The sequence below is a fragment of the Phocoena sinus genome, chromosome 15 (assembly GCF_008692025.1).
Source record: "Phocoena sinus isolate mPhoSin1 chromosome 15, mPhoSin1.pri, whole genome shotgun sequence".
Classification (NCBI taxonomy): Eukaryota; Metazoa; Chordata; class Mammalia; order Artiodactyla; family Phocoenidae; genus Phocoena; species Phocoena sinus.
Genome location: NC_045777.1, coordinates 82,004,872 through 82,067,480, shown reverse-complemented (window position 1 = coordinate 82,067,480; position 62,609 = coordinate 82,004,872). Strand labels below are relative to the sequence as shown.

Below are 62,609 nucleotides of genomic sequence, written 5' to 3'. Positions count from 1 at the left end.
GATTCCACTTATATGAGGTACCTAGAATAGTCAAATTCATAGAGACAGAAAGTGGAAAGGTGGTTGCCAGGGACTGAGTGGAGAGCTGGTGTTTAATGGGTGCAGAGATTCAGTTTGTGAAGATGAAGAAAGTTCTGGAGATGGACTGTGTTGGTGGTTGCACAACAATGTGAACGCTCTTAATGCCACTGAACTGTACACTTAAAAATTATTAAAAAGGTAAATTTCATTTTTTTTTGCGGTACGCGGGCCTCTCACTGCTGTGGCCTCTCCCGTTGCAGAGCACAGGCTCCGGACGCGCAGGCTCAGCGGCCATGGCTCACGGGCCCAGCCGCTCCGCGGCATGTGGGATCTTCCCGGACCAGGGCACGAACCCGTGTCTCCTGCATCCGCAGGCAGACTCTCAACCACTGCGCCATCAGGGAAGCCCGGTAAATTTCATTTTACATGTATTATTCCCCCTGGCCAACAGTTCAAATACTTTTATATCACCTGGATTCTTTCAAGGCTTATTTTGAAGCTTTGTATGGGTGTATCACCACCTGGAAGAGTGTGATCTTGGCTTGAAAGCTTGAGCTAATCTTGAAGTACTCCAGGCCTGGTTCAGTCCTTTTATTAAGGCATTATCCTTGTAGGATCTCTACTGGCTGCCTCAGGTGTTCAGTGAGGATTCCATTATAGCTGGCCAGGACATGAACGTCTCCTAGCTCTGTGTGAGCTCGGGGAATTACTCAGCTTACAGCTTCCTACTTGTTCTTTGCCTGGCTTGATTCTGCCAGGAACAAACTCAGGAGGACCCGTTATGGAGATTTCTAGAGCTTTTTCTCTGTGCAGCTTCTGGCTTTCTAGGCTTCTGCTACCCAAATCCCAGCTCCCTCTGCCTCCTTGAACTCAAATCTCTGTGTCCTCATCTGAGAGCCTGCTGTGGTCTGTTTGGGTGCCTCCTCCCCTGCACTGGGGCCTGGAAAGTGCCTCCAGTTAGAAAGTCAGGACCATATAGGCCTCACCTGATGTATTTCCTTTTTCCCAGGGATCACGGGTCTGCCCTGCCCGTTGTCCAAGGTCTGAGAACATTTTGTCATATATTCTGTCTAGTTTGATAGTTTTTAGAGTGAATCCAATAAGTCAGTCCAGTCCTAGAAACTGCATCACGGCCAGAAGAGGAAACTCAGTATAGTTTTAATGTGTGTTTCTTTTAATATGAGTGCACTCGAAGTTTGGGGCTTCTCATTGTCGTGGCTTCTCTTGTTGCAGAGCACGGGCTCTAGGCGCGCGGGCTTCAGTAGTTGTGGCTCACGGGCTCTAGAGCGCAAGCTCAGTAGCTGTGGCGCATGGGCTTGGTTGCTCCGCGGCATGTGGGATCTTCCCAGGTTAGGGTACGAACCTAGTCCCCTGCACTGGCAGGCGGACTCCTAAACTTGCACCCCCAGGGAAGCCCTCTCATCCTTTAAGAATGGGAGTTTTTAATTGCAGTTATTCTGTCCCTGTTCCACTGTTGTAAATTGAGTATGTGCTAGGGGTAAGGAAAGGGGAGCAGATAACCTGTTTATTAGTTCATAGTTTGTTGGACCCAAAGGAATCCCATCCAGACCTGCCGGAGATGACTGTCCATCATCCAGAGATCCTGGACTTTGTGCCGAATGTAGGAATTGGATTGGACTCTGGGTTCTCTCTTGGGGAAGAAGTAAACCTATTTCATGCATGGGACAGATGGGAAGAACTGTGGCAGAGAATACTAGATTTCTCTAACGCATTCTCCCTTCTTTCATGTATCCAGCTTTATTACATTTCTCAGCCTCCCTTGCAGTTAAATGTGGTCCTATGATTAAGTTCCCTCCAAAGGAAGGTAAGCAGAAGTTTGTATGCATCTCACAGTTCTAGCCCATAAAACCTTCCACGAACATTTCTCCATGGCCAGAGTGACTTTGAAAACCATATGTTGAAGATGACAGAGCTAGTGTCAGTCTGGGTCCCTGAATGACTGCATTTGAATACAGAAAACTTCTATTTTGTTTGGGCCATTACATGTTGGGCCTATGGTAGCACTTTAGCCTCCTCTGACTAGTACATTTGGTCCTTCCTATTATGACACAAAACCCCAAAGTCATAAAGGAAAAGATTGACATAGTTCACTATATAAAAATGTAAGACTTCTCTATGGGCAAAGTAAGATAAACAAAGTTAAAATAGACATGAAGAAAATGTTTGCACAAGTACTATTTACAACAGCCAGGACAGCCAACCTAAATGTCCATAGACAGATGAATAGATAAAGAAGATGTGGTACATATAGACAATGGATTACAACTCAGCCATAAAAAAGAATGAAATAATGCCATTTGCAGCAACACGGATGGATCTAGAGATTATTATACTAAGTGAAGTGAGCCAGAGAAAGGTAAATATCATATGATAACGCTTATATGTAGAATCTAAAAAATGATATAAATGAACTTATATACAAAACAGAAATAAACACATAGACATAGAAAACACACTTATAGTTACCAAAGGGGAAAGGGAGGGAGGAATAAATTAGGAGTTGGGGATTAACATATACACACTACTATATATAAAACTGGTAAACAACAAGAACCTACCGTATAGCACAGGGGACTATACTCAATATTTTGTAATAACCTATAAAGGAAAAGAATCTGAAAAACGAATGTGTGTATATACACACACACACATGCACACACACACACACACACACACATATATATAAACTGAATCACTTTGCTGTACACCTGAAACTAACACAACATTGTAAATCAACTATACTTCAGTTAAAGAAAATGTTTGCACAATATTTAGTAGGCAAGAGATTAAGATCTATTCTAAAGAGGGAGCTCATACACATTAATAAGAAAAAGATTAAAAATGGAAAAAGGATATGAACTAATAATTCATACAAAATGCAAATGGGTCATATACATATAAAATTGTTCACTCTCAGGACTTCCCTGGTGGCGCAGTGGTTAAGAATCCGCCTGCCAATGCAGGGGACACAGGTTCGAGCCCTGGTCTGGGAAGATCCCATATGCCGCAGAGCAAGTAAGCCTGTGCGCCACAACTACTGAGCCTGCGCTCTAGAGCCCGCGAGCCACAACTACTGAGCCTGCACGCCACACCTACTGAAGCCCACACGCCTAAAGCCCCTGCTCCACAGCAGGAGAAGCCTTGCAATGGGGAGCCCGCGCACTGCAACAAAGAGTAGCCCCCCTCGCTGCAACTAGAGAAAAGCCCGTGCCCAGCAACGAAGACCCAGTGCAGCCATAAATAAATAAATCTATTTAAAAAAAAGTTCACTCTCACTAGTAATCAGAAAAATATAAATTTTCTTAAAGCAAAAGAAATATATTAATACCTTTCTTTTAGTTATTTTTGACTAGAATAGTAGTTTTAGAGTGTACAAAGTGACAATCTGGTTTTCCCTTGTCAATTAATCTTTAAAATTTTCCCTAAAGGCAAAATGAGCTGGAAAGGGGGAAAAAAACCCTCAGAACCAGCTTTAGATAAACAGCCATACAATTAAGATGCCAGCACCTATTAAACCCTAAAATACAGAAATGACAAAGGGTGGTATATGTCCCGTATTAAGCAAAATGGTCTCTTTCAGACAGACAAAAACTCTCGTGATAGTTTCTTCCCTTTTTGTTTAAGGCACTTCTCAAATGAACACCCTTGTTCACGTCAAGTTCCCTGAAAGTGGCCATTGTGATTTCAAATTGTCCCTGGTGAAAAACTGTGCTGGTGAGCTATACATACTTCTTAATTTACAGTGAGAAAACATGAAGAAAGCAGGTATTTGACTAAGAAGAAGCAAGATTTTAGATAGAAAAGACCCCACAAAAACTGCCATGGTCCACAGGATGGTGCTTGTACAAACCTGGTACTTGGCTAAAGGCCAATTTTCACTAACAGGAGCCAAACAGATCCTGATTCTGGGCAAAGTAAGCCTCAAGGACACAGAGATAAGTCTTGGTCTCTCTTGTCCCCATCTTGGTCAATTTGGATTCTATTTCACAGAGCCTACACTGCTCCCGGACTTTACCACCAATTCCCAACACTTCCTCTCTATTGAAATGGGCAAACTCCTGGTTTCAGCTGCTGTTCTCAATATAGCTCACTGAAATATTGCAGGAATACCTGTTGACTATTTGCAGTTCTGTAATCTGTCAGATGCTTGTTGCTTCTGCTTCCTTTTACAGAATGGCTTGAGTCCATGCTAGTTTTGTAACTGTTGGTGATTCCACCACCTGGGTTTGTTGTAGATGTCCGTGGGTTTCAGCTTTGCAATCCTAGTTGCTCTGTTGTTGTTTTTTTTTTCAGTTATACATACATCTATCTATCTACACATATTCTTTTTCAGACTCTTTTCCATTATTGTAGGATACTACAAGATATTGAGTATAGTTGCCTGTGCGATACAGTAGGTCCTTGTTGTTTACCTATTTTATACATAGTAGTCTGTATCTGTTAATCTGAAACTTTTGATTTATCTCTCCCCTGCCCCCACCACCATCCCCTTTTGGTAAGTTTGTTTTTGTGTCTGTGAGTCTATTTCTGTTTTGTAAATAAGTTCATTTATATCATTTTTTAAGATTCTACATATACGTGATATCATATGATACTTGTCTTTGGTTTACTCCACTTAATACGGTAATCTCTAGGTCCCTCCATGTTGCTGCAAATGGCATAATTTCATTCTTTTTTATGGGTAATCATTCCAGTGACTGTAACTACCACACCTTCTTTATCCATTCATCTGTCGATGGACACTGGGTTGCTTCCATGTCTTGGCTATTGTAAATAGTGCTGCTGTGAACATTGGGGTACACGTATAGTTTTGAATTAGAGTTTTCTCCAGATACATGCCCAGGAGTGGGATTGCGGGATCATATGGTGCTCTGCGTGTTTTTTAGGAGGGATTTGGGGAGATACAAAAGCTATAGCACTATCGTCACTACCTTCTCTTGTGTCCTTTCTTGAGAGCAAGGGAAACCTTCACAAAGATATCCTGATAGACTGCCCCACATATATCCTTCGCTAGAATTATAACACGTGCCCATGCATAAATAAACCCAGGGACGAGGATGGTGTTAGACCATGATCAGCATCAAGATTCACTTCCTGGAATTAGAACAGACAGAAATTCCCTGGTGGTCCCATGGTTAGAACTCCGTGCTTCCACTGCAGGGGACCTGGGTTCGATCCCAGGTCGGGGAACTAAGATCCCCCAAGCCGCGTGGTGTGGCAAAAAACAAACAAAAGAAAAGAAAACAGACAAGGAAGAGCACATAGGCACATAAATGGTGAGAAACTGAATCTGAATGGGGCTCTGCCTGAAAGAAGCAAGGCAGCAGCAGTGGACAAGGCGACAGATTTGAGTATAAAACTAAGAGTGTTGAGAGCACCATTTTTCCAAATTGACAGCAATTCATAGAAATATATTTTACATCATTACTCTGCATACACATACACACGTATTCATGTGACAAACAAGTTTCACGAGACAATACTTACTATACAAGAAAATGAAACCTAGTAAATCCCAACCATAATTTTATTAATATTTATATACAAAAAGTGCGTAAGAACGTACAAAAACGAAATTTCCTAACAATTGTTACGATTAATGTGATGGGTGTGCTTGTCTGTTCATGAGTTCGTTCCAGTCAGGCACACATGAAGATAAGGCAACACGCATGTCAGGTGCACTGTTGAGCTGATTTCTTTTGTTTTCAATCGTGTCAAGATCGAAAATCCTAGTTCACACAAATAGGTAGATGTGAATGGTAATGATAGCGATATACTCTTTCTACTTAGCAGTGGAAATTCATCTTTCATCTTAATCCAAAATGCTGATAAACTTAATGTCCTGTAATAATTCCTCAGTGTGAATGACGAACTGAGCTGCAGTAATTCATTCTCTTCTTCAGGCACCAAGTGTAACTCAATTATTGATTCTGGGGTTTGATAAGCAAATAGATCTTTCATCCAAACAGCTTCCTTTAACAATGCAAATTTCTCTTCTGGAAAGTAACGATTGAAGGTTTGAGACAAAGAAGTGAGATGTACTAATATCTCTAATTTTATTTCTCTTAAGCAGTCTTCATGAATAACGTTCTCTTCAATGTGTTGCAACAGCGTTGGGAACATGTAGTAGCTGGGGCGATTACTTTTAAGTCTTACCTGCCATAACAATAATGCCTTTTGGAATCCTTGAACGTGTTCAAGATATTGAAATATATCATTGTTTTTCCCTTGTAGCTTCGAATTTAATTCATTTAAAATGCCAAAAATGTCACTTAAATACGCCAATTTTGTTACCCAAATGTCATCTTCAAAAATATTTGCCAAATGCGATTGCTTTTCAATGAGAAAAATGTAAATCTCATTCCTGAGTTTGTATACTCTGCTCAATACTTTTCCTTGAGACAACCAACGAACTTCTGTATGAAACAATAAGTGGGTATGGCTCACTCCAATCTCTGAACACAATATTTCAAGAAGTCGGCTATTCGATGAGCTTCCTTTAATAAAATTAACAATTTTCACTGCATGTTTCAATACATCCATTAGGCTCGGTGGAATTTCTTTGGATACCAAAGCTTCTCGGTGAATAAAACAATGATTCCAAAGACAGTTGTTATGGGTGGCTTCTAACAATTTTTCAATAACTCTGCTATGTTTCCCAGTCATATTTGCTGCTCCATCACTTGAAATTCCTTTACAATTTTTCCAGCTTAATTTATGTTGACCAACAATGCACTTTTCTAATTCAGTGAATAAATCCAATCCAGTTATATGTGAATTTAAATTTAAACAACACAACAGATCTTCTATAAAATCATCTTGCCACACATACCTGACACATACCAAGAGTGTGGGACAACTTGCAATATCAGTGCTCTCATCAAGTTGGATTGCAAAATCTATACCAGAGTGTAGTCGTGTCATAAGCATTGCTTCTAAATGTTTTGCAATAGTACAGATTCGACGAGATATTGTATTATCACTAAGAGGTATAGTTCTTAATTTATCAGCTGATTTATCATCAAAGATGGTACGTACCATATCCATACATGCTGGGAGAATAATTTTTTCAGCAGCCGTGTGAGCCATTTTCTCTTTTGCCACTCGATACGCCACTAAATATGATGATATTAAGGCTCTCTCATTCATAGTTGTGGAACGACTGAGAAATTGGGGTGATAACTCTAGGCTATTTCTTTCTGTTTGAAAACGGTCTTCCTCATCTTCTTCCTCTTCCTCCTCCGCTTTCACTATCACTGCGCCTTCCATCTCCTGGGTAGCCCGGGGAGACAAATCGGTAGCACTGCCTGATTCAGCAGTCTTTGTTTAGGTTCAAAGAACTGGCTCACTTGATCCAAACAGGGTCTGTCTGCAGGACTTTCCTTTTTGTCCTAGATGTTTTATGAGATCAGTTTTTGCTGTCCTGCAGGGTGGAAAAATTTAATAGCAGTATTAAAAGGTTAACACGGTGTTGCTATGCTGCTTATACCTCATCCATGAAGATAAGTCACTAAATCCAATGATGTGACATAGTAAATGCTGAGTAACTGCCATTCATGTTAGCTGTGTCCCAGGCAGATTCGGTACATTGCATACACAGCTCATTTAAGTCTCATGGAAGCCTAATGAAGTACACAATTATTATTCCTATTTTAAAAGCTGAGAAAGATTAAATAATGTATCTAACAACATAGTGTAGTGGATCCAGTACTCAAACCCAAGTCTGAAGTCCAGGGTCCTAACTATGCCGCTACACTGCCATCTAGATACTCTTAAAAAGTGATCACCAAAGTACGGTGTACAAGACCATCCATTGGGGCACAGGGGAAAACAATTAAGACTTGTATTTGTTTTTTAAAAACACTGAAACCCATTTAAGCTTTCCTGATAGCCATCTTATAGCATTTATATTCTGTCATCATTTGTGTTGCCGTTCTTATTTTCATCTTCCAACTATTTTATTTTCTTTGCTCATTTCCCTTCATTTTTAGTGATATATTGTCTGAAAATCTCATTCTTTCTCAGGTATTTTAAGATCAAGGAAAAGGAATCTTGGTTTTTGACATCTCATCAAAGATTTAAAGGTGGGGTATGGGGAATAACACGTTCCTAGAGGCCTTCCCTACCACTGGCAGTATGAATCAAAATGAAGTGACTCCAAGGCAGTGAAACTCAAAGACACGGGGCTGAGGTCAGGACATGGACAGGCGCTTCTGGAGTGTTTTCCTGCTCATGTTCTAGGCAAGTAGCAGCAGGAAGACTGGGTTTTATTTTGCATTTCTTGAATGATTCCAGCACTCAATCATCACTTGACCTTAAGCTCACTAGCGGTCTCCAGTTTGGTATGCAATATTTTGATAGTTCTTACCCTGAAATTTAATTTTTAATGCTTTCATGCCTTATTTCAACTAGACTACTCCTCAAGAATAAAGACTGTCTTTTACTCTGTGGCCCTTAAGTCACATGACATAGTTCGTCTCAACCAGGAGATATTTTAAAAAACATTTGTTTGAATGAATGCAATGTCAACATTTTTTGCCCATTTGGAGAAAGTTCAACAAATTCATTATAGGCCGGGTATTTCAATACTTGGAAGGGCATGTCATTTAGAAATTAAGAGATGCTACTCTATTGCAACCGTCAGGTTACTTATGAAGCATCTGAGTAAGATGGGAGGAATACTATAGCAGCACAGGTTTAAAATACATAAGTAAATAATGTGCCCATGGGTAAGTTACCTATGTCTCCTATTACACTATGTAACCAACCTATTTCTCCAGCAAATAGTAAGGAGGTTTCATTGATCTGCTTACAAGGTATTCTCCACAACTTATTTATTGATTGCAAATGATCTGTGTAACACAGTCCTGTATAAGTGTTTTCTTTGGTCCTCTGCCACTTAACAGCCTCTCTCAATAATGACAGCATCTTTGTGTATACTGGTGGCACTTCAGGAAATGGAGATGGGGCATTAAGTTTGGCCTAGCTGCATTTTTCAGTTAATTTCCCTCTATCAATGAAGGTCCAAGTTGGAAGGGCCCTCTGAGATATGCAGTCTAGTTTACCTTACTTAGGATAAATTTGAGACTTAGCGTTTTGTCTAAGAGCATCCTGCTAATCGGTGGCAGAGAGGGTGCCAGTGACCAATGGGCAAGTGGCCCAGCGATCTGCTCTTGCCGCCGCACCGCGGCAGACGCCCCTCACTACTCAGCCCTCTGAGTCAAGCACAGTTGGCTCCCACAACTGAAAAATTCACCTGGTGTCTCAAATTACTCCTGTAAAAAAGCTCTCAGGAAGCTCGGAAACTGAAAAGAAGAGGGTGAAGTGCACGTAAGCTTTTCCTCCTGCATTCAACTCACTTTATTCACTAAGCTTCAAACATTCTTTAATCACTGCCATTAATGGTGGTGAATTTGGGGGTGAGCGGATGATCTGCAAACACTTATGAGTCTTAAACTTCTTCACTAAAAAAATCAAAAACAAAACCGTGGAGCTTGGTAGCCTCTAGGGTCTTTCTCATTTTACACCTTGAGGTCCCTAGGAACCCAGGATACAAGCTTTCACCAGAAGGAAAGCAAAGGGGGATGATCGGGGAGCACAGAAATTAGACTAGGGTCATCTGGGGTGAAAACCGAGGACGAGGCGTTGTAGGTGGGGCACGCAGGCTACCTCCTCCCGGTCCCAGAGGTATCTCATCCCAGTCCAGAAACCAGGGATCCAAGGCTGTATCTGCAGGGAGACGGCGCTTCCTACTGCCAAGGCTGGGACGAAGGACAGGGACACGGACCCTCCACCCCGTCTGGGGACTGTCGTGGCGAGGGGGATCGCGGAACACGGCCGTACACATCCACCTGCGTGCCCGCCCATCCTCCCCGGCTGGACCCCCGTCTCACCGTGAACCCCGGAGAAGCCTGGGGTGCTGGGATAGAAAAGGGAGGTGACTCTGGGGACCAAAGGACAGTGGACTTGGACCCAGGCGCTCCGCTCGCCAGAACCCAGAGTGTCACAAAAGCCGGAAGTGCGTCAACATCTGCCTTCCGGGCCTGCGCTGCCCTTTTGGGGTGTGTGTGTGTGTGTGTGTGTGTGTGTGTGTGTGTGTGTGTAGGGGGTGTGCTCCTCTCTAGGAAAGCGGGAGGTCTTTGGTTCTTGTTCCCCAACTCGTGAGTCGGGCTTTGGGGATGACTTAGCTCCCCTTTTCCCGTCCGGGAAAACGGGGGTTAAGTTTCTCTCGGTACCCTCCTGCTCAGATACTTATACAATTCTCCTACTTTTTCTTATTGATGGCAGTAATCGTAATAATTCTAGTTTTTATCAAACAATAAGGTGATTGTGTGTCTGTGGCAGAGGAACTGAAACAAAAATGTAGACAGTAGAGCAAAGTGAAGTCAAGGATGGATGATTTCACGAAACCAAAGTGGTTGCTTCTCCGGGGACCCTGATTGCGTATTGCCACTTGAACGGACCTGGGGAGGAAAAATGTTGCCTGCCATACCCGTAAACTGCGTCCTTCAAGCCAGCAGTCACTGCAGCCGCCCCCAACTGTGTACCCTGAGGGGATTCAGGATGGAGAAGAGCAGGGTACTGGCCCCAGACAGCTGAGGTGCATGTCAAAGGAATGATTTCAGTGAGCCCAGACTCTTGCATCTTCCCATATATAGAAAAGCTCTAAAATCATTAACTTGAAATGTCTGGTTTTCTTTAATTAAGAGTAATCTTTTGATGTTCTGGCTACGAGGTTTTTGCTGCAAAACTCCTACATATCCTGGCTTCTCCCTTACCTCTTCGGAGCAGCCCTTAGTGCTGAGAGGCTGTCTTCCCAGCTTAAGTCCTCAATTTTGTCTGCCAAATAAAACATAATTCTCAACTTCTAGGTTGTGCTTTTTTTTTTCAGTCGACAGTATTTTCAAATATTTGTTCAATAGGCAACAGATATTCTTTCCAATACTAGATAGTTACAAGATTCTGAGCTTGGCTAATGTTTCCAGGGAGTTTTGAGTGTGATAGTAATGGAATTACTATAGTAATTCGAATTTGAGGCATTTTTGCTGTCAAAATGTTATCACAGTAATTACAGCATTTGCTATTACTTCACTTTTTATAAAAGAGTAAAAGAGACCTTGAATGATTGTGACATGGCTCTTAAGTTCCAAGACAAATTTGAGGGCAAAAATGGAAAGCCCAAAAGGAACAGCCACCTACTACAGAGGCTACCAATGACTAGGTGATATTCTGAATAATCTTCCAAGCCCTGAGTAATGTTCCATTCCCAGTGAGGTTTGACCTTGCTGTGGTTGCCATTGTTTCCTCCTTCTACTTCCCTGTGACTCTTCAGTAATCCACTTGAGTAGGTTTTTGCTCCTCTATCACTGGCTGGCTCCCTGACCTATGGTCCTCCTTGAAGACATATTCCCAGAACTTCTGCCTCCAGATTCTTCCTCCTATTTCCTTCCAGTGTTGCAAGTCATCTCTAAGAGCCATTACATTGTTGTACGTTGTGTTTTTCTTCTTTGCCTAAATCTGCCTTCTCCCCTCCCCTATCCTCCCACCCCTGTTCGTACTTTAAAGCGCCTAAAGGATCCAGGAAGGTAGGTTGTTGAGTGCAGCCAACTGGATATGTTTTTGTATTTATGTATTGTGTGTCGAAGGGACTGTAGGAAGCCTTTGTAATAACTCCATTCCTTGCCTGCTGATATAATGGCACAAGGAACTGAAGTGGCCTGGTGGCATTTTCAGTTTCCAGTTCAGTGGAACACTCAAGGTATCTCCTAGAAGAAATGCTCTTCTTGAGAATCAGGATCATACCCAACAGACTCTAGACTGGGGAGACAGGAAGCACAAATTCCACACATAGGTTGCTGGTTATGATGGTTAATAGGGGCCACTCCTGTTTTGACTCCTTGGTTCCTGTATCCATGTAGTCTTTCTGTTGGAGACACAATACCATATATATGTTATTGGTTCAATGCATATACTGTATCTTGGAGGACAGCTCCCCAGCTTCACAAAATGCTGTATCTTGTTATCAGCAATTTAGCTGAGTCTTCAACGTGCCATTCCACAGTTCCATCATGCTAGTTGTTTCTGGCTGATGAGTAAACGCTGTGAATTCTGTGGTTACAAGCTCATTGTCACACCTCCTTGACTATAAAATGGGTTCCTTGGTTTAAGGTATATCCAGTGGATAAGGCATCCTATAAGCCCTCAGATGACGGTGCGGATGGAGGCAAAGCAGTCAGGGAAGACAAACCCATATTCAGAGCATGTATCGATTCTGGTGTGATAGTTCCCTTCTTTTGTATCTATCCATGCCTAGTGCAATGGTGGGCATGTGGGAAGGAGTAGTGAAGTGTTCAACCCCTTGGGAATAGTGGCTCCTACATTTTCTTTAAAGCAATATAGTGTAAGTTAAAAATCATAGATTTTGTGAGTTCGTTGTTTCCACTTGCATCATCTGAATAACGGTTGAAAGAAAATTGTGCTCAAGAGCAAAACAGTAGCTACTGTTTCTTACCATCCTTTGTTAGGGATTGGTGCCTATTGGTGGGACATGGACTCTTAAATGGGTGCCTCCTGAGGACCTCTCGCTGGAGAAAACTGCCCGAGTCGGGCAAAACTTAGACAGAGATGCACCACTGTCATAGTTTGTTCACCTCTGCTGTAGGAATGCAACACTCTGCTGAGAGCTACAACCTGTGGGGAAATGGCAACTCAGGAAAGAACCTCAAACTTATAGCTATCCTAGAACATTAGAAGAGCTTGAAATGGTGCCCAATTCTTGAGCTTGTTTTACAGAACAGCAGGTAAAGGAACAACTTGTTTAAAAAACCCTCTGCTGGGCTCCTCTGGTGGCACAGTGGTTGAGAGTCTGCCTGCTGATTCAGGGGACGCGGGTTTGTGCCCCGGTCCGGGAAGATCCCACATGCTGCGGAGCGGCTGGGCCCGTAAGCCATGGCCGCTGAGGCTGCGCATCCGGAGCCTGTGCTCCGCAACGGGTGAGGCCACAACAGTGAGAGGCCCGCGTGCCGCAAAAAAAAATAAAATAATAAAATAAAATAAAAAACCCTCTGCCTTCACTGAACAAGCTCGCTTAAATTATTTTTTTCAAGTTACACACCCTCCAAGCTTCATGTAGCCTAGATAATATACCACGAGATTCCTCAACTACCCCTATAGATAACACCTCTGTCATATGAGTGGCTATAGTAACAGGGACTAAAGCTGTTTTTCAGAAACTTGGAGTCAGCTCTTGTCCAGTTCAAGCTGGCTAAGACTGGTTGGGACCACTGATCCTAAAACTCAGCCTGTGCAGGTGTCTGACGAATGAACTTTTGACATCAGAGGGCCAAAAACTCGAAGCTCAGATCATGCTAAGTGCCTGCAATTTTGAACATGCATCCCATTAAGAAGCCTGTAACTCAGATATGCCTTTGCAGAACACTGATTACCTCACCTTTCCCCAACCTCCTATCACCTTACCCCACACTTAAGACCAACCTGCTTTATCCAATAAAAATCTCAAGCCCCTCACCTTCAGGGAGGTGGATCTGAGATTTGTTCTCCTATCTCCTCACTTGGCTTCCGTGTTAATAAACTCTGCTGCAAAGCTCAGTCTCTCAGTGTTTGGCTTGCTGCCCATTGGGCAAACGAACCTGGTTCATAACAAGTTGTTAATGACAAGCAGGAAGTAATGTGTCATCTGTTGTCCCAGGGATTGCAACAGGAACAATGGACATCACCAGGAGGTATAGTTCTGTTCAACACACAAAAAAACTTCCTAATTGGAGCTGTTCAACAAGCAATTGACCAAGCAGTGCATTTTTTTTTTAAGCAGTGCATTTCCTATCCGTGTTGCTGACTTCATTGTGACAGAGATACTATAGACTAGAGAGATTGTGTCATAGTAGGAAGTTGCTGTAGATTTATGAGATACTCAAGGAGAGAAAGGGAAGGCATATCAGAATCTCCCAGAGGCTCATGTAATTTGAAAAAGCATGGAGAATGTCACACTTGATTTTTCTTATATTTAACTGTAAATGTCAAATATCATTAAAGGGTAAATATCTGATTTGTGAGCTTAAACAAAGGAGTAGTACCTAAAGTCCCTTCCAAATCACTGTTTTGATTCTTTAGTCGACTTGCCAGTCCCTGGCGGACCTAGTCCCACCACAAGACATCACATTCTCTAAGGATGCAGGAGGTCCTAATGCCCTAGGGGCTTCTGTGCTAGCCCTGGGCCTGCCTGTCCACGTGCACCGTGCTTTACCCATCCCTCCTTCTGCAGAGTCCCGTCTTTCCACCAGGAACACAGCTCTTTCCCAGTCTCTCTTCCACTCCAACTTGCTCAATGCCCCCACCTTCCCCCAAGAACCGTATTATGTTTCGATCCTGTGATTTTCTGAGGTTCTCATATAACCGAAGCGCCTTCAACCCTGGCTGTAATCAGCGTATTTTGTACCCCTGTGCTAATTCCCGAACGGCTGACTCATGGAGGTCGGACCACTAGGTTGGACATTTCGTCTTCATCCCCGACACGCACCCCCGCGGAAGAGCCACCACCCCGCGGGGAGTCTCGAAGGTTGGCTGCAGCCAGGGAAGGGAAGGCGGGGCCGCCTTCCCAAGTCCGGGGCTGTCGCGGTCACTACTGATGTACTGGCTACAGAGCGGCCAGCGGGGGTCAGCAGGGAGGGTGAGACCAGCAGAAGGACGTGGGTGGGAAAGCCTCACAAACAAGCCTTAGCGACTTGCACCCGCTTATCCGGGTCCCGCGTCCGGGGCCCTCATCCGGGGCCCGCCCTGCCCTCAGCCATCGGACTCCGCCTCCGGAAGTACCACAGAGAAGCGCCGGCCTCCGAGCAGCCTAGAGCGACCCCCGGAAGGCTGTGGTGGCCCCGTGAGCCAGGGTGTCCGCTACCGGACGGCCGACCGGCCCGCCCCTCCGCTTGGTGAGTCCCCGGAAGGCGTTCTGGGGTCGCGGTGGGTTGGCCGCTTGTTTAGCCTCCCAGGGAGGAGGAGTCTCCCGTCCCCGGCTGACTGCGGTTCCCGTCCCCAGGGGCGCGCGGGGCCGGGGTGCGAGGGCCCGTGTCTCTTCAGTCAGGGTTCGCCCCGACACCCCGCGGACGGAGGGCCCCGCCGTCAGGACCCGGTGACCGTTCCCTGCTGTGAGCTGGGTTTCTGGGGCCCGCTTCGCCCTTTTGGGACCGTGTCTTGACCTAGCGGGGAAGTGGGAGGAGGGCAGCGCCGGGCGAGGCCTTCTGAGGGCCGGGCGCGAGGGCCCTTTCTGAGGGTGTGGAAAGGGGACGGAGCGCTACCGCGTCCTTGGGTGTGAAGGACAACCAGTCAGACCTGTTAGAGTCGCAGCCCTTCCCTGGCTTACTGTCAGGATTGTGGGAAAGGCCTTGCCACCTAGTCTGAGTTATCGAAGGGTCTGACCCTCCAGAGTGGAACTTGGTTATCAGTTAAGGCCATTCAGTAATTCAGAGTGGGCTGCCAGTGTTTACCAAAAAATTCGTAGGGGCCTGCTTTTAAAAAATTACGAGTATCGGAACTAGTGTGTTTCTCTGGGTGCATACCCGAACCTTGAAAGAAGTTTGTAAATGTCAAGTATTTTCAATTTACACAGAAAATTTTAGGCTATTAAATTGCGTTTCCTTGATTTAAAAAAATTCCACAAATTCTGGATTAGTGGAGTTCAAATAAACTTGGACCATATGACTTGGTTCTTAAATATCTGAAAGTGAATAATGTCCATTTTTCTTCCTGCTGTTTACTTTAGGTGGTTAATCATCATTAACTATTTTCATTGTGTCTACAGTGTGCAGGATACTTTGCTAAGTCCTGAGAATGTAAAATGATGGGTTGTTTTAACTTGTTACAATAATTTCTCCTAATCTCAACCCCGCAGTGATGGTCATCGTCCTCCAGAACAGGGATGGAGGAAATATCGGCCCAGGAAGCAGCAGGATCTCCAAGGGTCCAGTTTCAGCCTTTGGAGACCCACTCTGAGGGTCTGTCCCCAGAGCCTCAGTTCGCGCAGGACACCGACATGGAACAGGGACTCACTGGGGGTAAGGCAGAGAGAGCACTTCCATCCGGGAGAATGGGAGTGCAGAGGGGCTCCTGGGCCTGGTATGAGAGAGGCCAGGGATTTCAGTGAGAGATTGCTCCCTAGAGGGAGGTCTTGAAGGGAGGCACAGGCGCGACTCAGTCCAGTCCTGATCTGGGCCCCTCTGTTGAGGTCAGCCTGTCCTTTAATAGGCCGAGTGGTCTTCGCTCACTCTGCTCTGGCTGTTTCTCCTTCATGCAACTTTCACTTCATCCCAGTTATCACATTCAGAATAATTTCTAAGAAATGCTGCTTTTGCCGCACCTCACCGCCCTTGCCTTGCTTTCACTTCCTCTCAGATTTAGGGCCTGTCCCTCCCCCTGTTCCCTTAACTTAGTTTCTTCCCTCCTTGACCTTTTGTGCTTTGCCAGCTGCCATTCTGTTGCAACTGCAGTGTTCGTGACTAATCTAATTTTGATCAAGAAAACAACCATCTAATTCCTTGGTTGAGCCCAATGTATACATATCACATATTGACCGTAAAATAACAATGTATACATATCACATATTGACCACAAAATTACATTTTTCTGTATTATAGAGAGAGGTTGATCTGTCTTGTACTGCCTTTGTCTTGTATGAGTTTGTATGAGATTACTTGTGCCGACTGCAGTGCCTGAAATAACTTGTGTGTCAGGAACACCAGCTGAGTGCCATGGTGCGTGGAGTGCTGTGGAGCATCGTGAGAGTGTGGAAAGGATTATGAGGAAACAGATGACCACTCCTTATTCTAGAGGGCCTTACACACTGGTTGCAGAGACAGTGCCCAGTCTCAAAAGAAAGGCTTAATGGAGTTTACAGAACAGTGTCTGGGAGAGGGTCAAAAGTCTACTAAATAACTGTGGCTCTGGATGAGCCACTGCAAATCTTTATGCTTTGCTTTGCCCATTTGCAAAACAGGTAACAGTGCTTACCCTTCTGTTAGAGGTATGTCATGTCATGGAATAATGTACAATATGAGATTTCATAATAAAATCCTGTATCACGGGTCTAAGCATGTGTAAGGAGGGCATGCAGGTGCTGAGAAGGTGCAGAACATGGTCAATACCTGATAAACGTTCGTTGGTTTTGCCGTAATGTTGATGTGAGGAAGGGTCCCACTGACTCTCTCTTCCGTAAGGGAGCCCTGGGGAAGGGCTGCTCTCACTCTTGGCTCCTTTCTCCTCCCTCAGCTCCACCTGTCCCCCAGGTGCCTGCTCTTCCCCACGAGGGAAGCCCAGGAGACCAGGCAGCTGCGCTCCTAACAGCCAGGTACCAGGTGAGCTGAGGAACCCTCTGCTTTTCCTCAGGGACTATTGCTGCTGATTGAGTGTGGTCCTTTCCTCATCCCATCCATAAACCTTTCCTGAATTTTTTTTTTTTTAATAGACCCCAGGTTGGGTGCTGATCATCTTCAGAGACCTGGACTTCACAGAAACCACCTTTCCATCTCCCCAATACCACCAGCAAACACTTCCTTTATCCTTGGTGTAGTCATGGGCGCTTATTAGATGTTAAAGGGTTGTGGAACCTATTTCCTAGATTCTACTCTGTTCTCCCTCCTTTCCACCATAAATGCACCCTGCAGACCCTCTGTATCATCTCCTTCATTCTCTGGCCATGATGCTGTGGTGGCCTCCTTCCCCAGAGCAGCCAGGCTGTGTTATTTCAGGAGTTTGTGACATTCGAGGATGTGGCTGTGCACCTTACTCGAGAGGAATGGGGATGCCTGGACCCTGTTCAGAGGGCTCTCTACAGAGAAGTGATGTTAGAGAATTATGGGAACCTGGTCTCACTGGGTAAGGATTGCCTTTCTTATTATTCAGTTTACCGCTTAGGATTTCTTTACTTCCTTGTTTTTGAGTAGGTGTGAGGTCTCTGAGTGTGGCTCAGATCCCCGGTCGTAGAACCTCCGATTCCTCCTTCTTTAAGGTCGTCTCCTCTGGGAGTGGGTTTCCTTCGGAGGTTTCAGGAGGAGACATTCTACTCCTTAACCTCAGTTAATGTTTCTTGCTTTTGTGGGGCATCTGTTCCCTGTTAGAAAAGGGAAACTTGCTGGTGCTTTGCAAGTTCTCACTTTCCCTATCTTTTCCTTTTTTGTGAGAGAGACTCTAGGGCCTCTCAACCCACAACCAGACACTTTCCTTCCTGGTAATTCAGTGCCCCTGTTTCCCATTTTTCTCAGAAGAAGAAATGCCTTTTTTTTTTTTAAGATAGGCTAACGTCTTTGTTGAATAATCCCTCACCTCTTAAGATCCCTAAATTCATCTGCAAGTAGGCAGAATTTGAGAGACTTGATTTCAAGGCATGACTCACTGCGAGTACATTTCAGTGAGTCACCCAGAAGGTAATCCTGCGTAACCTCACCCGAGCTGCAGAAGTCTCAGACTTAGACCGAGTCTCTCCTTTGTCATTTGGATGGTGCAGTTGGTAGCTGAGATTAGACAACCTGTGGTGTTGTAGAGAAGGATCGGTGGGAGTTGTCGGCATCCCCCTCGGTGTGAGCATTGCTCCTCTTTCTTTTTTTGCCTGTCTCTGCTGCTCTTTTCTTTGTTATGTATGTATGTACTTAATCATACTTTTTCTTTTCTCTTTCTCCCGCTCTCTCTCTTTTTTTTTTTTTTTTAACTCTTTTTTGCTTTGCCTGTGCTGGTGGCATCCAGGGTGTTGTTTTGTCTCCTTGATTACACTCAGGATTAAAGAGGTCTTCTTATCTGTGGGGAGGCAGCCTGCCCACTGGGAAGGTTTTTAGTATGTTTTCCATTCCTGGCTCTTTGATCTTCGTAGGCATACTTCTCCGCCTTCCCACCACCCGGATTCATAGTGTGAATTCCTGCCCGGCCCTGAGTCATACCCAGGCAAGTGCTTTCTCTGGAGAAACACTTGCAGTCCTTTCAGCAGGAATCTCCAGGAGATGGCCCAGGTATCGGCTTCCCATCGATAGTGCTCGTCCCCGCTCGGAAACTCCTTTTCCACGGTTATGAGATGTTACACTTGATTGATGGAGTAGATGCTTCTCAGGATGCCACCACTATGTAAAATTGCAGCTCCTCAGATGACCTTTGATAAATTTCAAAGGGCCAAGGAAGCCCTCCGTTGCAACCAGAATTTTGAACCCTGAATTCTGAGCTCAATCAGAAGCCATGGTTGGTGGTCATCGACTTGTGTTCTCAGAAACCACAAAGTTCGACTCCAGCTCTTCGGTTATGATCTTTTCATGTTATTTTAGACTGTGGAACATACACTGTGTGCCCCTCCTTTTCTGTAGTGAACATGACCTGCCCCTTCTGTTGCCTAAATCTCCTGAGACCCCTGGGCCTTTCTAACGTTCTAGTCTTTTGCTTCCTTTAAATCCCTGTGGCCCCCTCCAGGGTTCTGCCTTCGTCCCGTTTATTCTTTGTGGGGCTGTACAGATTGATGGGTTTATATGACCTTTCCTGGTCAGGTGTTCCTTAGCCTTTCCTCAATGGAACGGAAAGGCTGTCTTTCCTTCAGGCTGTCAAATTGAATGTATATTCAACAACTTGTAAATTGTAAAGTGATATGTAATTGTAAATTACTGTTAATATCTAATAATTACATAATTTCCAACAGTTAACCTGTCTACTTTTTGGAGTAAAGAAACTTCTTAGTAGTTCAATCAGCCTAACAGCACAGCATACTGTTAGACTGAATTTTATCCCATTTCCTCTGTCATCTCTGCACATACACAGGACACATATGCACACTCACACATGCTGGGCACAATTATGTAAAAGAAGCCCTCCTACTCAACTTGTTTTTGTGACCAAGTCAGCAGCCTCTCCTTAGTAATTATTTTTTACAATCTTTAGGAAGTAATTTTCATATTTGGGGGTTCAGCAAACTCCACTTGAAATTGAAGTTTATACACTTAGTTAACTTAGCTTAATGTTTTGTGTTGTAAAATAAGGACTTTATAATTCAGTCTCTGATTTAGCAGCCCTGTTTTCCAGTTCATACCTTTTTCCCATGATAGTAGCTCTGAGTTGTATTTGTCACAGATATCAGAACTTTGGTCTTTTGGTTAAGTGCTTCCACTACACAATAATAAATATACAGAGTATGAACAGAGTAAAAGAATAAAAAAGTAGGTAAAAATTTTCATTACCAAATCTAAAAAGAAGCATATACTGTTGCCAGTGAGTGAATTACTGGCTTGGGGGTCATACCCAAAGGGAAGTCGTCTGTGACTTAGTGCTGGAGATTAATAAGACTGGGAAAAAAGCTTGGTTTACAACTCACATGGGGCAGTGTGGCAGGTGCCCTGTTAGGTGACAGCATTAGAAAGCTGCTTCCCAGAACTCTACTGGATGGTGAGTGAGCTGATAAATCAGGAATGTTTGGCACATACCCCTTGCTTTTTGAAGTTGATGTCGTGAGGGCAAAAATGATTTTGTATAGAATGTCTTTCACTACCACAGTTGTTCACTACTGAGCAACCAGTATGTTACTAAGTACTTAACATATCTCATTTAATCCTTACCATAACCCTGTGAGCAGGTATTATTCTGTTTTATACCCGAGGCTAAGAGGAGTTAAGTGATCCATCCAGGGACAAAGCTAGGCTATGGACTCTGATCTGACTCTGAAGCCCACGCTTTTTCACTGTTTTGTGCCTTAGGACAGTTAGTCCAACCACATATAGTGTTTTTTTATATTTTTATGGCTCTGTACTATGATGGTAATTTAAAATGGCCACAATAAATTGGACAGACAGGCATGAGGTTGTACAGTTTGGGAGCAGAAAGGGCATGCATTCAAGAAAAAGTAAAATTGTTAGAGGATACATTCCATTATAATAGGTACCTACACAGGAACAATATAGCTAAGGAGAGATTTTATTTGTGTGTTTATTAAGGACCAGGAAGAAAAGCATGCAGCTTTCAGATGGCTAAAATCTTAGCACAGCACTGGTATAGGCAACAAACAATGAGGTAAATTTTAAATGTTATTTTTAAAGATCAGATTAAGTTAAAAATAAATCTAATTAGAAAACTGTCAAGGTTTCAATTTTAAAAATCAAAATGTTTTAATAAAAAATTAATTTTAGATAGGAAAAATTTCAAATTTCGATAGGAAAAATGCATATTTTGAAAGTGTAGATTTTTGACTTAAATCTAGGAAAAAGGCATTCAGGCCAGTAGTAAGAAAACCTGCTTTAATGCTTTCTGTGACCCTTAGTATAGATTGGAAAGAATGTTAACTGTGGGTTCCATTTACCATCTGTGACTGAGCAGATATTTAAACCGATTATAATGACGTTTCCATCTATAAAACAAAAAATAATGTCTGCTTCCTGGGTTGTGTCAAGGCTTAAATCAGGTTATGTGCGTAAGCACCTGGCTTGTGCTGGTTACTTACCAGCACATGTTCTTTCCGAAGGGGCAGCAAGTGGTGGGAGCTATGGACCAGATTTCTTAATACAGACAAAGATTTCAGGAGAGTGTTCAAATTGTTTGTTCATAATGGAATTTTCTCAGATTGAGCGTTGCTCAGGCTGTGCCTATTACGAAGAGATATTCATTCCTTTGACACTAAATGTTCTCTCAGGTCCCTTTTAATTAAACGTCATGATTCTAAATCTGTTGGATCCTGTCTCTCCGTGTATTGTTCTAATTACTGTTTCTCTGTTCTTTTTATTATTTTCACCTTTTGCTCCATTGTCACTATGTTGGTCTTCTGTTCTCTTTCTGTACATATTTAGAGGAAGGAATGGATTTCATTCACAATCATTATTTTTTACTAGTAGATTATTTAAAAGCCGGTTTCTGAAATAAGACTGTCTGTTTGAGCCCCAGCTTCACCAGTTATCATGACCTTGGGCAACGTTCTTAACCTCTCTGAATCTTAGTTTTCCCATTTGTAAAATTGGTACAGTAATAATTCCTATCTCATGAAGGTATGGTGAGTATTAAGTGAGTAAAAGCTTATAAAGCTCTTGGTGTGGTACTTTGCACCTACCAAATGCTTAGTGAATCTTAGCTTAATATTTTGATAATACAAGTGACTTTAAGTCTGTATCTTGAATCCCTTTCTCTCTTCTAAACTGCAGTCTTGTATCTCTAACTGCCTGCTAGGCATTGTCTATACCTTCCTACATTACCTTAAACATGTGTCTAAAATCAAACCCCTAATCCAACAAGAAGATGATCTTTTTTGTTGTGTGTAAGTGATTTAAGTGTAGATATAGAGTAACCAAAATTAATTTCAATTTTCAAATACCTAGAAACACCTTAATAAATATCTGTCAAAAGTTGCGAATTATGTTATCAGAATTCTGAGCAGCATAGTTGCTGTGTCATGCCATACTAACTTTTTTTAAACTTGCAAAACTATTTCATTTGACATGGAGGACCTTAACTAAAATGTGTCCGAAAAGAGAATTGACTCTATGCCCAACAGGAATTCAGAAACACAGTAAATGTCTTTTTTATATCTGTTCTGATCTCCCTGCTCTTAAGCTGTCATGTGGAATCCCATAGGACAACTATTGGTTTATCATACTTTTCAGGCCCAAAGCCCTTTTTAAAACATTGATTATCTGTTGACACTTGGGCACAAAATTGGCACTCAATGAGTAGCTTTTAAATAAATGAATGAAAAGAAGTGCAAGATAAAAGGTACATGGTCCCTGCTATCAAAGAGTTTATAAATCAGGTAGGGATAATAATACCTGAAAACAATTTTAAAAAATCTGTAAACTTCATTATATAGAGACATGTCAGGATAAGAAGAACACATAATACAGTTTGTAGACATTCAGTAAGTGCAGAGAAAGGCTTTTGGAGATGAGGGGCTTGAGCTAGACCTTGTATGTGTGCTACTAGAAGCTTTATGGGCTGAATACGTGTAAAAACTGCCCCTTTGATACTGTAATAGTTCTGCCCCACCTCAGAAGCAGACTGCCTCTTGCTTTTGCTTTAAAAGAGATGAGATAAAAAAAAAATAAAATAAAAAAATAAAAGAGATGAGATCCTAGCAGTCCATTATGCAAGCCAGAGAAAGACCATTTTGTGTGAAAATGCACTTTTATTGCATCTTCCTCACTGTATCATATTAGTGTAAGTTATTTATATCTGTCTCTGCAGTTAGAGTGTAAGGTCCTTGAGGGGATGGACCTTATCTCCTTGGGCTCTTTATCTCCTACATACTTTGCATATAGGAGGCACTCCATAAATGTTTGTTGAATAAACAAGGATATAAGCTCCTAAGGGGTAAGGATGTGTCATATTATTATTTGTTTCCTCATGTGCCCTGAAATGAATTGTTTCTTGAGATTGGTCCTTGGAATATTTTTTCAGCCTTCACTGATTCTATTGCTACAGTTTAGCTCACCGTACAACAGGTGCTTGAGAATTCACCTTTCTCCAGTCCAGCAGAGTTATATTTTGATGACCTCCATTTTGACCAGGTCTAATACTTGTAGGCCAGGTCTAATACAAAGAGTAATCTGTAGGCAACAGATGAGGAGTGATAATGATAATTTCTGTGAAGACAGGTACACACTCACGCCACATTCCCTGAGTGTGTGTAAATGAATACTTACGCTCCCAAAAGTCATCAACTTGCCCCTTAGCATACCTCTTTCTAGAGCACAAATATGAACTCCTCGTAGAAGGTCTTTGGCCTTCTCACTCTCCAGGCCTTCCTAATGTCTTCTAATTTCTCCATTAGCCATTATTAAGAGAAAAAGTGGCTGGTGTAGTATCTGGGGATAAATTGCCACATCCCATTTCCTTCTCTGTGAGCAGGATTTCCAATTTCCAAGCCTGATGGGATCTCCCAGCTGGAACAAGATCTACAGGTCTTTGATCTGGAAACTAAGAATAGAGAAGTCTTAAGAGATGACTGCTCAGGTGAGTAAGGCAGAATCAATCAGATAAATTAGTAGGGAAGTAAAGTCTAGTTGTTGAGCCAAGCTGTAGTTGCTTTGGCAGTCAATGAAGAGCTCTGTCTGTATCCCAGAACGGAGAGCTCTTTCCTTTTCTGTTCAGTTTTGATGAACTCTTACTTTGTCCCTTATCCGTAAGTTGTACTAGGTCCCTATTCAAGTTGCTTATCTATGATTCTGTTGAACTAGTTCCCTGTTATCTCCATTGAAACACCTTAATTGGTTATCTTCTTACTCTGCTGAACCTGCCCTCTATTTCTCCCACACCTTGGACCACTTGGATCCTACCTCACTGCTCCTATTCATGCCCTTACATCTGCTGTTGAGATTTTGTTCCTGTGTTTCAGAGTAAATAAACTTCTCTTACCCTGGTAGATTGTAGATTATTTAGTTTTCTCTAAGTTTTGTTTTTCTAAGCACAGGGTACAGATTACATTTGCATTTTCTATTTATATATTGAATCAGATGGAGAGACCAGAGAAGAAAACAAGCTGTTGATTCCTAAGCAGAAAATTCCAGAAGAAGTACATTCATACAAAGTGAGAGTAGGAAGACTCAAAAAGGATATTGCCCAAGTTCCTGAGACTAGAGAAGTGTATAAGACTGAGGACAGGTTAGAAAGGCTTCAGGAAATCTTAAGGAAATTTCTCTTCCTGGAGAGAGAGTTTAGGCAAATAACAATCAGTAAGAAAACCTTCACCAGTGAGAAGAACAGTGAATGTAATGAACCTGAAAAAAGCTTCAGTCTGGACTCAACTCTTGATGCAGATCAGAGAGTTCTTAGAATACAGAATGTTGATGACATTGATAAGTATGACATGAGCCTCAACCAGAATTCAGCTGGTAAACATGAGCAAATAAATCTAACACAGGATTTTCAGAGTAATGAGTATAAGGAAAGTTTAATGGAACTCTCCCACCTTAATAAATGGGAGAGCATTCCTGCCACTGAGAAATCCTATAAATGTGATGCATGTGAGAAAATCTTCCATCAGAGCTCAGCCCTTTCTAGACATCAGAGAATTCATACTAGGGAGAAACCCTACAAATGTAAAGAATGTGAAAAATCTTTCAGTCAGAGTTCAAGTCTTAGTCGACATAAAAGAATACACACTAGAGAAAAACCCTATAAATGTGAAGCATCTGATAAATCCTGTGAGGCGTCTGACAAATCCTGTAGTCAGAGCTCAGACATAATTCAACATAAGAGGATTCACACTAGAGCAAAATCTTATAAATGTAGCAGTTGTGAAAGAGTCTTCAGTCGTAGTGTACACCTCACTCAACATCAGAGAGTTCACAGAGAGATGCCTTGTAAGTGTACTGTGTGTGGCAGTGACTTCTGTCATACCTCACACTTAGCTGAACATCAGAAGGTCCATTGTGAAGAGAAGTCCTATGAATACAACGAATGTGGGTTGACCTTTATTAAGCATCAAGGAATTCGTCTCAGAGAAAAGCCCTATACATGTAATGAATGTGGAAAAGACTTCAGATTGAATTCCCATCTTATTCAGCATCAAAGATTTCACACAGGAGAGAAACCACATGAATGTAATGAATGTGGAAAAGCTTTCAGTCAAACCTCATGCCTTATTCAGCATCACAAAATTCATAGGAAAGAGAAATCCTATGAGTGTAATGATTATCAGGATAATTTCAACCATAGCTCAGATCTTGTCCTGCAACAGGAAGTCCTCACCAGAGAAAAAGCCTTTGATTGTGATGTGTGGGAAAAGAACCTCAGTCAGAGAGCACACCTTGTCCACCATCAAGGAATTCATACCAAAGAGAAACCTTGTGAATGTAATGAACGTGGGGAGACATTTAGTCAAGTTCAGGCCTCATTCAGCATCTGAGAGTTCACAGCAGTTCATGTCCTGAATGTGGTAAAGGATTCGGTCCCAGCTCAACCTTTATTCATCATTGGGGAATTCACACCAGAGAGAAACCTTCTGAATGTGACGAACGTTGGAAAGTTATTAGTCCGTGTTAAACTCTTTACACCTGCGAACCCATACCAATGAGAAAACCTACAAATACATTGAAGGTGGTAGATGCTTCATGCTATTTTCATACCTTAGTCACCATTGGAGAATTCATACTGGAATAAAATTCTATAAATGTGATGCATGTGAGAATATCTTCCATCAGAGCTCAGCCCTTTCTAGACATCAGAGAATTCATACTAGAGAGAAACTCTACATATGTAAAGAATGTGAAAAATCTTTCAGTCAGAATTCAAGTCTTAGTCGACATAAAAGAATACACGCTAGAGAGAAACCCTATAAACGTGAAAAAGCCTTCAGTCAAAGAAACTACATGGTGAGCATCAAATTCATTTCATGCCGAATACTTATGAATGTAATAAATGTGTATGTGTGGGAGTATTCAGCCATATTCCAACCCTCATTCAGCAAAGAATTCATACCCAAGAGAAGTCATTTGGGTATATAGTAAATGACAAGTCTAGGAGTTCAAGTCTTTTTTCATCATCAGAATATCCATACCAGACAGGAATGTGATATAATGCAAGTGGAAACATTTAGCACCGTATTTCAGGCTTTATTCAACATCAAAATATTGAAGGGAAAATTATTATTTGCATATGAAATCGTTAATATATAGTCCCAGTCTTTTTCATTGCAGAAGAATCTAGTCAGAGGAGTGACTTGGTGAATGCAGTTCTGTTTTCTCGTGGCATTCTTTTATTTAATAGGTGTTATAAGTAGGTATGTATGCTTTATTTATGGAACTCATTTAAGCTATTTTTATTTTTATTTTTATTTTTTTTTGTGGTACGCAGGCCTCTCACTGTTGTGGCCTCTCCCGTTGTGGAGCACAGGCTCCGGACGCACAGGCTCAGCAGCCATGGCTCATGGGCCCAGCCGCTCTGCGGCATGTGGGGTCAACCCGGACTGGGGCACGAACCCGTGTCCCCTGCATCGGCAGGTGGACTCTCAACCACTGTGCCACCAGGGAAGCCCCTAAGCTATTTTTATTTTAATGTGGCCTATAAACATTTTTATTTTTCCTGAAGTTGGTTCTTACTATTCACAGCTTCCCTAAGATAAATTGATACAGCAATGTTAAAACATGTCAACTTCTGGAAAGTTTCTCATTTAGCTTTTTCTACTGTTCTCAGTCAAAGTTCTCTCCAAAACAGACTCTTAGGCCTGCTGTTTTCTGAGGACCCTATTTCTTTCCAGCCGTAACATTTGGATTCCTGTTGATTTCTCCATTCTCTTAAGCACCTTCAATGATGGTTTCCTAGTTTTAAGCTTTACACCAGCAGGTATGCCACCCCTACTTGCTTTTTTGGTGTCTTCTTTCCTAATGCAAATTATCTTCCTTTAAAAGAAATGGATTTACACACCCTGTCCATCCATGAGTATGAAGGATTCTGTTTCCCCTGAGTTTGTGACAGGCAGCTAAACATTTTCAAGTGACACCCAAATTCTTAGCTGTGTTAGCATTCACAGCCTTCTAAAAGAGATGAAAAAGACCTTAGGAAGCCAACAAGACTGGTGGTAGCCTAGCTATATTCAGCACCTATTCTGCATGTCTAAGTTCAGAATTATTTTATATATGTCCATTGAAGGCCAGCAGAATGCTCAAGTCTGCTTTTGATAGGGTAAAATGTAAAGAACATATACTAAAATCAGATCTTCGTAAGGGAATGCTGCCTTCCATCAAAGGTATTGCTGTTCTTGTGTAATATCTTTAGAGTATATTTCAAGAATGGCAGATATGCCTGTAAAATCTAACCATTACAGTTTTTCATTACCTGTTTTTAATTGTTTACACATCATCATATTTTTTGTATTTTACTAGAGTCTACAGGCCATATAAAATAACATTTTTTTTTGATTGATGAAACTGAGCACAGATGTTGGCTCCAGAGTTCAGTGTCACTGTCATAACACCTAGCAAGAGTTCATGATTCTTTAGATGATGTCAAAGCATTCTATTGTATTTTTCCATCTTAAGCGTCAACATATTTTGTGAATAAGACAGTGTTATTTAAAATTCTAGTTGTCGTTCCGGCGATTGAGGCTTTCATAATTCATATGTTAAAATATTCTCTAGGGATCCTTAACAAATATATAAAAATTTATTGCTTACTCTGTAAGCCTCTTATGGCTAATAACCTCTAGGGTAGTTCTACCACAGTATTTTACCTCTTAGCCATCAGCAAGCATAGGATCTCATCAGGGCACGGTAGGGACCTAAATGAATTGATCTAAATGTAAAAGCATATGAAAAATGCATGTTTTCGTTTTCCTGTCTATGACCATATATACCCTACGGATAGAGAACACGGGTAATCACCTCCAGTGATTATGAAACAGAGGATTAAGTAATCTCTAAATAGCAGAAAATGTAAAAATCACATGTATGCATTTGGTTTAGGAATGTGCTTTTGTACTTCCACTTGAATAAAGGTGTGTTTGGTACTCTGAGAATCTGTTTCAAATAAAATCTGAAGTCCTCAGCCAGAAGCATTTGGGAATCTTAGAATCACCTTCCTGGCTGCAACTCAGTTCCTTCTAGAAACCTGCTTCACAGCGGGAATAAATCACTCTCCTTCGTACAGGTACAAAGCTTGCTCTTCCACAGACCTCTGCAATAAAGTCAATGTTTACAATTTAAAGGGTTATTCGGTTGGAATGCTGTTGGCACATTAAGGGTAAATAGTTTGAGGTTTCAGTAGAGCTGGGCAGAATGTGTTTTTTAAATAAATAAAACACATTTTAAAAAATGAGAAACCAAAATAATCCTTGAGGGCAAGTAACTTGTCTCTTTAAACTTGCTGATATTTAATTGGTCCAGTATAGTTTGTGTTCTTAGTCTTTTTAGCCTTGAAGACAGGGGAGGGAAGAGAAGAAATCTAATAGTTGGGACACCTAATTTTATCTATCTGTCCACCTACCTATGTACACATGTATATATATATATGCACATATTCAAACAGTCCTCACAACAACTCTCCAAGGGAACCAGCTCCGTTTTACAGAGGAACTGAGGTGTAGAGAGGTTGAAAAACCTGTAGGGTCACACAGTAAGCTCAAAGTCAGGGCTGTTTGACTCCACAGCTTTCCATCGTGATGTTGGTATCGGACACATCCCAGAACCTAGAGAAGAGACGTTTTCTTTGATAGTTCTTTGTTCCCTGTTACACACCCAGTGATTCACCATTAGTTTGCGGCTGATCCTAAATGCTCCCAGAGCTCTCTGGGAAGCTGGGAGAAAATATCCCAGTATCTTTTGGGAGCTAGTTAGAACCCCCCTGCCCCACCCTTTGAAACAGGCTTGACAATTTTGACGACAGGCTACAGGTCAAATCTCCTGAATTCCCATCTTCTGCCAAGACATCCCCACTGCCATCACTAGATTTATATTTCCATTTCTCAGGGACCCACATGCATTCTTAATTTTTCTGCCAACTAGGACTTACTAATGGATACATATCCTTACCAAGGTTTACTATCGCCTCTGACCATATAGTGGTGGAGCAAAGTGGGGAATGGGAAAATCAAGTTTGATTCCTAGGTTTTCGGCTTGAGCAAGTGTGGATCGGTAGACTAGAGATGGAGAGTGCTGAGAGTGGAGCAGGGAGAGTATTTCGGGCAAAAGAGAGCATGTCAGAAGGCCTGCAGAGGAAAGAGTATGGCATTTTCAAGTCAGTAATAAATGAGCTCTTTGGAGAATGCCTCACCTTAGGAAATAGTACGTGGGTAACTGAGGATTTGAGAACAAAGTTCAAAGGAAGCCCATAGGGTGTTGTCTCAGAAACGATGGAATTTCTCACATCCAAGTATGTAACATCTTATGTCCTTTCATTCATTCAGTAATGCAGTTGGCAGGCAATATTTAGTGGAAGCCGGTGGATACAGTTAACCTAATCAAATGCATCAAACAATCCATTGGGTAAAGAAGACAGATGAGTCAAAGCGATGACTTTGGAATGAGGCATATGTTTGAACTTTACTAGCTATATGACTTTGGACATTTTACTTAATTAGCCTTTCTAGTTTTCTTGTGTATACAGTGTGGTTGTTAATAGCATGAAAATTAAATGAGGTAATGTAAAAGCTACTGGTCATATACTAAATGCCCAGAAGTTTTTAATGTAAATACTAATATAAAAAACGCTACAACAGAGGAGAGATACTTAGCATAAAATCTAAAAAAGAGGAAATCAACGAGCAAGCGTTTACCAGTGCAGGACTGGCATTGTTCATGGGGGGACACCCTGAGCTAGGAGAACTTAAAATATGACTAGAGAAATCACTAGGCATTTGTGGTCTGTGTGGTAGGAACTGCCTCCTGACAGGCACTTCCTGCTGGAGTTGGCAAACTGACACGCCTCTAACATTCGTTATCATGCGGCATCAAGTCTTAACACTCCCTTCAAAATATGAGTGCATGAAGGAACCGATGTTAAATCCAAGACTTAAGAATGGTTTCAAATAGATGGTGCTCTGTACAAATCAACAAGAAAATATTGATTTTGGAATTACTTTGCTACCTCATCCCACTCTCTTTAAGAAAATGGTTACCCTTTTATATTTGTATTTCATCCATGTTAATAAATTTACAACTTGGACGTAATTACGAACGTCTTTCCCGCAGTCGCTTATGTCCCGCAGACAGCATTTCCCCCGTCTTCCTCCACTGTCTCTCCGGAGTGTGGTTAGTCTCCAGGCTCTGGTTTGAACGGGCCAGGGTTGAAATCCTGCCTCTAGATTGCTCACTAGCTGTGCAGCTTCTGGCCTGTAAGATAGTAAAAAGTATAAACTTTTTGGGATTGTTGTGAGGGTTAATGAGATAATGTTCAGTTTCAGTGCCCCATAACTGGTAGCTGTTATGTTTGAGTTTAGCAGGAAAATCCTCTATCATGAACAGCTCGTTTCCTTATCCTTTTTTCCTGCTTCAGCATATCAGATACGCCTCTGCAAACCTGTACTCCAGGTGCAGTAGTTGTTTGGATCTTGATCCTATCTCTACGGCTTTTCTTCCTCTTTCAGCCCTTTGGTACCAGTACGTTCCTCCTCTTTGTTTATATGCTCCAGGCATAACTGGGAAGCTGAGTTGAAGCGACAAAGGGAGAGGAGGACAGGCTGGACAGAGGGCGTAGATAACAGGTTTTGGCCCAGCAGGGTCAGCGTGGCCTGTGATCTTGAAGAAGGCATGTGGAGATGGGTGGAGCAGAGCGGAGGAGGCAAATGGGGTGCACACGGGACACTGGGGATGAGAAAGAAGAGACAACCAATTTAGATCCTAAGCCCACTTGGGCGATGAAGGGCAAATAGAGAAATCTTTTCTGTCCTCCTAAAATCCCTTCTTGGGAAGGAGGACAAACGCCCAAGGAAGCCCCTCACCCGACTCCGCTCTGGACCCAGCTCCCCAGCGGCCCCTAGGGAACCCGCGATCGAGATTAGACCTCTGAGCTGCCTAGACGGGCCCCGGAAGTGCGCGCCGAGGAGCAGGCGTTTCTAGTCCCCCTGGAGGCCGAGGTCGCCGACGCCGCCGGAACGAGCGGCCGGCTGAGCGAGTGAGTGTTGCGGTTTGCCGCTGGGGCGGCGGGAGAGGGTCGGGCAGCGGAGATCCCGTGGGGTCGGGGTGGGGTGCGCTGCCGGCCGGCCAGGCGCTCCCCGCGGCGGGGTCCAGTCGGCCTGCAGGGAAGACGAGGCTCCCCCGACCGACCCCAGGCCGGGAACCTCTCAGGAAGCGGCACCTACGGCACGGGCAGCTTTCCCTACATCTGTCCTCTTCTCGCTCTCTGTCCTGAAGTGACTGCCCGTTCCTTGGGTCGGGTTCTGAAGACCTTTTAGAGAAGATCCTGGCCTTGGAGCGGCACCGGGGACTGGACCCGGCCCATGGAGAAGCTGCCTGAGCAGACGTCCCCGGAGTCCCCGTGTCCGTCCTTCGAGCAGGAGCCTCGAAAGAGCAAGGGTGAGGAGAGCTGACCTAGCTGCTTTCTTTGTCTAAACTTTGTCCTTCCCACCGCGGCCTCAGATCAGATGGACACGATTAACCGTGCGCTTAGAATTACCCTGGTGCAAGACACTGATTTTTTTTTTAACCTAAAACTCTATTACATGTAAATAAAGCCTATCACTAATGTTTCCTCTTTTCATGTGTGGAGCAGACAGACCTGCAGACCTGCAGCAGCACTGTCCATAGCACTAAGTTTTGAGGATCTGTTATTCCAGCACGTGTTAACTTGCTTGTCCTTTGAGAGGCTCAGTAAACGTTGTGTGAATAAAAGAATGAATGAACTCAGCCAAGTGTGTCCTATACCCTAAGTACCAGGAAGAGTGGCTTCTCCCCCGAACCTGCCTTTCTTCATTAGGGAAGATACATTTTCCACCCAGGATGTAAACTTCGAGAGGGTACTTTGCCTGTGGAGTACAGTAGACAGGCCAGACACCTGCTGATGGAAAATGAGGTTAAACTGTAAACATCAACATTTAAATTTCAATCTACCATCCCACCATTATCTCGTATATGCTTGGCCTTTAAAAAAAGGTGGATTTGGATTATTTAATTGAGGGACAAAGGCTTAGATAATCCACATCATAGATTTTGAGATGGCTAAGGTTTGGAGGATTTTTCTTTCACATATTTAGCTTTCTAATTCTGTTTTAGGCTGATTTTTAACTCAGATATTCTATTGAGTTATTATTATAAGGTGCTGAGACTAAGTTGAAAGAAAACGTACCTCTGTTGCCCCCCCCCCCCCCCACACACCAGCTTAGAGTTGAGTTGGAATAGTTATCTGTGAGAGACTACAGGACAATAAACAATGTGGACGTTCACCTATCAACTGGGTATTGGCCCAGGAGGCCTTAGAAAATCATATATTTGGCCTTGAAAGAATTTAGAGTAAGAAAAGAATCAGAGTTTAGGTAAGAGGGGATAGGCCCTTATCACAGGCTCCTCACTGCTAGTCTTTCTAAGGCCAAGTGCCTTAGTTGCCATCCTAAAATATTTGTGTTAGTTCACAGTGCCCACTGCATTCAGTTCATTCTCTGTAACCTGGCATTCAGGGTCCTCTGCAGTGGGGTTTCAACCCAACTTTAAAGTCTTCATCTCAGTGTTCCCCCAGACAGACCCTGCAAGACTCGTGTGTCTGTACAAGGAAATGCCGAAAACACTTTGCACTATCCACCATTGTGCCTTTGTGTCCTTTTTTTGCGTCGCTGTCCCCTACATTCTCTGCCTACCCAAACCCCACACATCCCAGTGTCCCATGCTTGAAACCTCAGTGCAGGGCAGCCTCCTCCATCAGGTTTCTGAAGCAGACTGGTGGCTGCCAGGAAGGAAACAAACACATGCTAGAGATGTGGAAACCTGTAGGACTTGGTCGTTGACTAAGTAATAGAGGGAAGTTGGGTGTAATCACCTTTGTTTCCTTTGCTATCATACCTCTTAAAAATCTTCACCAGTTGCTGTTAATTTTGTAACTGCCATTCACTTGGTGCAGGGCACTGCTTCTGCTCCATCGAAACTGATTATATCCAGGTTGCCAGTGGCTTAACTAATGAATCCACTGGACATTTTTTTTTTATCCCTAATTTTAATTTTAATATATTTTTAAAAATTTTTTTATTTTTGGTCTGCGTTGGGTCTTCATTGCTGCCTGTGGGCTTTTCTCTCTAGTTGCGGCGACCAGGGGCTACTCTTTTTTGCAGTGCGCGGGCTTCTCATGTGGTGGCTTCTCTTGTTGTGGAGCACAGGCTCAAGGCCTGCGGGCTCAGTAGTTGCGGCACAGGGGCCCCAGAGCACGGCCTTCAGTAGCTGCGGTGCATGGGCTCAGTAGTTGCGGCGTGTGTGCTCTAGGGTGTGTGGGCTTCAGTAGTCATGGCGTGCTGGCTCAGTAGTTGTGGCTCACGGGCTCTAGAGCGCAGGTTCAGTAGTTGTGGTGCACAGGCTTAGTTGCTCCGCGGCATGTGGGATCTTCCTGGACCAGGGCTCAAACCCGGGTCCCCCTGCATTGGCAGGCGGATTCTTAACCACTGCACCACCAGGGAAGTCCCATCCCTAATTTTTTTTGACCCTTTAGTATTTCTGTTGATGTGATCACTGTTTCTTGAAACTCTTGTTCTTTGGTTTTGGAAGCACCATTTTCTCCTGGTCCTGCCACTTGCCTTCTCAGGGTCTTTCCCATTCCTGTTTCTCTCCTTCCTTCCTTCCTTCCTTCCTTCCTTCCTTCCTTCCTTCCTTCCTTCCTTCCTTCCTCCCTCCCTCCCTCCCTCCCTCCCTCCCTCCCTCCCTTCCTCTCTCCCCCCTCCCTCCCTCCCCCCCTCCCTCCCTCCCCCCCTCCCTCCCTCCCTCCCTCCCTCCCTCCCTCCCTCCCCCATGTGCTTTGCGGGATCTCAGTTCCCTGACCAGGGATTGAACCCTGGCCACTGCAGTGAAAGCGCAGAGTCCAAACCACTGAAACACCAGGGAATTCCCTCCACCCATTTCTTAAACACTGATTTTCCCCAAAGCAGTTCTCAGCCCTCTTCTCTTTCACCCTCGTGGGTGATCCTGTCCCCTTCTGAGACTTCAGGTTGCACTCTGTGCTGAACCAGACATCTGTAAGTGTACTTCTGGACTCATTCTTTTCTGCCATCACCCACCTCCCTACCTTCCAGTGACTCCCTTGACTAATTTTAGTAGGTGCTTTTCCCAAACCAGAAAACTTGGATCATCCTCTACATTCTCCTTCCCTCTGTATTCATTTGGCCACCAAATCCTGTCAGTTTTTCTTCAGAAAGGCCTGACTCTGTTGCCTGTCACCACCACCTCCTCATTTTAGGCCCATTTTATTTCCTTGGAGTATTGACACATCCCTGTGCTGTTGGTAATTTCCCCCACTCTCAGCTGCCCATATTATTCTCTGCCTATAGAATAAAGTCTCAAATCCTGAGTGTGGCGTATATGTCTCTTCATTATGTTTTTCAAAAAAAATTGTTCAGAGTGACTTTATTATTGTTTTTTTGTCTTTTCATTATCTGGCTCTACTCTTATTTTTTCTGCTCTATGTCCTACTTCCTGCCCACACGGAGCATACATCTCATTGAATTTTTTATCACTACTCCTTAAACTTAGTATTCCCTTTTATGTTTCTGAGCCTTAACATATGCTGTTGCTTTTGCCTGCAATTCTCTTTACCTTGTTGATCCCGATCATAGTTCAAGATGCAGCTTAACGTCATTCTTTGAGGATGTCGTCCGCAGTTCACCTAGGGAGGGGTTGTCATTCCGAATTGTGCTTTGAAACAGCATTATAATCTCTTTACCAGAATCTTGCACATAGTCAGCGTGGTACATATGTTTGTTGAGTGATTAAATCAAACAGGAAGTATATTAGTTTCCTACAATTGCTATGACAAATTACTGCAACTGCATGGCTTAAAACAACTGTATTTTCTCATAGGTCTGGAAGCTAGAAATCCAAGAGGGCCAGGCTTGCTCTGAAGGCTCTAGGGAAGAATCCTTCTTTGACTGCTCGTAGCTTCTGGTGGCTTCCAACCATCCTCCGCATTCCTTCGCTTGTAGCTGTATCACTGCAATCTTGCCTCCATTGTCACATGGCCTTCTTTCCCATGTGTTTCTGTGTCTGAATCTTCCTCTCCTTTCTCTTAATAAAGATTCCAGTCATTGGATTTAGGGTGCGCCCTAATCCATTATGATCTCATCTTAACTAATTACCTCTGCAAGGACCCTATTTCCAAATAAGGTCACATTCTGAGGTATACATAAATTTGGGGGTGAGGGCTCTGTTTGACCCAGTACAGGAAGCGTTGCTCATTTCTTCTGCTGTTAGAAGTAAATGTACTTGGGATCACACAGCTTTGTAGTTAAGCTGCTTGAAGAACTGTGTAGATTTCCCCCTCCCTTTAAATTAGAAGCAAATCAGTCTAGAAATGTTTCTTTAGACCTTCATCCACAGGGACACATTTTTTTTTTTTTTTCTTTTTGCGGTACGTGGGCCTCTCACTGTTGTGGCCTCTCCTGTTGCAAAGCACAGGCTCCGGACGTGCAGGCTCAGCGGCCATGGCTCATGGGCCTAGCCGCTCTGCGGCATGTGGAATCTTCCCGGACCAGGGCACGAACCTGTGTCCCCTGCATCGGCGGCGGACTCTCAACCACTGTGCCACCAGGGAAGCCCCATAGGGACACATTTGATGAGCCTGTTATTCCAGAGGGCAACTGCTCTCTTCTTGGGCTTCTCTAGCTCTGTCTCAGACTGGCCACTGTCTGCAGAGGTACTCCAGAGGGTCCTGCCATCCATCAGAGTTTGGATCCAAGTTTTTGATATTTCTTATATAAGTGGCTCAAACCCATGAGGCTCAAACCCTCTCTGAATTCTATTTGAGTTTCAGTCCTGAAGACTTTATAAATGGTCAACGTGGGGCCCTCCATGATTCATAGATTCTTCTCTTGATGGAGTAGAACTTCCTTATAATGGATTGCTAGGAAATAATCAGGAGCATTTTAAAGCACCTAATGTGTGCAGAGTTCTTTACATAGTACTGGGGTTGGAGGAAAAGAAATGGAAGACACCTCTTATTCTAGAGGTACTTTCAAAATAAATTGAAGGGAATACACACATACAAAAAACTAAACATATTTCTAAGGAGAGGCCCAAAGTCGATGTGGTTAAATGCCATGAGGAGGGGGCAGGAACTGTATGCTTTAGAGATTCAAAGGAACAATCACTTCCAGCCGGGGTTTGGAGCAGGGTTAAGTTTGGGGAAGGAGGCTGCCTTTGATCTGGGTTCTTGCAGGGTGGATAGGATTTTGATTGTTGGAGTTGGAAGGGAGGCTGATCCAGGTGGAGGAAGAAGGTCGAGCAGAGAAGGAATTGCGTGGGGAACTAAATGTTCAGGAAACATTTCAGAGTAACTGGAGCATAGAGTAGATTGATAGAGGATGAGACTAAAGGCAGAGCGGAGCACGAGTGTGGAAAATGAATGCCACGCCAAAGAATTTAGATTTGCTTGGCAGAAATTGAAGTATGTGAGCTTTGCTTAACAGGAGGCTAGCAGATGAGCATTGCAAATCAAGGAAGAGATTCTAGTTTGTTTAGTGTGAGAGGTGATTAGGATCTGACTTTAGGATATTAGCAGTGATAACAGGAAGGCAGGGGAAAAAAAGTATTGGTACATTGTAGATAGAAGCAATAGTACTTTTGTTTACTGAGTGGATATGGGGACAGAGAAGAGAGTCACTGGTCATTATTTACCGCACCACCCTCCCTTTTATTTTGAAAAATGTTAAAGCTACAGGAGAGTTGCAAGGCTATCGTACCAAGTACTCACACACCAGAAGTGTGTGTGCAGGTTTGGGATAGGTTGATCTCAAGAAACTGGTATGAGAGCCGTCGTGTGGAAATGTCTTTTTCGATTATTGGAGATGCTGTAGCTGGTCTACGAATATCCCCCATCCCAGTAGATGGGAACACCATCCCTCCTGCTACACAACCCAGAGAGAAACTTTGGTTTCTCTCGTATCCATATCCGTCAGCCAGTAATCCTGTCCATGTGACTGTCAACGTTTCTTTCCAGAATCCAAGTGCTTCTTAATACCTCCTCTGCCACCGTCTTGGTTCAGGTTGCCATCATTTCTCCCCTGGATTATCGCAGCAGCCTGGTTGGTTGTCCTGCCTCTGCAGTTACCTCCCTCCAGCCTCTACCCAGCATGGCAGCCAGTGTGATCCTGGTAAAGTGTCAGCTCTTGTCTTCCTCTGGTCAGAACCCTCCAGTGGCTCCCCATCTCACTCTGAAATAAATCTCTTACAGACCTGTAGCCTACAGGGTCCTGTGTTCTCTGATCCCCCTTCTATGTCTCTGACCTCAGTTCTTACGCCTCTCCCCCTTGCTCATTCTGCTCCAGTCGCACTTGCCTCTTTGAACACCCAGGGTCTCGCACTTGCTATTTCTTCTGTGTGTAATGCTCTTTCCCACATATCCTTATCTCCTTCAAGTCTTGGCTTAAATGTCATTTTCTTAGTCCTCCTTTGACTGTGATATTTAAAATTGCAACCCTTTTGCCCACTGCCCCCGGCACTCTAATCCTTGTTCCTTGCTTTTTTCCTCTATAACACTTTTATGACCTTTTAACAGTATGTAATTGACATAGTTTACTATCCATCTCCCTTAGTAAAATGAAAGGACTTTGAGGATTTTTGTGTTTTGCTTACTGATGTATCTCAGAGTCTGGAACTATACCTGGCATGTTGTTAGTGATCAGTAAAACGTACTGACTGTTACATGACTTAAAGATGAGTATTTCAAGAGCTGTAGGAAAAGGATCACCTTCACCTTCATGGAGAAGGTGATATTGAACAGGGCCTGAGAGCAGTGAGATTGACATCCTCGACTACGTTGGGTAGGCTGTCAAATCTCGGGCAGTGGGCCAAATAAAAGGCACATCCTCTACAACATCCCAGCCTTCACATATTATGAGTAGAGTGGTTCAACAGATAGTAAAGAGGCTTTGTGTAGGGAGAAGATCAGAATGAGGCTGGAAAGACAGATGGGGGCCAGGTCAGGGCGGTAGAGAAGAAACCCTAGTCCCTGCTCCTCAGGAGCTTGCAATCTGTCTGACAAGTAAGGTAAACACATGTGCAAGGGGACGTAAAAACATTAAACCAGCAATCCATTCACACCTGGTAGAATAACTAACATCGAAAAGATAAGAAATAAAAAGTGTTGATGAGGATGTGGAGAAATGGGAACCCTCATGCATTGTTGGTGGGAATGTAAATTGGTGCAGCCATTATGGAAAATGGTATGGAGGTTCCTCAAAAAATTATAAATGGAACTACTATGTGATCCAGCACTTCTGGGTATTTATTCAAAGGAAAATAAACCATTCTCTCGAAAAGATATCTGCACCCACAGGTTCATTGCAGCATTACTTACAATAGCCAAGACATGGAAACAACCTAAGTGTCCATCGACGGATGAATGGATGAAAACGTGCTATCTGTACACACAATGGAACATTATCCAGCCATAAAAAACACGAAATTCCTGCCATCGCAACAGCACGGTTGGACTTCGAGGACATTATGCTAAGTGAAATAAGTCAGAGAAGGACAAACACTGTATGACCTGACTTGTATGTGAAATCTGAAAAATCCAAACTCATAGATAACAGAGAACAGATTGGTGGTTGCCAGAGGCGGGGGGGGGTGGGGAGTGGAAGAACTGGATGAAGGGGGTCCAAAAGTACAAACTTACAGTTATAAGGTGAATAAGTCCCAGGGATGTAAGGTACAGCTATAGTTAATAACACCATGTAGTATATTTGAAAGTTGCTTAGAGAGTAGATCTTAAAAGTTCTCATCACAAAAAAATGTATAAGAAAACCAGTATTCAAATTGTACAGAAGATGAGGGCATATCTGGAGGTGGAGAACAAGTGTAAATATGGCTCTGTGAGACCAGATACTTCTTAAATTCCTTAAAGACAATGACCATTCCCTACTAAAATCAGGGTTGCATATGTTTTAGACTTTCACTGCTGATGGAAATGATACTACATTGGATATTCCTCAGCACCCCCTTCTTCCAGAAAGATCCCCCTAAGCAGAGGGCCTTCTTTCTGTAATATCACTACACTTCAGTAAGCCATATTTAATAAGTAAAACTTAAGAGGAGAAATGTATTATAGTAAACAGGAGATGTTTTTCTAAGGTCTCCCTTAGATACAGCTAGGGTGCAGAATTTTTTGTTTGTTTTTAAATTTTTGGCCGCACCACGTGGCATGTGGGATCTTGGGTCTTAGTTCTCTGACCATGGATTGAACCTGCGCCCCCTGCATTGGAAGGTAGAGTCTTAACCACTGGACTGTCGGGGAAGTCCCCAGAATTGGTTTTTGTATGTTCTCTTAGAGTTGAAATAGATTTGGAAGTATATCTCACTACCCCGTGCTTCATATTTTAAACAACTTTCCCCCCTATTCTCCCCTCCCTTCCTCTTGCAAATCCTCCCAGTTTGTACCATTTCTAAAAGATGCATCTAAGGTCCGAGTATGTCATGTTCATGAATGAGCATGTGAGCATCTGTGTGTAGAGAGAGGCTCTCAACAGGAGTGAGGAAGGTGCTGGTGTGTGATTACAGGAAGGGAGCCTTCCCTGTTACCACAGTGACAACGCATGTGACCAGGGTACCGTGTGGACAGAACCTCTGCATGAGGTTCTTTTATTTATCCGCTCAGTCCCTGCCTCTCCCCACACAGAGCCCCCAGCATTACTCTTCCTGTGTTCTGAGATAATCCCACTTCCCTCAAACTCTGCTTTCCTATTCTGCTAATTCCAGTATATCTGTCTGGTCAGGGACTTCATATATAAATCCTCACTTTAGTTTCCCCACTACTTTCTCCAAATCTGCTCAGCTTGTATCCATCTTTTCCTCCTAATGTGAGGCCATTTTTCGTACTTTTTTGAACCAGATACCCTGGAATACTTTGATCATCCTGTTTCCCACAGGGAGTTTTTATTGTTACATATACTTTTTTTGTATTTTCCGTCAGATGGTGAGACCTGGACTGAGGATCAATTAATTATAAAGCAGAAAACTCTTGAAGTAGGGACACAGCCACATGAAGGAGAGGAATGTGAACGAAACAAACATGCGGGACCCTATGGGTATGGACAGAATTTTGGTCATATCTCAGACTTTATCCGACAGCCACACATTCTTATGGAAGAGAAATCTCAAATGTGCAACACTTGTGGCAAGCTATTCAGATGGAACACATACCGTATTCAGCATGAAAAAATCCACACACAGGAGAAGCCTTATGAGTGTCATGAATGTGGAAAAGCCTTTGGCCATAGTTCAAATCTCATTCAGCATCAAAGAATCCACACCGAGGAGAAACCCTACGAATGCGGTGAGTGTGGGAAGGTCTTCCGGCGCAGCTCACACCTCATCCAGCATCAGATCATCCATACGGGGGAGATGCCTTACATGTGTAATGAGTGCGGAAAAGCTTTCGGTCAGAGCTCAAGTCTCCTTCGACATCAGAGAATCCACACTATGGAGAAGCCCTGTGAATGTACCGAATGTGGGAAGGCCTTCAGCCAGAGCTCAAATCTAACAGAACATAGGCGAGTTCACACCAGAGAGAGACCATACGAATGCTGCGACTGTGGGAAAGCTTACAGTCGTAACTCACACCTCATCGAACATCAGAGAGTCCATACGGGGGAGACTCCTTATGACTGTCATGAGTGTGGGAAATCTTTCAGTAGGAGTTCACTCCTTATCAAACATCATAGAATTCACACTGGAGAAAGACCCTATGAGTGTAGTGAATGCGGGAAGGCCTTTAGTCGGAACTCCCACCTTATTCAGCACCAGAAGACTCACAGTGGGGTAAAACCTTCTGAATGTAAAGAATGTGGGAAAACCTTCAAGTACAGTTCATACCTTATTGATCACCTGGGAATCCATTCATGAGAGAAACTGTGAATGAAGTGAAGGTGGTAAAGCCTTTGTTTGGAGTTCAGCTCTTAGCGAACATCAGCGAACTCGTGCTGGGGAGAAAACCTTTGGCTGCAGTGAGTGCAGACGGCCTTCAGTCCTAGCTCAACTCTTACCAAGACCTGAAAATCCACATAGCGGACAGATCTCATGGATGTGTTCAGTGCATAAGTACCTTTAGACAGAGTTCCCGCCTTACTCAGCATTAGCCAGTTTGCTTTGGGGGAATGATGGGTATGGGGAGAGCCTTGCTATGTGTCAGAGAGGGGCACGAAAGGGGCGTCATCTGACACTACAGAAGGAGTGACTAAAGTGGAAGCTTAAGTTAGCACCACTTTTTATTTGATTTTGAGGATCTACATCAGAGGGAGATTCTATCGTTTTTTTTTCACATCTGCATAATCTTCCGCCAGAAATGGAATGCGTTAGGTCCATTCCAGGGAAGAAAGAATCAGGGCATTCTGGATTCAGACTCATAGATCAGGAAAGCTGCAGTGTGACCTTTGAATCCAATAGCTTTCCTTGTATCTCATCTGTCCTGTTGGTTGTAACTATACATGGAAGTGGCTCTTGGGTCTTCTTGGACCAGCATTTTCCCTCCTGCAGACTACTGAATCTCTTTTTGTTTTATATTTCATAGATGCTTTTAATAAATGGGCAAATTTTCTAAGCCCAGTAATTTCTCAGTATAACATGTCATGGGCTTTGTTATGTGTCAACTCCGGTAGGCTGAAGTGCATTTGTCAGGTTTCCCTTTCTTGTACTTTTCGGTTTGTGTGGTCTACAAGGGAGATTCTTGGGAGAGCTGGAGGGCAGAACAGAAGCAGCAGTAATTTTGTAGCTTACACATGTCACTGATCTGCTGACTCACCTCACTGGCACTGGACATGAAACTAGTGTACCTTCCCCAGGATTCTTTTTTGCCTTTACTGGGCCGTGGTTTTCCTTCTCTGATTGAATCCTAGTCAGACACATGCTTACTATCCTATGAGAAGTACACATTTATTTCAAGTTTAGGTAGAGAGAAATGGTTAGCTTCTGGCTGTTTTTAAAAAAGAATCTCAGTAATAAGCTTCAAGATTTCCTATCAGGAAAGCTACTGTTCAGACTCCTTTATAACAAAACTTCCATCATAACCTGAGGCAGAGCTTCACTACCGTGTAATTATGGAGAGAAAAGTTTGCAAAGTAGTTGAATAGTGTGATACATGATCGACTGATAAAATTTTAAAAAATCAAGAATTTGAGCACCAATTTATCATGAATATTTTAATCATTAAAGGAAATTCCCAAAGTACCTCTAGTAGGCAGTATATTTTAGATTTATTCTAGGCATCTGAGAGAAATAGCTACTTTGTTGTAAACGTTTATGTTTTGATTACAAAAAATCAGATTATTTTTCCTCCTGTTAGCCTGGATTAGTGATTATCTAAAATATCGGTGAAAACTATACTTATGTTGTAGACTCTTGAAATTGAAAGTTGCCTCTGTCTTGTATACCTTTTCCTGCCTGGTCTGGTGCTATGCACACAGGTGTTCAGTGGCTGTGGAGTGAATCTGTTTACTGGAAGCCAAAGTCTTCCTGTTTGTCTCCACGCTTCTCTGCACTCCCCCACCTTCCTCCCCTGTTCCTGTAGGTGATTATCACACTACACAAGGGTCACCTTGCCATCTGGACACCCTGAGTAGACTCTGTGAGGCCAGGTCTGAGCCCTCAGCCAGTGGGCCCACTTACTCCATCTGGCATGTAACCCTCTTCGAGTCCCTTCCACCCCCTTATACCACAGAAAGGGCCCTTTCCTTCTATGGGGTCTGAGAAGCTTCTGGAATAAGGCAGTGCTTGATGAGTGGGGTCTGAAGGCCAGGTCGGATTCTGACTGGCCGAGAAGGGCACCCCAGGACAAGGTAAGTGTGTGGGGTCACGTGCCAGGCTGCAAGAGTGGAGGTGTCCCTGGAGGCCAGGAGAGGGGAGAAAAGAATTTGCCTAGCAGTATCAAAAGCACTCAGGCGGGGCTCTGATTCTTTAGGCACAAATATTACTAGTGGACAGAGTAGTTCATCAAGCCGTTAGAGCTCAGGTGAACACGAGGGTGACCAGCTCATCCAGTTTGCCAGGACTTTCCCAGCCTTAACATCGGACGTCCCACATCCAGTAAAATGCTCAGTCCTCCGCAAACCAGGAGGGTGGATCACCCGAACCCATCATGACCTCATTCCCCCGGCCCCCCCCCCCCCCCAATGGCTCCTAGCTGCAGCAGGACCCAGTAGAGCAGAGATTCTTAGCTTGGGTTGCCTACTGGAATCACCTGGGGAGCTTTCAAAGCACTGGAGCCTCAGTCTCTGAGGTTGTGTACATTTGGTATGGGGTATGGCCTGGACTTTGGTGTTTTGTAAGCTCCCAAGTAATTCTAATGTGCAACCAAAGTTGAAAATCTATACAGTAGAAGTTATCAATGCTTCACAGGTGCTAAGAGGACACAAAGGGATCACACAGGATCTGGCGGCTTAGGCACTGAGGGCTGGCAAGAGGGCTGGGCTGGGAGTATGGAGAGACTCCGGGGCCTGTGTGAGAGGAGACAGACTGGGTATCCCAGGCCAGGTGGAAGGAGCGGTGGGAGGGACTGTTGTGCTGGGGGTGGAGCCAGCTATTGGGTGGGAGCCCTCAGGGCCTGCTCATTGCCGGGTTCTGGTTCTGTCCTGTGCAGTAAGGCTCTGGTTTGGGTAACTTTGGATTTTCCCTTTGGAGCTTGGGACCAAGGAAAGCACAGAGCCTGGGGGAGTCAGAACTCTGAAGACTCCAGCCCCAGCTCATGGGCCCTCTACCTACTTTTCCAGCAGACAGTTCCCTCTTCCCTTGCCTGTCCCCCTACCCTAGACCCGGGAAAACATGAAAATGCTTCCAGAGGAGACTATGACCTAAACTTACACACACTTTCTAAAATATTCAGTCCTGGGAGGGGCTGGTCTGGCAGTCCCAAGCCATACTTTGAACACAGCCTTGGGCCCCCTGGGTGAGAGGCATTTCCTATGCTCTGGTTGAAGGGGTAGGAGTCTTTGGGCAATGGGGATCTTGACTTAAAAAAAAAAAAAAGTACAACGTGAGAGCTGCGAGTTAAGTTTTATTTGGGGCAAAATAAGGACTGCAGCCCCGGGGGGACAGCGTTTCAGATAACTCTGAGAAATTGCTCCGAGGAGGGGAGGGGCAGCCAGGATATATAGGAGTTTGGCAACAAAGGACAGGCTGTCGGGACATCAAAAGATTATTGCTAAAGAAAACCAGATACCTCAAGGAATTTAGCGCTTTTCTATGTATGGGAAGATGCAAGAGTCTTGGCTCGCTGAAATCATTCATTTGCTGTGCACCTCGGTTATCTGGGGCCAGTAGCCTGACACATCCTGGGTTTCCTCAGGGTTCACCACAGGGAGTGGCTGCAGTCTGATGGCTGCTAGGTGGCAGGTGTTCTTTTCAGCCCTGAGTTTCCTCAGCTCACGTTGGAGGGCTGCAGTCGTTGACAACTGTGACAATCCTTTGTTTATTGATATGGCAGGAAATAGTCCATTTCTCAGGGAGACAGGAGGAGGAGGAAGTTGAATTTTGGCAGTGGCACCCACATGGACTGCTTTAATCCCACCAAAGGCCCGTCATGGCCCTCAGAATGAAATCAACAAGACCCTCAAATCCCAGCTCTGCCCACTGACTTCTCCAGCCCTCTGTGGCCTCCCCTTCTCCCAGTCATTCTGAAATTCACTGGGTCCTTGAACACAGTATTTTTCAAATGTAGGTCAAGAGCCACTAGGGGATCTTAAAATTAATTTATTGTAATGAGTTGAGAGTAGCAAAGGGTAAAAGGAAAAAGTAGGCAGAACTAGAACGGAGTAGAAAACATCCATCACAAAGGTAAGTCAGACTTTTGTTCTGTTTGTGCACAAGGGAGCATGTGTGCAAAGTATAATGTACAGTATTTCTTGCTGTAGAGCAGGGAAAAGTCTTTGCACATTGCAATCCCTTTTTGGGAGTAAGATTCTGTCTAGAAGGGCCTTCTTGGCAGGTCTTCCTTTGGACTGAATTATTCTCGCTCTGCAATTGCCGTAGCATGCTATACTTTTTGTGCACCGAGCACACTTTAAAAAAATGATTTATTCAGTTGCCTGTCTTCTGCGCTTGCTGCAAGCTGGATGAGGGCAGGGACCATGTTCACCTATCCTGGCCTCTGTCATTAGAGAAAGCACTTGTGTTGAGTGATAAACCCGGGTTCAGGTTCCAGCTCTTTGTGTTCTTAGACAAGGTCTCTTTTTATTTTTTCTGATTTTTTTGTCTGATTTATATACAGAAAACTTGAAAGAATAGAATAATGAACACCCTATACATCCTCCACTTAGATGGACAGTATTAACATTTTTCCGTATTTGCTTTCTATCTATATGCTTTTTTTCTGAATCATTTGAAAGTAAGCTCAGATATAACCTTCACCCTAAATACTATGGCATGTGTCTCCTAAGAGTAAGGTCATTCTCCTACATAATCGCAACACTATTAACATACCTAAGAAAAATAATTTAATTCCATAATACCATCTAAAATGGACTCTGTATTTAGATTTTCCCTAGTTGCCCCAAGAATGTGTTTTATAGTTAGATTATTTCAAATCAGAAAAAAAAAATCAAGGGTCACATTACATTTGGCTTTATATCTCTTTAGTTTCTTTTAATCTAGAATAGTTCCACTTTTTTTTTTTTTTTAATGACAGTGACTTTTGGAGGAGTCAAGAAGAGTTATCCTTTATAATTTTCTACAAAATTGATTTCTTTGTTTTACTCCGGTGGTATTTAGCTTCCTTCTCACCCCCCTGTATTTCCTCTTAACTGAAAAGAGGTTTAGAGGCCTGATGACACATTTTTGGCAAGAATACCTCACAGGTGATGTCTCCTTCATACTGCTATCACCTCAAGAGGCACATGACGTCAGATTATTCCACCCCAAGTAGTGCTGTTTGTTCACTTGTTTAAGGTAGTGACTGCTAGGTTTCTCCTGTGTAAAGATACGTTTTCCTTTTGCAGTTAGTAATTTGTGAGGACGATAAACTCCAGCACCATGTGAAGAATCTGTTCCTCTACAGCCTAATGTTTTTAGTAATCATCCACGATCCTTTAGCAACCATCCACGTGATAGTTTGGGCATGTTCTTAACCTGAGACTCAGTTTTTTCATCGGCAGCCTGGGCATAATAATGCCCATGATTTGGATTTGATGTGTAAAAAAGTATGACGATGCTGTCACGGTCTGCCATAACTTCTCCCTTCTTCTGAGGACACCTTTTAGAAAGGTGTTCTAAAGGTGTTCACTTCCTTTTAGAAAGTTTGTACGCTGCTCCAGATAAGTGGTCCAAATCGCTGGCTTCTTAGATGATCCTACCTGCCTGGCCTCTGTGGGGCACAGCTGAGTCATCTTCTTTGGCCAGAGTGGAATGAGCTTTTGACCAGAGCTGAGCCAATCAGAATGCTTCCCTGGGAAATTTCCAACCAAGTAGGGGTGGGAATAGGGTGAAGAAGATATTCTTTTTCCCTCAGGTGGCTAAATGTGAGGATGTGAGTCTGGAGGTTGATGTCCCCTGCCGCCTGGAGGATGATAGCCTATGGGGTGGAGGGGATCAAAGCCATCTCTCTGAGATCAGGGCAGAGGGGGTCTCCCTGGCCTGGCTCCAGGCCTCCCCAGCTGTACTCTGCCCTGCCCCAGCTAAGCCAATAAAGACCCTGTCTTGCCTGAGCGCTTACAAATCTGGGTCTGAACCTTAGGACAGACAGAATCATGACTAGTAAAAGGGCCTTTGCTATGCCTCTCCCATGATAGGTGATTCAATAACTTAGTGGTTCATCAGCTCTCAGCCCTTCCTGTTGTCTTTGAATATGTGCTGGCCCTAGTGAAGAGGTGTGAGGAGGTGGCAGACATGGTCCTGGCTTTTTAAAATCTTAGGAGTTACAAATGCGTTTCCTTGGTGGGCGTAGACTCAAAGCAAGGGGGGGCTGGTGACTTATCCGGCTCCAAGTGTGGCCGCTCTTGCCACTCGAACCGGCCCCCCAGCCCCACCCCCAGGGCCAGGAGCCAGAGTGCCTCTCTCGGAAGAGCCTAAGTTTAAAAGTTTAAAACCAGCCCACGTGGTGAGAGGTGCAGTCAGCCCTAAGACGCGAGGGCAGAGAAGAGCGGAGGAATGTGAGGGCCAGGGGCGGAGGGCGGGGGGCTGAAGGCGATCAGAACGCATGCGCAAGGCAAGGGCGAGGGAGGGCCTGGGAGTGGGGGAGGGGGGTGAGCGAGGGTCTTGGGGAAGGGGAGCGAACTGACAGGGCCTTGGGTAGTCAGGAAACTCTGGCTTCTTCCAGGCTCGCGGTCCAGGCTGCTGTTTGTGTAGCGCTGCCTCTCTGCGGAGTCCACAGCGAAGTGTCTTCCAGGCACTTCCAGCCATCTCACGGGGGGAGTTACTATTATCATTCCCGTTTCACAGATGAGAAAACTGATACCCAGGAAGGAGAAGTAACTCACCCAAGGTCATCCTGCTGGTGATGGCAGAGCTGGAATCCGAATTCAGATCCGCGGACTTAAGGTTGCTCCAGCCCCCACTCTTCCGGGACTGCGGACCACCCCGGAGGCCAGGTTCCCCCAGCCGAGGGCCAGGTGAGCGGCAGGCGGCGGCGGGCCGAGAGGTGAGAACCCCCGCCCTCCCCTGCAGGGCCCCGAGGGCTCGGTGGGCTCTGCCGGGAGACGGAGCAGACCCTCGCCGGGCCTCGGGGGCCAACGGAAGGTCCGGACCGCGGGCCGCCTGAAGGGAAGCCCCGCCCGGGAGACCGGGAGACTGGGAGACCCCAACGGTGCCTCGGCAGAGGGACGGGAAACTGTGTGTGTGTGTGGGGGGGGGCGGTGGCGAGCGGAGGTGGAGTCACGGGTTGGGAGGGGGAGGGCGAGGAAGAGGAAGAGGCCCCCCAAACCCCAAACATTACCGGCCGGCTGTTGGGACCCGCGGGGCTGGATCTGGGGGCTGATGGCCAGGTCAGCACCCATCTTTGGTTCTGGAAAATGTCACTGGGGCTTTGGGGCCACGGAAGGGTGGAGGGTGGTCAGCAGGAAGGAACCTCTGACGGAACCTAAGCTAGTTTGCAGCCCAAGTAGCCTCAAATTACTGGCGGGAAAAGTGGGGAGTGAGGCTCCTCGCGGCCCAGACGGTTCTCTCCTGGTCTCTTCCCGGTCCAGCCTGAGATGCACTCTTATGTTGCTCCTCTCGTTCTTCGCCCTGTGTAGTCCTCAGCTGTCCCTGGCATGCGCAGGGCCTGGGCCGGTGACAGGGCTGCCCTCGGGCTGCGGCGCGATGGCTCAGGGAGACCTTGCCGGCGGGAACCCGGGCCCCACGGAGCATGCAGCTCTTCTACTTTACAGTGCCATAGGTCCTTTTCAAAATAATAATGAAAACAATTGGTGATAGTAGATGGCAGTAGTTTTGCTTTGTTTTGAATGCCCTTGGCAAAGTAAAAAGTTGGTAGTTTTCTGTTCCCCCCATTGTCTCTCCCTGACCCCCACTTTTGGGAATCCCGAACTGAACTGCTGGCCAGTGGCGACTGGTGAAGAGGTGAGGAGGGAGGGGCAGCTGTGCAGGACTGTGGTCCCTGCCTCCACTCTGACTGAGCCTGGGATCCTGGACCAGTCCATTCTTCTTTCCAGCTGTTTCCCCATCAGTACAAAGGGTTCTCCAAATCCCCCTTTACATGAACATGTCTATGGTCCTTTGAGTCTGGCTCATATCAGTGTGTCCCCCAATTGTATATCCCTGGTGCACAGTCGTCCAGATCCAGCACTGAGGGCTGCTCCATGCAGGACGCTGGCCTATCCCTGGAGAAAGGCCCACAAGGTCCCCCTCACTGGAGAGCAGCCTGGGGTGGGCAAGAGGACAGACAGCTAGGAGGTGGCGCCTGGCCTCTCAGTCACCCCGGGGCGGGGAGGGGGTGAGGGAAAGCGCTGTCCCGCGAGACAAGTTTATGTGTCTCTTCTCCCCAGTAGTTACCAAGAGCCTGCGAGTTCCTGTCTTTTTTCATCCCTGATTCTCCCCATTGGCCTAAGCTGGGCATGGGGCGCCCAGTAAGTACACAGTTCACTTTTGTGGAATGAATGGTTAATGGCTGGTGGCTGGGAGGGTCCATGGAGTGGACAGGACCAAGGTGAGCTTTGCAGAAGATGTGGGATTTAAAAGGTCTAGAGGTGAAGTGAGGGCATTCACCCCCACCCCCGGGAAAGGCTGGAGGTGCTTGGGGTGACTGTGGTGTTCTGGGAATGGAGGGAGACATGGCGGGTGTGGAGGCAAGAGGCTGGGTTCGTGGGAAACCTTATGAAAGAAAAGCTGAGAAGGTGAGGAATGCTGAGGAGGTGGAAGTGTGGGAGAAATGGAGAAGCCGGCAGGAGCTCCAGGCTAGAGCGTGGGGGAAGGAGAGGGTGACTAAAGTAGGGAAGACACCGAGCTCAGCTTTAGACACGTTGAAGTTCATTGGGGGGGCGGGGGGGGGCAGGAAGGGGCTCAGACCATCAACGGAAAATGTCCAGGGTTCTCCATTCCATCCAGAGGATGGGGGTCAAGATGCTGCCATGACTCCTACCTGGAGAGCTTTAGAGCCAGGACTCAAGGCTCTCTGGTCTTCATCCTCTTAGAGTAGAGGACACTGAGGCCCTGAAGTTCAGGTGACTCACCAGTACTGGCCAGAGGGTAGAGGGAAGATCGAAAGGGAAGCGTTGCAGAGACGGCAGGATAAATTTTTCAGGGGGGAAGACCTGAAGAAAAGGAAGTAATGAACAACAGAAAGAGGAGAGAGTGCTTTAGAAAGTTTCCAAGCACTCTGACAGCAGTCGGAGGTCAACAGCTGTTAACCCTTTTATAGACAGCAGATTTCCTCTGCCCTCTACCATCAGGCTTGTTCTGCTGTGGTGATCAGCAGATCTCAAAGCCTCAGACACTCCTTGCCCCCGGCTGCAGCGAGAGGGGCATCCGCATGGGGAGCGTGGAGGGGCCCCAGTGCGTGGGCACACACAGGGGCGGAGAGGAGAGGGAAACCCCTCACTCCGAGGGCCTTGTCTTGTACACAGCAGTGCGCAGCTGTGAAGCTTGGTGCTGCCAGGCTGTCTGCTTAGGCAGGAAGGAGCCTCCAGGCCTGGCTCTGGGCATGACTTGGAAAGAAGGGCTGTTGTCTTGGGGTGTCTACCACCTCCCATGTCCTGTCTCTCACCCCCTGATGTCGCCATTCTGCACCGCCGTGTGGCCAGGGTCATTGGGGGCCACCCGGACAGGGCCCGCCCTTCCTGCCGTACCCAGGCTTCCAACCGCCCCTCTCCTTCCCCTGCCAGCCTGGAGAGGAAAGCAGACTAGTTGAATACATTTGCCCTTGGGTGGTGGATGTGAATTTCCCTCAGGAATGTTTGCATTTTAGGAGAAGTTGGTGGCCCCTCACCCTTCAACTTTAACCAAACGCCTGGGCCCTAAGCACTGTGCTTGACATGTCTTTGGCAGCATTTCACTTGGCCCTGGCAAGGACCTTACTAGGCAGGTGTTATTTCCTCTTTTTTTTCCAAATGGGGACCCAAGGTCCTGAGAGTTTTAGCCAGTTCCCCGAGGTTACCCAGCCAGCAAGTGATAAAGCTGGGACACAGTCACGGGTGTCCAGAACCAAATCCAGCTGTTGGCACTTAGCTTCCACATCACAGGTGCTCCTTCCAAGAAGACATCCTTAATGACAGCTGGTGGTGATGGAGAAGTTATGAGGGATCCTTAACTGAGGGTCTTGACCTCCAGGCCTAGAGGGTACCTAGGGCTTCAGGAGGGTCTGTGAAACTCTAAAACTATTTTTAAAACTTTCTGTGAGCGGGCTTCCCTGGTGGCGCAGTGGTTGAGAGTCCGCCTGCCGATGCAGGGGACATGGGTTTGTGCCCCGGTCCGAGAGGATCCCACATGCCGCGGAGCGGCTGGGCCCGTGAGCCATGGCCGCTGAGACTGTGCGTCCGGAGCCTGTGCTCCGCAACGGGAGAGACCACAACAGTGAGAGGCCCGCGTACCGCAAAAAAAAAAAAAAAAAAAAAAAAAAAACTTTCTGTGAACATATTTTCTGCTCATTTTTCAGCAGAGGGCTCCTCCAGGCCAGGTGGACCCCTGTCTGTCTATACCCCAGGTCCTGAGAAAAGGCCAGTCACTGAGTAAAGGCACTTCAGGCCCTGGTTTTAATCTCTGCCCTGGTCCTCATTCTGAAATCTCAAAAGGCACATAGTAGCTTACAGCTGACTGGAGAGGTTCTTCTGTGGCTAGTGGGTGGGTGTCAACAGAACTGAGAGGTTAGAACTTTAGAGCTGGGAGAGGTGGAAATTGAGGCTCAAAGAAGGGACCCCACATGCTCAAGATTGCCCAGTGAATTAGTGGAAGAAAATGTTTTATGCATTGTTTAGGCCTACTGAAGAGGTCTGTAAGGCTGTAAGTTTAATCAAGGCAAAGAAATCAACATTTCTCGAGCTTCACGTGTGCTAACATGTCCACGGGCATCATCTCCTTCACCCCGTGTTGCGTGAGGACCCCCCCTTCATTGTTCCCCTCCACAGGTGATGCTGACATTAGAGGACAAAGACATGAAGGGGTTCACCTGGGCCATAGCCCCTGCCTTGACCTCCCTGGGCTACCTGCTTATACTGCTGGTCTCCATCTTCCCCTTCTGGGTTCGTCTGGTGAACGAGGAGTCCCAGGAAGTGTTTTTCAGTGGCCTCTTTGAGAACTGCTTCCATATCAAGTGCTGGAAGCCACAACCCTTACCCGGTACGGGGTGGATGGAGGCGGGGATGAGGGGTTGGGAGACGGGACCAGCGTGGGCATTGGGGGGTGACAGAGGACTGGTGGGGGCAGCTAGGACAGAACTGAATTCGCCCCTGCCTCCTCCTCACTAGAGTCCATTAGCGCCCCCCCCCCCACACACACCGCTAGTTGTGATGCCCACCGTTACCTCTTGGGATTGCCAGACATCCCCTGTGGGGGCAGTACTGCCCGTACTAGAGAACCCCTGGTTTAACCCCAGGGTAGGTTCTAGAATATCTGGGTCTTCAACACCTTTGTCTCTTTGTCCCTCCCCCAGCCGCTCACCTCTGCACGCTCAGGAGGTCATACAGACTCACCTTAACAAGGTCTGAATCACGCCAACACTAGGAGAATGAATTCCCCTCGATCCTCGGTCTGTTTCACTATTCCTGTTAATGTGGATAATTAAATAGGGGCTCCCTTGCAGAGTTCAGAATATCCTGACCTCACAGAGTTCTGATTTTCCACCAGTGACTATTTCAGTGTGACCAATGTGGATGCAATTCTTCACATTTCTACATGCAACAAATTTTATCACGACAGTTTCATTTTATGTTGTTTATTAAAGCCACCGTTTTTTCCCAAACAATACATGGTTTTCCACTACGCTTTGATACAACCAGATTCATGTAACAGTATTTGTTAAGAATTGGTTAATAATTTCAGTGTCTGAAATTGCCCATCTAACTTTTTTTTCATGTCATGGGGAACAAGATGGTGGGCCCAGGGCATGCTTGGGGGCAAAGCAGTCGGGTCGGAGCCTTGGTCCCAGGCCACGCTTTGGGACCTGATGGCGACCCGGCTCTGGGGCCACCCCTGCCCAGGCTCTGCAGGGCTCTGCCCTCTGGGCCAGGGTGCCCAGCGCCAGCCAGCTCTCCCTCCCTCCCCTGCAGTTTACATCATCGTGGGCCGTGTTTTCCTGCTGTCCGCCGTCATCTTGTCTTTCCTCACCACTGTCGTCATGGTGTCCTTTGCATCTCGGCTCTTTCCGAGGACCCGGAAGCACAATCTCGTGTCAGCCTTCATCAGCTTCCTCACAGGTGGGGAGCAGCAGGCGGGCCCCAGCCTTGTGGGTGGGGGATCTGGGGAGACGGCCGGAGATGGGGGGCGGGTGGTCTCTGGAGAGGGGATTTTTAGGGCCCCTCTCCTCCACTGCCCTCTCAATGAAGTAGCCCACCCCAACCCGCCCCCTCAGGGTTTGTGATCCCCCTGCTTTGGGGCTCATCCTAACTGCATTCCCAGCGGACACTGTCCTCACAGCCTTGGCTTGGTGTCATCTGTCTGGGGGTCTTTTCCCCATAATCTCTGTCCCAGCAACTGTCATAGAATCTGGTACAGGGTTATAATAGAATTGAAATATAGAATATAAATGAAATACAAATGTTTCTTGGATGAATGAATGGAAGAGATCATCTCTGCCCTCTGGAACCTTTTGACTTTAAAAGGCTGACCAAGGCCCTACCCTGGGAGGCTCCCATCAGATGGAGGAGGTGGAACGCTCACAGTGGGAAAATCAGGTTGAGTTTCGTCCAAAGCGTCACACCCAGGGGGCCCCATCGGGAGTCAGCCAAGAGCACAGGCACAGAGGGTACCCGGGAAGGGGATTTCTGATCATGGGGCCCCTGGGAGGTGAGGCACACGGGCTTTGAGATGAGTTGGGAAGGAGGGCGAGACAGGCATGTGGGGTGGAAGTTATTGGCTCTGAAGGGGCAAGGGTGCGGGCAGGAGCCACACAGGTGTAGGAAGGCTGGAGTGGAGGTGGGAGCCACGGGAGGAGAGCAAGGCTGCCGCCCTGTGACCCACAGGGGCCTGTGCCTTCCTGGCCTTGTTGCTGCATGCCCTGGAGATCCGGAGTCTGCAGATGAAGCCCAGCCCCCCGCAGTTCTTTGTGCAGTGGCCTTACTACGTCCTGGGCTTTAGCATCCTTCTGTTCCTAGTGGCTGGTGAGTGTCCCAGGGCTGGTGCCCTCTCCCTGCCCTCTGTCTGGATTCAGGAGCTGTGGACGCTCTAGAGCTGTGCTGTTCAAAACCGTATTCACTTGTGGCTATTTACTTAAAATGAAATCAAGTTAGAAATTGAGTTCCTCAGTCACGCCAGCCACACTTCACATGTTCAAAAACCACATTCTTATGTGCCTAGTGGCTTCCACATTGGACAGTGCGGATGCAGGAGTTTCTACTGGACAGCACTGCTCTAGGGCCTCAGCCATGTCTGCCACCCTCGTCCTCCCCATTCTTATGCTCCTTGACTTTAGAACCAAACTTGCACACTTTCATACTCTCCCTTACCACCATCCCAGTTCCTAAGGCTTTCTATTCCTGTCTCTTTATCTTGAAATCTGTGATCTTATTCCTCAGTCGCTTTTTCTTTACCAACTGTCATCATCGAAATTCTTAATCCCATCTAATTTTGTCCCTACTCCTAATCTTCCCGCTATTTTAACCTGACCCATTATCAGAACCTATTTTAACTTGATTTTATTATACATTGAATATATAACAAAGAATGTTTATCGTATATCTGTAAGATACAAGTAATTATAAATAAACTGTACACCCATATTTCCACCATATAGCTTAAGAACTAGCCACGTTTTGTCGAATCCATCGTTTGTAAGTTACACCCTTATTTTATGTACCACTGAGAAAGAAAAATTGATACGAAGTATAATTCTAAGGTGCTAGAGCTTGTAAGGTACATCCTCATTTCAGAGATTTTAAAATGTGAAAAAAATGGGTTTGTCAAAATTAACGAAACATGTTAGAACATTAAGTATTCAATATCTTTGAAGTCTTCCCCCTCTGCCATGTGGCTGTTCCTGGTCACTTCCTCTTCTTTCCCCTCTGGATTCAATTCTTCAGAAATTTATGCCAATCATGTTTACTACACATATATATCCTTAAACAATGTATTATTTAGTTTTGCATGCTTTAAAACTTTATATGAATATAATCAAACTGTATTTTTTCTTCTGGAGTTTGCTATGTTTGATCAGCATAATTTTGCGATTCCTCCATGTTAATATGAGGAACTAAGCTTCATTCATTTTTACCACCTTGAGTATTTAATTGTATAACTAAGCTTTCCTATAGAAGCATGGCATTTCTCTATGGGAGAATTTTAAGTTAAAGACTGAGTTTCTTTCATGATTATAGGACTATTCAGATATTTTATTTCTTCTTGAGTCAGTTTTGGTAATTTATATATTTCTCTAAGTTTATACAGTTTATCTAAGTTTTAAATTTTATTGACATAAAATTACTCAATGTTTTCTGTTTTAACTTTTAATTTGTGCTGTATCTGTAGTTATGTACTTAAAAAGAATTTATTTTGGCTGCGTTGCATCTTCATTGCTGCGCGCGGGCTTTCTCTAGTTGTGGTGAGAGGGGGCTACTCTTCGTTGTGGTGCGCGGGCTTCTCATCGCGGTGGCTTCTCTTGTTGTGGAGCATGGGGTCTAGGTGCGCGAGCTTCAGTAGTTGCAGCACGGGGGCTTCAGTAGTTGGGGCTCGCGGACTCTAGTGCGCAGGCTCAGTAGTTGTGGCGCATGGGCTTAGTTGCTCGGTGGCATGTGGGATCCTCCCGGACCAGGGATCGAACCGTGTCCCCTGCATTGGCAGGTGGATCCTTAACCACTGCGCCACCAGGGAAGTCGCTGTAGTTATGTACTTTTTTCACACCTAATTTTCTCTTTTTTCATTACTATGTTTGTTAGAGGTTTATCAGGTTTTTTTTAGTGTTTTCAAAAAACCAGCTTCTTAGCTTTCTTGAAAACAAACCTTGTTTGTTTTCTATTTAATTACTTTTTGCTTCTTATTTTGAACTTCCCTCCCTACTACTTTTTTGTGTATTTATTCTGCTGTTCCTTTTTCAGCTTCCTAAATCAGGATCTAAGCTCATTGATTATTTCTTCTTTTCTAAGTAGGCATTTAAAACTTCAGCTGCCCTCTAAGAATTGCATCTTTATTTGCAGCTCTCATTTTGATGTGTAATGTCTTTTGTTGTTGTTCGATTTCAGATATTTTCTTGTTCCCCTTATGATTTTTTCTTTGATCCGTGAATTATTTAAAAATATACTTTAAAATTTCTAAGCATAGAATTTTTATTGTGTCTTAGTGATAATGCTTTTAACTTAGTTTCAATTTGATGAGAGATCATGGTTTATATAGTCCTAATATTTTCAGATTTATTGACTTGCTTTATAGCCTAGTCTGAGGTCCGTTTTCATGTCTCATGGTGAATGCAACCTTTTATCTATAAACATTACATCAAGCTTTTTTATCATCTTGTTTAAACCTTGATTTAGAATTGCTTTATTTTACTAGTGGATCGAACTTTTTATCATCATGCTGTGATACTTTTTATTTCTTATAATGCTTTTTGTTGTAAAGTCTGTTTTATCTGATATTACTGTAACTACCTCTACATTCTTTAGGTTATTATTTGCCTGTTACGTCTTTTACTTTAAACCTGTCTCTGTCTTCACGTTTTGGATGTCTCTTATAGATAGCTTATGATTGGATTTTTTTCATCTAGTCTTATTATAACCTTTGTCTGGAGCATTTAGTTGATTTACGTTTATTGTGACTACTGATATATTTGTATTTTTTCGACCACCTTAGTTTGTGCTTTCAGTTTTTTCTGCTCCCCACCCTCTACCTCACTTGCCTTGCTTTGGGTTGATTGAATTTTATGTATATAATTCTCATTACATTTCCTCCCTCGTTAGTTTGGAAATTATACGGTCTGTTTTCATTTGTGTCATAGTTACTCTTGACATTTTAACATGCTTAGTTAATCAACATATTTATTCTCTTCATAAATAATTCAAGGCCCCTCCCCCCCAACTTATATGGTATTTTGTCCAGTGTTTTGGTTTCTTCTGTTTTTTAAAAAAATTCTATACATTATTATTATTATTTTATGCATTTAATACTTGTTTAAATTTACCCACATATTTACCAATTTAGCTGCTCATCAAACCTCAGACCTTCTATCTAAGATCATTATCCTGAAGTACATCCTTTAGAATGATTTTTTATAACTTTTTATTTTATATTGGAGTATAGTTGATTAACAATGTTGTGTTTCAGGTGTACAGCAAAGTGATTCATTTATACATGTATCTATTCTTTTTCAAATTCTTTTCCCATTTAGATTGTTACATAATATTGAGCAGAGTTCCCTGTACTATACAGTAGGTCCTTGTTGGTTATCCATTTTAGATATAGCAGTGTGTACCTGTCAATCCTAAACTCCCTAACTATCCCTCCCTCAACCCTTCCCTCCTGGTAACCATAAGTTTGTTCTCTAAGTCTGTGAGTCTGTTTCTGTTTTGTAAATAAGTTCATTTATATCATTTTTTTAATAATGATAATGATGATGACTCTACTTTTGACAATTAATGTATTTTATTTATTTATTTATTTATTTATGGCTGTGTTGGGTCTTCGTTTCTGTGTGAGGGCTTTCTCTAGTTGCAGCAAGCAGGGGCCACTCTTCATTGGGGTGCGCGGACCTCTCACTACCACGGCCTCTCTTGTTGAGGAGCACAGGCTCCAGATGCGCAGGCTCAGTAGTTGCGGCTCACGGACCTAGTTGCTCCACGGCATGTGGGATCTTCCCAGACCGGGGCTTGAACCTGTGTCCCCTGCATTAGCAGGCAGATTCTCAACCACTGTGCCACCAGGGAAGCCCTCATTTTTTTTTTTTTGCCTTTTTTTTTTTTTTTTTTAGGTACGCGGGCCTCTCACTGCTGTGGTCTCTCCCGTTGCGGAGCACAGGCTCCGGATGCGCAGGCTCAGCGGCCATGGCTCACGGGCCCAGCCGCTCCGCGGCATGTGGGATCTTCCCGGACCGGGGCCCGAACCCGTGTCCCCTGCATTGGCAGGCGGACCCCCAACCACTGCGCCACCAGGGAAGCCCTTTTTTGCCTTTTTTTAATGAGGGTCAGTTAGAGATACACTGTCTCATATTTTGTTTGTATGAAATTATCTTTCATTTTTGTTTATTAAAGTTAGTTTTGCTGAATATACGTTTTGAAGTTAACAGTTATTCTCTCAGCATTCAAGATATTATTCTATTACTTTCCCACTTCTATTCTTATTGTTGAGAAGTTGGCTCTCTTTAAAAATATCATTCTTTTTGAGGCAACTTTTTTTTCTCTGAGACTTTTTTTGGTATTTTGCAGAGTATGGATGTTTGTGTTATGATTTGATGTGTGAGCTGAAGCTGAGGAGTGATATCTTTCAGCATTTGTAAAACATTTTTATCTCCTCCCTATTTTCTTTCCCTTTCTTTTTGTCCTTTTTGGAACTCCAGGAAGATTTCTGTTAGACCTTGTTACTCTACCCTGCATGTCTTAATTTCTCTTTCATATTTTCTGTCTTTGTCTTTCTGGGCTGCATTGTGAATACCTTATATAGATGTATCTTCAAGTTTACCCATTCACTTTTTTAAAGAAGATTTATTATTATCATTATTTTTTAAATGTATTTTTGGCTGCATTGGGTCTTAGTTGTGGCACGTGGGCTTCTCTCTAGTTGTGGCATGTGGGTTTTCTCTTCTCTAGTTGTGGCGCACAGGCTCCAGGGCGTGTGGGCTCTATAGTTGTAGTGCACCGGTTCCAGAGCCGTGGGCTCTGTGGTTTGCTGCACGCGGGCTCTAGTTGAGGCATGCGAGCTCAGTAGTTGTGGCATGCAGGCTTGGTTGCCCCACGGCATGTGGGATCTTAGTTCCCTGAGCGGGGATCAAACCCACGTCCCCTGCATTGCAAGGTGGATTCTTTACCACTGGACCACCAGGGAAGTCCCTACCCATTCACTTTTTAGCTGTGTCTGGTCTATTTAACCTAGCCATTAAATTTTTATTTCAGTTAATCTATTTTATAACTAGAAGTTGTATTTTCCTGTAAATCTTGTTACTTTTATGCTTTTTTCCTCATATTTAAAATATGTTCTCTGAATATATATATATATATATTTTTTTTTTTTTTTTTTTTTTTTTTTTTTTGCGGTACGTGGGCCTCTCACTGTGTGGCCCCTCCCGCCGCAGAGCACAGGCTCCAGACGCGCAGGCCCAGCGGCCATGGCTCACTGGCCCAGCCGCTCCGCAGCACATGGGATCCTCCCGGACCGGGGCACGAACCCGTGTCCCCTGCATTGGCAGGTGGACTCCCAACCACTGTGCCACCAGAGAAGCCCTCTGAATATATTTTTATTATACATGTTAAACATACTTATTTTATATTCTGTGTCTTATAAGTTTAACAACTGAATTATTTGCTGCTGTTTCTACAGCTGTTTCTATAGGCTCTTGCTGTGGTACCTTGTTTCTTGGTATGGTCTGTGGATTTTGACTGTGAACTCATTTTCCTTGGAAAATTTTTTTGCTGTCATTGTTGGAAATTATTTGAGGCCTATATTTAAATTGTTTCCTCAAAAAAGGATTTGCATTTGCCCGGTGCTTGGGTGCAGAACTACCCTAGGATCACAACCAAGATACTTGGTATTGTTAGTTTAGCTGCAGACCCACATAAGAGCTAGCCTGTGTTTGTGAAATCTCAGTCAATGCAGGTAACTTTGCAGTTCCAGTTTCATGTGGCCGACTCTTATTAGATTTCCCCACTGTAAGCAGGACCTGGGCTTTCCTGTTATTTTTCCGTGTCCCAAAAGCCCAGCAGAATGGAAACTCAGGGTCACCTGGGTTGAGCGCGTGTCTCCAAGGTGAAGGCTAATTGTGTGGTTGCCTAACCCTTCAGATTCCTGTTATCACTATGGTTTTGGCGTCTAAGAATGTCTTACTCTGATGTCAGCTCGATGATGCATTTATAAATAATAGGTTTTTGAAGAAATATTTAGAATTTTTGTTGTGTTTAGTGGGAGAGTAGCTAGTCTGCTATAAAGCTGAAAATAGTTGTCTTTTATCTTTGTCTTAGCCGTAATACAGCATTTATTATCCACTCAAGATATCTCCGTTTGTTCTTACGAACATTGATTCTCTTCTTCCTTTCTTTCACTTACTGAGGGTCTTGAGTGAGTTGGCCATGAAGAGGCCTGGGCTTTGTGTTTGACCTTCCTCTCTGAAACCTTGTTTTCTTACCTATTAATGGTTAGACAATTGCTAAGATGCCTTCCAGCACTGGCCACGGTTCCATGAGTTTATCCATCTATTTGTATGCCTTGTCCTTTTATTGGAGGGGAGAACTAGGAGGGCAGGTGCAGACCAGAGGGAATCAGGTCAGAGGAGGGAGTTTCCGACCTCTAGGGCAGGCACTGAGCTTGACACTCTCTCTCACCTGACCCAAACTTTTGCTGTCACCCAGGTGCCATCTGCCTCGTTCAAGAAACAGCTTGCCTTAGCTGTCATTTGTTGCCCATTTCCCAGAGTACTGAGGAGACCCAAGAGATCTCGCATCTGGAAAACGTGGAGAGTTTGGGAGGAGAGCTGAGCTCCATACAGAGGGAGACGCTGCTGAAGGAGGAAACAGTTATCTAGACCAAGATAGTCTGTGCCCTGCCCTTCGTCAAGCTGTGTGAGTGCACACGTGTCACTGTGTGTGGCTCCCCCACCTCCACCAGTCTCTGCTACTTTTGATGAGGCTCTTGAGTGTCAAATCAACCCTCCACTTCCCCTACTCAAAGTGATTCTATCTTGCGTGTGTTTGAAATTTGTTAAAAGTTTTCTGAATTCTTCTGAGCTTTCTGAGTGATTTTTTTGGACAAGTGTTTTCAATAAAACGATGACTACTGTCTGTTAATCCGTGCCTCAAAAAACAAACAGGGGACTTCCCTGGCGGTCCAGTGGTTAAGACTCTGAGCTTCCAGTGCAGGGGGCACAGGTTCAATCCCTGGTTGGGGAACTAAGATCCCACATGCCACACAGCATGGCCAAAAAACAAACAAATGAACAAACAAAACACAGCAAAACACCAGCCTGCAGCCTAGAGGGCAGGAAGGGAGGGAGGAATATTAGGAAATGATCAAGTGACATGAGTTTTGTAAAATAAAAACTGAACAGAGTATGACCACCCCACTGTTCCAGCCATGCTGATCTCCCAGTTGTGGCTTTCCATACTCATTCTGCTGGTTTAGGGTGGTCTGGCCCACCGTTACATATTTGAGAGTTTGTAGATTTTCTCTATGCCTACTTCTATATTGTTCCTATAGGGTTTTGTGAGGTGGAAAAGTGAAAAGACTGGAACTAGGCTGTCATCATCTCCCTATAAGAAAGAAACTCCCAAGATACCTTTTGGAGAGAAATGTAATAAAAAACTAAAAACAATCTAACTAAAACACCTAGTGCCTGTTCTTCAGGTGTGTATGTCCAACATAGGTAAAATCGGAGTCCCTGAGGAAGAAAATGGGAATAAAGGAACAGAACAAGTATTTAAAACTAAAATTCAGAAAACTTTACTGAAATAAAGTTCCTTTCTATTGAAAAGGAATCTATTGGAAGGAGTAACATCTGCTTAGGAAAACTGATACGAGATGATCAACCTCTTCCATCATGGGGCAATGCTTTATTATTATTATTATTATTTACTGTAACAGACACTCTGGAACAAAGCATGGCCCCATTGTGGAAGGCCTAGAGCCTCTTCCTTTATGCACAAATACTGGCATACTATGCAAAATTACTAGAAATGAAGAAATGTGACCGACAAGAGAATAAACAACCAATAGAAGCAGATGACAGAATGATCCAAATATTGGATTTCGCAGATACACCCTTTAAAATAACTATTATTAAGCTATTGTTAATGTGTTAAAGAAATAAAAAAAAGTGCAAAAATTTCAAAAAATGGAGAACACTCTACCGAAATGCCATTTCTCCCCGTGAGATTTGCAAGAATCAAAAGTTTGATGCAACACGTTGTGTTGGCTAACCTGTGGGGAAATAGGCACCATCATACATGGCAGATGGAAGTGCAAAATGATACAGCCCTCCTGAGGGGAATCTGGCAATACCTACAAAACCGCAGAAGCAGTAATGCTTTAACCCAAACCAAAGTCTCAATTTAAGGATTTATCCAACAGGTATACCTGCACACATCTTTAAGAATGACATAGGTGCAGGGTGATTAAGTGCTGCAGCTTTTGCAGTAACAAATGATTAGGAGCAACTCAAATGCTCATCAACAGGGGACACTTTAAATAAATTATGTTACATCCACACCAGCTTAAAAAAAAAAGAATGAGAAAGGTCTCTAAGTACTGATATGG

General features: G+C 44.4%; 2 protein-coding genes across 11 annotated transcripts; both read left to right on the top strand.

Annotated features, from left to right (window-relative positions):
- Positions 1-14,779: 14,779 nt before the first annotated feature.
- Positions 14,780-19,716, top strand: ZNF655 (zinc finger protein 655). Of its 4 annotated transcripts, none has more exons than XM_032604771.1 (5): positions 14,780-14,984; positions 15,944-16,106; positions 17,317-17,402; positions 17,796-17,922; positions 18,911-19,716. In XM_032604771.1, the coding sequence occupies exons 2-5, from the start codon at positions 15,971-15,973 to the stop codon at positions 19,105-19,107; spliced, it is 546 nt and encodes a 181-aa protein (XP_032460662.1). In that variant the 5' UTR covers positions 14,780-14,984; positions 15,944-15,970; the 3' UTR covers positions 19,108-19,716. The 4 variants fall into 4 exon arrangements, 3 of the variants coding, with proteins under 3 accessions (XP_032460662.1, XP_032460664.1, XP_032460663.1); XM_032604772.1 differs by lacking the exon at positions 14,780-14,984 and adding an exon at positions 14,992-15,200; XR_004345732.1 differs by lacking the exon at positions 14,780-14,984 and adding an exon at positions 14,992-15,200 and having other exon boundaries at positions 17,513-19,716.
- On the top strand, positions 15,969-61,144 carry TMEM225B (transmembrane protein 225B). 7 transcript variants are annotated; one of them, XM_032604765.1, is made up of 10 exons: positions 15,969-16,106; positions 23,896-24,000; positions 31,442-31,593; positions 31,833-31,994; positions 48,027-48,196; positions 49,568-49,648; positions 52,142-52,352; positions 53,282-53,428; positions 54,194-54,331; positions 60,710-61,144. In XM_032604765.1, exons 6-10 carry the CDS (start codon positions 49,637-49,639, stop codon positions 60,880-60,882), a joined length of 681 nt encoding a protein of 226 aa, XP_032460656.1. In that variant the 5' UTR covers positions 15,969-16,106; positions 23,896-24,000; positions 31,442-31,593; positions 31,833-31,994; positions 48,027-48,196; positions 49,568-49,636; the 3' UTR covers positions 60,883-61,144. The 7 variants fall into 7 exon arrangements, with proteins under 7 accessions (XP_032460656.1, XP_032460655.1, XP_032460653.1 ...); XM_032604764.1 differs by lacking the exons at positions 15,969-16,106; positions 23,896-24,000; positions 31,442-31,593 and having other exon boundaries at positions 31,601-31,994; positions 48,027-48,225; positions 49,571-49,648; positions 60,772-61,144; XM_032604762.1 differs by lacking the exons at positions 15,969-16,106; positions 23,896-24,000; positions 31,442-31,593 and having other exon boundaries at positions 31,602-31,994; positions 48,027-48,225; positions 49,571-49,648.
- The last annotated feature ends 1,465 nt before the right edge of the window (positions 61,145-62,609 follow it).

What these genes read in the sequence shown, in the direction of transcription:
- ZNF655 (XM_032604771.1), top strand. Translation starts at nt 15,971, where the DNA reads ATGGAGGAAATATCGGCCCAGGAAGCAGCAGGATCTCCAAGGGTCCAG. An exon ending in GGAACAGGGACTCACTGGGG is followed by an intron (nt 16,107 to 17,316) that starts GTAAGGCAGAGA and finishes CTCCTCCCTCAG; the next exon opens with CTCCACCTGTCCCCCAGGTG. An exon ending in TGGGAACCTGGTCTCACTGG is followed by an intron (nt 17,923 to 18,910) that starts GTAAGGATTGCC and finishes TGATCTTCGTAG; the next exon opens with GCATACTTCTCCGCCTTCCC.
- TMEM225B (XM_032604761.1), top strand. Translation starts at nt 31,919, where the DNA reads ATGGAGAAGCTGCCTGAGCAGACGTCCCCGGAGTCCCCGTGTCCGTCC. An exon ending in GGAGCCTCGAAAGAGCAAGG is followed by an intron (nt 31,995 to 37,648) that starts GTGAGGAGAGCT and finishes GTCTTGGTTCAG; the next exon opens with GTTGCCATCATTTCTCCCCT. An exon ending in TGGCAGCCAGTGTGATCCTG is followed by an intron (nt 37,757 to 40,575) that starts GTAAAGTGTCAG and finishes ATTTTCCGTCAG; the next exon opens with ATGGTGAGACCTGGACTGAG.